A 72,089-nucleotide genomic window follows, 5' to 3' on the forward strand; every position below is an offset into this window, starting at 1 on the left:
TTCATCTCAACTTCCGAGCAGTGATTCATGATATTATTCTTAGGTAATTATAACGAAGAACAATTTTACAAGTAATATTCAAATGTATATTAATATTTTGAAACTGTTGTTATATATTTTTTTTAGTTTCCTTAACGATGGGTTAATTCAAAATCAATTTTGATAATAATAATAATAATAAGAAAAAGAATAAAATCTTAACACTACAATTACTAACCAACCTCAATATAACTAAATAGATCAAAGCATCACATATTTGATAGAAAGGTTAGATGTCGAATCTTTACCATCTCATTGTCTTGAGGTAAATTCAATTAACTCATCCAAATATTTTCAACCTATGAACCTACCTTTATATTGAGAGATCACTACAATATCATGGAACTTCAAAAAATTCCCATCAGCCCCTGCGTCCTTTTAATGGGAATTGCTGTAGACTTCATCATCCCCCATTCAATACATCATCCACAGTTAGTATATTAAAGAAAAAATGAAAAAGAAAAGGAGAAGAGTCTGATTTCATTTCTTGAACCCGAACTGAAGACATTTTTCCTGAACTAGAGGTGTGAACTATGCTCTTGATATTTGGGATACAGGTTTAAACATGACGTCGTATTCATCATCCTTCAACCATTGTTTTGGCAGCATCAATCAGTGCTGGCCTCAATTCAATTGAAGCTCTACCAAGAACTGTGAAACCTTCCCCATCTTCCACATCCACGTCAGCTCCATGTCTTATTAGAAGAAGAGCAACCTGTCAGACACACAAGCATTTGTAAACAGATTCCCTTCAGCCTACAGTTACTACTGCATTAAATCAAACCAGAGCTAATGACAAAAACTATAACTAAACATAGCCCAAGGATTAAATATGTATATAACCTTATCTAACATTTAAAGACTCAATACAGAAACATTTACAAACGATGCAGTAAGAGGGAATCAAGAACGAAATCTGTAATTTATTTAACTTCAAACAAATAACATTAATAGAGGAAGACAATATGAAGGAATTGCTGGATAACATATTTTCCCCCGAGTACTAATACGTGGCTTTAGAAACTCTCTATCATAAAAGATAACAGTCAAGTCAAAGAGTGTTAAAATAATTGTACGTCCAGGTTTTAGCTTGAGTACAAGTTCAAATTGCTAAATACTTTCACCCAAACAGCTAACAATGCCTCTTCTGTAGAAAATTGAGTTCGACAACAAGTGGAAATGGGAATTTGAGCTTTTGACCTCTAAGTTGAGAGCATATGCCTTGACTAGCTGAACTAGACTCAGGTTGGCACCACTTCTATTAAAACTAGAATTAATTGCCTCATTCATCTTCAGCCAGACGAGATGTCATACACAACCAACTTGTGGTGGAACAGATGATAGAAACAAACTTATCTAACTAACACAAAACCAAAAACATATTAAAGGTTGAAGAAACAAAGAAAATCATCGGAGCAAAAATAACCTCTTTGTTTTCGCAAACTACTGCGTTCATAAGAGGTGTTTGGCCAGCTTTATCAGTAGCATCAACTTCTGCTCCTTCCTCAATCAGAAACTCACACAATTCTGAGTTTCCAGTGCTAGCTGCTCGATGCAACGGTGTGCAACCAACCTAATTTGTTCAATTCATTACCACCCATGAGCAATGTTGATCAGATGATACGTGAGTACAAACAAAAATAGTTTCAACTGTAGCTGTACAAGTAAATTTGATTTTGAATTGAAATAAAGCTTAAGGAATTTAAAATATTACGTTCGAGATGACAAACCTTGTCTTTTAGATTAATTTTGGCACCATGTGAGATAAGAGTTTCAGCAATCTTCAACCATCCTTTACTCGAAGCATAATGAAGAGCAGTGCGACCACCATCATTTTTCAAATTTACATCGGCTCCTGTCATATAATAAAATGAAGTTTTGAATTCAAACAATAAAAGAAACCTCAAGAAATATACAAATCCTATTCATCACAAACATGATAGATCATCACTTGATCTTATCCAAAAGGCAAAGGAAGTTATCAAACACGATATATCATGAAAACATGATGAAGTGAGTTTGTTGAAGGACTTTTGACACTGCCAAAAGCATCTTTTAATTTTTCTGTTTTTTTCAAGTTCAACTTTAACATCTAACTATTAGATATGGAAATATTTTCTTGAATGAAGGTAATATACTAGCAAGAAACTGACACAAACTAAGGAATAAAAAAACTCGCTAGTTGGCAACAAGTAGAAAAAATTATAATAATTACAAACTCGATCAAGAGATTCCAATTAAACAAATGAAAATAAGTTAAATCTCAAGAGATCTCAAAAGTTTCTATCTTTATCATGTAATGCTATTTTATTTCTCTCCAACAAGATTTCACACAAAATAGAAAAGGTACTATTAAATCCAAAGAAGTTTGATGCTGCCGTTGGGCTTACCTCTGCCCTTCACCTTTTGCCCATGCCTAGTCCTAGCCTCTGAGAGGATGAGCCACGAGAATGATGGGCAAGAAATCTTTGATAGAGCACATACAGGGCAAGTGATGGGGACACACAGTACAACTTATACACAATACTGCTTGTAAGTGGGAGTTAGAAAGATAATATTACTGCCTTCCTCATTCTATTAGCTGGTACAAAACCACAAAGGGAACATGAAATATTGGGGTTCCTCTGCTGGATATTTAAGTATTTCTGGTGAAGACTAAAGAGTCCCTGGAGAAATCTTGGAAGAATCATGGAGTAGGAATTTTATTAATTGTGAATAATGAGAGAAAAAGAAGACATTGATCCTTTAAATAGACCCAAAGGGAAAGGGTGGTTACACACTTAAACTACCTAACCTCCTTTAAATAGACCCAAAGGAGAAGGGTTTGGTCACACCTATTAAATCTTATCTCCTTTCAATAGACCCAAAGGAGAAGGGTTTTGTCACACCTATTCTAAAATATTAAAAGGGGAATACAAATGGTAAAATACAAGAAATATTCAAAACACCCTTAACCCTACATCAATTTAGCCAATGAAGAGAATAATTGAAGCCATGAAGACAGTCATTTCAAATGACAGGGAGGCAGTTGGTTAGTGGAACATGTGAGAATCATTATGCTAGGTTCCTACCAAACAAGCAAATTTCAAGAACACACAAAGATCACTAAAAGATGGATTATGTTGTAATATCAAGAAGAAACTATCTAATTACTAATATGCCCCAGCACATTCAAGAAGGCTGAGAATCTCTCCCAAATTCCAAAAAGGAAAATTTTTGTTTTTGAAAAGGGGACAAAAAAAATCCCAAAAGTAAAATTCTTACAAAATACTTCACATCTTTCCCCTAACCCAAACCCTCTGTTCATAACTTAAAAGCCCTAACCAACTTACTATCTAATTACTAATATGCCCCTTCTACTAATTATACAAATACTCTTCTAATAACCCGTATATCTCTAACTAGGTCCCTTACACGTTATCATCGTGTGGGGACCGTGATCATGTGAGTATGGACAGAGCAAAGCTCTGTGACAGTCTTGATGTCTCATTCCAGATGGTCCTCGAAAAGCGGCGATTGTCGTTCTACTTATTGGGGCTTTGGGCCTTGCCATTTCCTCACCCGGGTGCATCTCAACACCAGCTCGGCGACAAAACTCAGTGACCAAACATGGGTGGTCAAGTCCACCTGTTGTAAAGCACTGACCTATTTTTCGAAGTGAGACCTTTCCAACGTCAACAGACCTAGATGTGCAAAAGGTGTAGAGCAACTTCGCCGTATCCTTCATCACCTTAGCAAGGCAGATGGCAAGCATGAAATGTGTACAAATAAGTGTGCCAGATCTGGTTTGTAACCGTCAAAACTATGCCCCTAATTTGGACGGATGCATCTTGGTATGTTTACCACCTACCCCTAGACCACATATTGCTTTAGTTGCTTCGTCAAAAGGAAAAAACCCTTGCAAGAGTTGGACACATTCGTCGTTCTCAATGTCAGGCAACCTGTAGACTATTGGTGAGCGACGAGTCGAAGGGGACTATGACACCCCTAACAAGGGAGACGCTCCTTTGCTCCTCCATGTTAATGTAGAACTCCTTGACTAGTGGGACAACAACGTCTTCGGGATCTACCAACATAAATTCCCACCCTTTATGTCGTATTTTGGTAATGATTTAGGGGAATAAGATCGACATCTAACCTAAGGGATTGTTATGGGGTTAGAACCTTAATGGCGAAGGAACGACACACTTTCTCATGCTCACCACGTGAAGAAAACCTTTCCTAATTGTAGTCGGGTTTCGGTTGACTAGCCTTAGAAGAACTAGCTACAGTTTTTCCCTTGCTTTTCTTAAGGGTCATAGATATCTTGTAATGGAAAGAAAGCTACTCTGGGCACCAAATGGAAGGGAAAGCAAAACTCTTGACTCAACTACTATAAAAAAAAAAAAAACTTAAAAAACACCTAGCCTTACCAAACTCAACTCAAATTAAGCATAAAAACTCATCAAACAAATCAATCCAAGCTCCAACACTTTGATTCTCATCCGCCTTTTCACACAACTCAACCAAATCAGAGCACAACATAGGTTTCAAGCTATAATCTAAATGAGAAACTTAAAAATTTGAGAGAAAAAAAGAGAAGATACCTTTGGCCTTCAATGTAGGCTCCACAAGTTGAGAAAACACGACAAAATCACTCAAATGGGAAGAAAAACCTACAAGGATGCTTTGGGAGTGTAGAATCGAGTGCAGAGTGTGTGATTTTGGAAGAGAGTGCAAGAGATTGTGTGATGGAGATGGGAGAGATAGAAAGAACGAGATAAAATGGCAGAAGAAATCAGGAGGTGAGGGTTTGAAGTAACCCTCCCTTCGAGGATATAAATACTTTAAGCACTACATATAAGTTTACTGAGGGACTAACACTCTCGTTCTTCTTTACGTTATAACATGTAAATACTAGTAATGTTCTATCAAGTAGACAGAAGGCTACTATGGCACCATACAAGAATCAACTAGGGCAATTCAAGAGGGTCATCTATTCTCCCCTTCCATTAACGCACAAGATTTCTCACCCTCACGCTAACTTAAAAGGTTACATTTCCCTTTGAACCCCTTCTCTAGCAAACTTTCACTATTGAAGACGTAAAATTACACCTTTACAAAATCACCCTGTTGAAAATCTAGAGACTAGGACTAGATAGCCTTAAAAATTGTCTAAGATCCAAATGCTCCAAAAGAGGTCCTTCTATTGTACTAAGATCCTCCAAACATTAATGCCCATGTTTTCTCATTCCACTATCCATTTAAAGTTGAAGTACAAATTACAGGGTGAGAGTCATTCTTTATCAACACCTAAAAAACTAATAATAACAAGAGAAGAAGAAAAACGATAAAGTTTGATCAGGCGATAGTTTTAACAAATTTCATGGGCATCTTGAAGATGGAAGGTGAGAGTGATGCTCTTCAAGGTTCCCTTTTAATAACTTCTAATCAACAATCTTCCACCAGTCAACAATACAGAATCTAAAGTAAGATCCATCCCTACGCTAAACAACTTAGCTTTGTTCATAACCTAGACGACTAAAATCATCACAGAAGCATACAGATGGAACGAATATCAGACAATTAAAGAACTCGCTAACCTCCGCTCAACAAGATATCTAAAATGTCAGACCGCCCAATGCTAGCAGCAGAATGAATCGGTGCCCAACCTTCCTCATCGGCACAGTTAATTACCTTTGTAGACTGATCAGCAGTAACCAGTATCTTTACAACCTGGTGCATTACGAAGAATTTCAATAATGTATAAATAAGACCAACAGACATCCAAATTTCAAGTTGACAAGATGATGGGTCCTTTTTAAATAATAAGAACAATGCCAAAAACAAACAAAAGAAAAACCATGGGAAAAGGCTTTTTCATTTCGAAATTCTCTACTTCGAAGAAAAGTTAGGTAATGACTAACATCGGCGTGGCCTGAAGAGACGGCAACGTGGAGAAGAGAGCGATCATCCTCATTTCTTAGGGAGAGAGATTGAGAAAGCTGATGTGGTGTGAGGGCAGTGAAAACGGAAGAGTCGCCGGTCTCTGCGGCTTTGAAAAGATCATTGTCTTTGATTAAACAAACATCTTTGGAAGCATCAATTTCCATATCCATGGATTTCAAGAACTTGAAAGTTAAGATTGCACAAAATCTCTCCTCAACTCTGAAGCGAACCGCCAAAATGGAGCGCTGTTCTACATTTGCTACAGTGTACAATTTGAGAAATTGTTCAAAATAATCCCATTTTTACCTTTTAAAATATTAATCGTATATTTTTACTACATTTTAAAAAAGGATTTTCAAAAAAGGAAGAAATCAGGAAAATATTTATATTTAATAAGTTTTAAAAATAAAAAAGCCCACGACATAAAATAATTAAACTAATGAAATATTGAGTTTAGTGATACCATCACATCTTTTGGTTTTAAAGAAAACATGGTTGATCAATGTATATACCTAAAGATCAATAGGAGTAAATTTATAATTCTTGTTTTATATGTTGATGGCATCTTATTTGCTACGAATGACTTTGGTTTGTAACGCCAAACCAAAGAATTTTTCTCTAAAAACATTGAAATGAAAGATATGGGTGAGGCATCCTATGTGATTGAAATTGAAATATTCCGTGACCGAACACATGGATTGTTAGGATTGTCTCAAAAAACTTATATTACTAAAGTTTTAGAGAAATTTGAAATAGACAAATGCTCTTCAAGTGTAGTTCCAATTTAAAAGGGAGATAAGTTTAGTCTCATTCAATGTCCAAAAAATGAATTGGAACGAAATCAAGTGGAAACAATTCCTCATTCATCTATTGTTGTAAAGCTTATTTTATACACAGACTTGCACTATACCAAACATTGATTTTGTTGTGGGAATGCTAGGCAGATATCAAAGTAATCCAGGAATGGATAGATTTTCTCTCTTATTTACTACGGCGACGAAGAATCAAATTATCACTATATTTATTCCTTTTTCTACTTCTTCTTCCAAGTGCAGGATAACCCCAAGGGGTTGCGGGTTTTTTTCTACCAATTGGGGCCCTCCCTGTTGGAATTTTTTGTCCTAAAACTCGTAGTTTGTAAATCATATTCTATTCAAAAAAGTTGTTATTGAGAAATTAAATATTATAATCTTAAATCCAATAAATCAAAGTTCCAAGGCTATTTTTTGAATAAACTTGAACTTTATGTGTAAACATAAACGTGGATCAAGTTCGAGTATATAGCCTAAATAGTCTATAGTATATGAAATAAAGGTTGGGCGCCTTATTTTGAGAGACTATGGATGCGGCCCACTTTGTAGTACAAACGATGTGATCCTAATCGTTCATGTAGAGACATGAAAGTGGGGCATCCTATGTAAAATGTTTACATAAGACTGAACCATGAATTAGTCATTTTTACGTTATAACACCGTTTACTGTTTAAAACTGACTATCTCAATTATTGATGACCTAGGTAACTTAGTCTTAATCCTGAGTTAACTATGAACTCCTGTTCATACGAGATTATCCTTAGATCTGCATAGGTGAGGGCAGCTCATCAGCGTTGGCCCAATAAGCCTCCCATTTCAGGGGTAAGATCGGGTGGATAGCTGGGAACATAGGGTACAAGATGGAATTCACTCCTACCCGCTTTAGGGTTAGTAGATAGGTTGCTCTCTTAAGCACTGAATCCAAGTCTTGAACAAGGGGCCCCACCCTCTCATTGGCCCGAGAGGGATTAAGTTTATAGGTTGAACCTTAAACCAATTGTTCAATAGTGGATTAGTGGGACTTAAGGAGCAAGATGTAATCTTGGGGGTAAAACGGTATTTTGACCCAGCCAAGGTTACGAGCAACCTGTGAAGGATTAACTTACTGATTATGGTTTTATCAAATGGACACAAATATATCTATAGTGAGGGGAGTGCAACTACGGGACTTTAGTGGAATGACCCGTTAGTTAACGAATGTTGATTAACTCGGTTTAAAAGAGTTTAGCTAGTTAATCTTGAATCGTTGGAGCCCATGATCTATAGGTCCATTAGGTTCCTCTGCTAGCTCATATGGATTAAACTTAGAACAGTGTGATGAAATAAGTCGAATTGTTCGAATAGGGAGAAGAAAGGAAAACCGACATATACAGTGATATAATCGTCGGTCTTCTAATTAGAAATAGAGCTTTATGTTTTACATACTATAAGTATGAATGCGGATTCATACTAAGAAGCTCGGAATTGGTCAAAAATAGTAAAAAGTCAAAATGTTGACTTTTGACTTTGAAAAGTCAAACTTTGACCGGCCTTATATTCAAATGTGATTTGAATTTTGGAAAAATGAATGCGGATTCATGCTCGGGAGGTTGGAATTAGTCAAGACGGACAAAATGGTAAAAAGTCAAAATATTGACTTTTGACTTAGAAAAGTCAAAGTTTGACTTTTGACTAGAAAAATCTAATGACCATTTTACCCTTGGACTAAGTTAGTGGGAAAATCCAACATTTTGTTGGATAATCCCACTAACTCTTAGTGGGATATGTGGCTATATGAGATATAGACACCTAGCCCACTAAGTTCCACTAATTGTTAGTGGAATATTAGGTGTTGAGATTTGGCAATTGAATTGCATGCATTTTTGCATGTAATTAGGCTATAAATAGAGATGTTTTCAAATGTTGAAGGACTTTTGCCTCTTTTATCATTTTCATAATCTCAACAAAAGAAAAAAAAAAGCTTCCAATCTCATTTTATCTCCATTACTTTCTACACCAAAATTGGGTCCCACAACCCGGTTCTTTGTCTAGAGGATAGCAGTTGAGTACTAGTGGTGGTCTCGGGTAGAATTGGTAAGAAGACATCAAACCTTTTGAAAGCTTCAAAGGTAATACTTCTTAAAACCCTAATTTGATTAGTTTATGATTACATGTTAATTGTGGCAATTAGGGTAGAAATTCGATTCTTTTTCCGCTGTGCATGACTTAGTTCTATCACTCCCTTCACCACCCCCATGGGGATGGTCTACAGGGTAGGGAAGAGCCTTGTAGTCGGCTGGTAAACGTCTGGCGGAGTCAAAAGTCTCCTTGAGCTACCGTCGTGCTCCTCAGGCCGTGCTCTTCCGGTAGCCCAATCAGAATCTCGACTTCTATCTCCCTCCGCTCCGAGGAGCTCCGCTCTTTCTCTTCTTTCCGGAGCCTATCATATAGGTCCCTCCACTCTTCTTCTCCCTCCAGCTTTTCGTCAAGGTCTACTTTTATGGGGGCATCTTGCCCGTCCCCTTTCTCTTTCAAAAGAGGGGCCAAAATGCATAGTCCTTTCTCTGGCCTCCTCCCTTTTTATAAGCAGCCTTCTCTGTCTTCTTTTCTTGGTGGGCTTTCGATAATTCTTTGACCCGCAAGGGGTACTATAACAAACTTTCGTACATTCATTTCCATTGGAAAGCTGCAAAGAAAGTTTTAAGGTATATGCAAGGAACAAAGGATTATATGCTTACTTACAAGAGATCTGATCATCTTGAGGTGCTTGGATATTCAGATTTATATTTTTTCGAATGTGTGAATACACGAAAATTCACTTTTGGCTATTTGTTCCTATTAGCAGAAGGAGCAATTTCATTGAAAAGTGCCAAACAGTCTATTATCGCTGCATCCAATATGGAGACTAAATTTGTAGCATGCTTTGAGGCTACAGTTCATGGTTTATGGTCACGGAACTTTATCTCATGACTTTAAATTTTCGACAGTATTGTCAAGCCACTGAGAATTTATTGTGATAATTTTGTAGCTGTTTTCTTCTAAAAAAACAACAAGTATTCTAAAGGTGTTAAATACATGGAATTAAAATACTTTGTTGTTAAAGAAGAAGTTCATAAACAAAGGGTATCAATCGAACACATTAACACTAAACTTATGATTGCAGATCCACTAACTAAAGGATTACCACCAAAGATGTTCAACGATAATGTAGAACGTATGAGCATCAGTAGATATCATTATTGAAATCAAGATTATGTTATTTGACACTTTAAGCTCATTTATTTATTGTTTTTGATTTTATCTCCTGGTTCTCTTCTTATGATTAGTATATACATAAATAAATTATATTAAACAGGACATCGTCTTTGATAAAGACACTTATTGTTGGACCGTTATTGATTATCTTTATTATAGATTATGTTAATAGAAGAACTATTTTTGTGAAACATGGAAGGGAGTATGTTAATGCAATGATGTATGATCGCCATGATTCTTTAGTAGTTTCTTTGACTCGACATGATATGTTACGAAGTTCAACTTTGCGCATTATGTCTATGAACGTATATGAACATATATGATAAATTTATCAATGAGCCAAGTGGGAGAATGTTATTTAAATATAAATATTATTAATATGACCCATATGTATTATATCATATTCTATCTCTTTCAAGCCTATTATTTTATTAGGCTCATTAGGTAAAAAGATAATGCCTTAAGTAAACACCATGATAGGTGGTGTCTATAAATAAAACTTTAGAGATTGGTCCTCTCATTGGCTTGTTCATTCTTCCCATCAAGAAATCTAATTAAGATCTAAAGGAAGGCAAGCAAGAGAAACACAATTCCTTAAGAAGATTATTCACGGATCAAGGTATGTTATTATTTATCTAAGTTTAATTTGTACAATCATTAGTTCAAAGAGCTTACCACTTATTGTTATATACAATACTCAAATTTTATCGTATAATCATGAAACTAAAAAATTTAGGCTATGTTTTTATTTTAGTATTTTCAAAATATAAATCTCATAAGTTTTCTGACTCAAAAACCTCAAAGACATTGACACTTACACCGTCGTTGGTATCATTTTACATGCATTTATGCATATAAACATCATGCTAGTGATGAATGCGATAAGTTTAGTATGTGAGTTTGGTGTCCAAAATTAATAAAGAAGACATGCACACAATTTGAGCAGTTGAACCAAAAAAAGAAAAGAAAAAGGAAAGAACAACTTTGTCATATTTTTATTTACATTTGCCTCTTTATTTGTAACAAGTGATGCTTATTAACAAGCTAGTTGGAAAATTTAATACTACTAAAATATTGGATAAAGCATATTTTTGACATAGTATAAAACTATTATTATATGTACTACTAAAATAATATTTTGAATAGAAAAAAATAGTTTTACTTATTGTTCAAATATTGCTATTTAAATGCAGACCTTAAAAATAAAGAGAGAAAGAAAGTAAGTATTGGTGATCTATCTTTTATTAGAGAGTTGGACGATAATATTTGAATATATACATATATCTTTTATAAGAGCTTACAAAACAAAAAAAAAAAGAGACTATTTAATTCAATATTAATAACTAGTTTTTATAAAAAATGTTTTTAAAAATGGTAAAATATTAAAACTATTTACGAATAATTAGTACACAACAATTTTTACTTTTTTATTTAAAAAATATCTATTGATATCAAATATTTGATAGATTGATTAATCTCATTTAGTTATTTTCAAATTAAAACTTCACAAAAAGAAAAAAGGAAAAGAAAAAATAAGTATTGGAAACCTTCTTCATCCTCTCTCCTTCAAAACTCAATCGGCATCCTTGGCGTTGGTTTGGCGGAGAGAAAATGATGGGGGAAGATCGCGGCCTTCCTTCTCATTGTTTTTCTCATCTTCTTTTCTTTTTCTGAATCCTTCCCATATTCATCCAAAGGCATGCTCATCCACTTTCTCTAGAGGTAAATTCGTATTTTACATTTTCCATTCTTCATCTTTGATTTTGATTTTGATTTTGATTTTCTTTCATATTTAGTTCTATTTTCATTGGGTTTCCTTCCTTTCAGTTTCTGTTCACACGTTCCGTTGGAATGTTGGGGGCGATTGATTTTGTTGTTGTTGATAATTTTGTGAATTATTCATATCCAAACTCTGATCGAAGTTTAGCTTTCGAATATGCATCTTGGAGCAAGTGTATTGCCTCCGCACCAAATTTCTTTCTTTTTCTCTATTCTGGAATATGATGTTTATATATATCTGTTGCAATGTTTGTCAACATTGTTCGCTTTTGATTATTTTGTGACACTGGGTAAATTGTTTTTCTGCTTTTTTTTTTTTTCCTTTTGTTCTTTTGTGTTTTATTTATTTTTGGCAGTAATCTACTTATGGATTGTATATTCAAAATTGTTGAATTGGCGGTAGTCATCTGATGCCAGCAGAGAAGTTTTGTTGTGATTCTATTGTTTGTTCATAGTGTTGAAACCTTTGGAAGAAAAATGTCCTTATTTCTCGAAAATTTTCCATTCAAGTGATGCTTTGGTATGGTTTAATTAGATTTGGTTTTTAGTTTCTGAAAATTAAGCCTATATAAGATCTTCTTTTACCTTTTAACTATTGTTCTTTGTTGTCTAACATTCTTAAAATTCAAGTCAAAATTTGAAAATTAAAAAAATATTTATAAACTTGTTTGTTTTTTTAACTTTGGGTAAGACTTTAAATTGTGGTAAGAAAATGAGAGGAAATAAGCTTCATTTTCAAAAACTAAAAACTAAAAACCAAATTTTGGTAACTAATTTGTCTTTTAGTACAAACCATTCCGTCAATTTCTATTCTCTAGAAAGGTACCATAGTTTTTAAAATATCGTCTTTAAAGATATTATTACTAAGATGTATAATATTCTTTGATTGGATCTCTAATAATTTGGAAGAACTGTTTCTTTGTGGGAGGCTTCGTAGTTTTTCTTTCATAGATGAACATCTATTTTGCAGATGTCATGTTGATGGCATATTTAAACAATTCTTCTGTCGTCCCTTTTGGAACATCCGATAAAATTGAAACAATTCTTCTGTCAGGATGTGGAAGTTGGCATCGAACGCCATTGCTGGCATTCGATCTAAGAAAAACTCAGATGTATCTAAGCAAGTTTTCTGGGAGTGCTCGGATGACGAGGCTTGCTCGGAAGCCAGTAGAGATGAAGAATTGGAGTGCCCTATATGCTGGGAATCTTTTAACATTGTGGAGAATGTACCTTATGTCTTATGGTGTGGCCATTCCTTGTGCAAAAATTGTGTATTAGGCCTTCAAGGGTCTGTGCTGAAACTAGCTACTCGCCAAATCCGAATCCCAATCGTCATTTCGTGCCCTTGGTGTCATCAGCTGTCACTAAGGGTGGTGTACAAGGGGAACCTGAAGTTTCCCAGCAAGAACTTTTTTCTTCTTTGGATGGTTGAGAGCTTTAATGGCAATGAGGGAAAACTTGACCATTCCTTCAATTCGGATAATCACCCACTTTTTTCTTTGCCATCGGGTACCGGTACCGGTACCGTTACTTCTGAGAGGCGGCGATTGTTTTTCTATAATCATTTGGATTTCGTCGTCCATTTAATCTTCAAGTTTCTACTTCTTGTCATATTTGTTCTGATAGTTGTTTTTGTAATCCCTGGAAGTGCACTCATCTTGCTGCTTTATCTGCTAATCACTTTACTTTTTGCATTGCCATCTTTGCTGATATTTTACCTTGCATTCCATGCTTTGGAAAAGCTTATGAATGATATAACTTCATGAAATGTTTTAACCAATCTCATTTGGTGAATTTCAAACAATCTCATCTTTGTCTTTTGCTTTTTACTACTCTTTTCACTTTTATGAACCAATCTCAAATTCTATATCTCAGTGAATGAAAGCTCTACACGAACTCAATAGTTGCTATAACGGTAGATTAAAAAAAAACAAACAAGGTGTGGTCTAACGCATTCCTTCGTTAAAATAGTTTGTATTCTAAACATAGACTACTATAACTTGCAATTCATACTATTATAACACACCAACTTATAATAATCAAGTCAATTTTCCAAACAACCATTAGAACCGTCTCTTCTTACTTGTTGATGTCACGGTTAGTGATTGTGTGTTGATTTGTAAACAAAATTTGTGAATCTAAACCAGACAAATTAATTTAAAACAAATCCGACTCTAATTGCAAAACTAAAATTGTGTTTACTTTGAATAATATAATCTAGTGATATGATACGTTATATTTAAAATATACTTCAAAAGCTACTTTGGATAGTCGTTAAAAAAAAAAATTTGAAATGACATTTTTAAAATTAAGGTTTAAATGTTATATTAATATTTGGACTTCGTTTCTCATTCTATTCTGATTTTGATCCTTAAAGTTTTAAAAGTGTCTGTTTTAGTCTCTAAACTTTGAAAAAGAATATATTTTGGTTCATGTCATTAACTCTCCAATGAAATAGTAAAAATGCTTTTATATTTTGATGACTAAGATACCAAATAAGATAATCAATTTTAGTAGGGTTTTAATTTTTAGTTAGAGGCTACATGGTAAATTGATATTTTATTGAAGAACTCAAAGAGTCACTGTCTTCTAGATTTTGATCGTCACCTTCTCAGCTCATGTGCTTGATGCAATTTATTAACGTATAAATTTGTTAATGCCTCAAGTTTGGTATATTTCAATTATTCTTTTTTTTTTCTTTCTCCAAATTATTTATTGTTCTCTTTTGGGTTTTATAATTTATGGTGGGAATATTTTTTTTACAATTTCGTAAAGATTATTTTAAACCTTATTTTATTTCTTTTGTTTATTTCACTCAATGTCATACCTTCAAGATTATTTCAATTTAACAAAATAAATAAAGGGTTGAGAGTTGGGAGGAGAGGTGAGAGATTTAAGTTTGGAAGCAGTTAATTAAGTGTGTTAATTATCTTTACTATATTAAAATGGGCAATAAAGGGAGAAATTTTACCTTTCCTTTACCCTTGCAATCCTTCCCACTTAAATGTTGTATAATATAGCCAAAAATATATCATACCTTTTGATGTTACCTTTATGTTTTATGTTTTTCTTCCCTTAATTTAACCTTCTAAAAATTTGTAATGTTTTCTCTTTTTTCTTTTTTAATCTGAAATGTAGTGAAGTCAAACAATTCAAGCTTACATGAAACAAAGGTAATCGTCAATTTCTACATTTTTCTTTCTTTTGATAGGAATTTTGATGTTTATGGTGCAACATCACATGATATGATTGTTTCTCAAAATTGCTCTTTTCCATTTTGAGTTAGTCTTAGGATTTGTTTTAATTATATGAGCAAAATTGTATTAATTGTATTAACTTAATTCAAATGAATATACTCCTCCTTACCACCCCTATGATAGGAGGCTTCATTTATGAGGTGGTACGAGTATAAATATTGAGAATTGGTTAGTCATAGGATTTGAAATCATGTAATGGAAAAGAGTGAAAATAGGAAAAAGAGATATGGAATAACGATGTGAGATAATTAGTGATAAAACTATGAAAATTAATTTAGTCAAAGATTTCTTTTAGTATTAATTCAATTACTATATTCTTTCCTCCTAGGATTTGTTTTAAGTTATGAGTTTTGCTTATTCCAATTGTAAATTTATTTAGATGAAAAAAATTAACATTAAACTTATAGAAAAGTAAAACTCTTGCTAAGATAAATTTCCTTTAATGAGTTATTGTTTGGCAGATTTGTTAATAGTTATTGGGTGTGTCATTTTGGAAAAAGTTTTCAACCAAATTCTTGGAAAATTGTTAAAGTATGGGAAAGATATATCATGAAATTAAAAAGGGTATCATTAGAAAAAGTAGGATGAAGTTTGTGTGTGATTGTGAAATTGTTCTAATTATTATCATAATATGAAAAATTGCATTCCAAAAGGTTAGATTAAATATTAAATTCATTTGAGTTATTAGATGTTATTTCATATTAATTTTGAACCATAATAAAATCACTTCCAAACACGTGTAAAAAAATAATAATAACCGCAAAGGTAAAGTATATCACATCGTTTATATTCTATGAATTATCAATACATCCTATAAATTTCACCCAAAAAATTTTCAACCACGTCTTAGGTATACATCTAAATTTTGGACCTATTACATACATCTAAATTTCATCTTAAAAAGTTAGGTTTCGATAAAAAAAATTATTCATGAGACAACCATGTACATTCGTGTTTTTCAACTAGTATTTCTATGTTTGTATAAAAGAAATTATAGAATAAATTAGCAAGATTTTTTTTTGTTATTTATTAGTAGGATGAATTGTTTAGAACATAATTATTCAAAATATAGAAAGCTACATTATCATTCCATACCATTTCTTCATTAAAGAATTAATAGAGTTCTAATGACAAAAACTAAAGTAAGTCTTTTTTTTTTCAAAAATTCAAGAACCAAAATAGTACAAGATGCAAAGTTTAGGGACCAAAATATGATTTTAAACTTAAATTAAACACTCAAGAACAATGTTTCATTTTCTTTTAAACACTTGAATTCTTATGTAGATTTTGAAAACCAAAACTTAAAAGCTACTATTTTTAGTTATATGTAACAAATCATAGAATATAAATGTATTAAGCAGTAGTATATATGTAAGAAATAAAAGAAAATACTAATCAGATGGAAAAAAAATAAAGAAAATGATACGAAACATGAGAGAAAAAAACTAAACTATATGTGTCACTATATACATGTTATGTATGCAGTGATATATAATGAAATTCAACTATAAATTATGTATTATTGAATATATGTAGTAATATATATGTAATAGATCACAAAACATAAATATAAATAAGATGTATATATATATATGATAAATCACTTAATAGAAGTAGATTAAACAGTGATATATAAATACATATATTGTTGATGAAAACTTTATAAAACAAAAATATGATTAAGATGATCAGAACATGCCGTAATTAAACAAAACATTAAGAACATGACCAGAAAATATGATAAACAACCAAAAATTAAAAACATGACCGAAAGACATATCAAAGAACATACTAGTCGAAAAAGAACAAACAATAAGATTTTTTGGCCATCCTGTCAAAAAATATTAGAACTATCATTAAATATTTATGTTTTAAATAAGAAGAAGTATATACGTACTAAATCACATAAGAAACATATTATATTTTACTCGTATATTATAGTTTATATTATTCATTTAAAAAAATATATGATAAATAAAAGGTATATAATTATATGAAGTGAGAATATGTATGTATAATATATATTTTAAATACTAATTATTAAGGAATACGTAGTTTACAACATATTTAAGATATAAATATTTATATGACTAACAACATAATATTGCTATAGGATAAACAATAAAACAAAGAACATGATTGAAGTGAAAAATATTTTTGATTACTGTATGTTATTATATATATCTTATTGTATATATGAAGTGGTACTATACATGTCTTATTGGATATAAGATGCAAGTAATATTACATAATAAGGTAGTATATGTAACAAATCACATAATACATGTATATATGTAATGATAAAAAAAAGAACTAAATCGTTATATAGTATTTGTATGTAGTGATATATAAATTAAATATTAAAAATTACAGAACTAAAAAAAGCTGTGAACTTATTATCCAATAAATGTAAGAGTATATATGTAACAAAACACAAAAATTTACTTCAAAAGATACAATACCAAATGTGTAAAAAAAAAAACATAATGCATTTTCTATAATCCGTGTATACCAAACACGACAAGAAGATGAATTAAAGTAGAAATAACAAATTTTTTAAGGAAAAAAATTATATGCTAGTAAACGGAAATTAAATATTATACTAAAAGAACACTAAACGAAAAAAAGAATACTAACCAATTCAAATTCGCCAAATTAAAAAGAAAGAAGAAAAAACAAATTTATTTTTCTATAGAAATAAGAAAAAGGAGAATGTGTTGAGGATGAAATGAAAAAATAATTTTGATAAATTATAAACAAATAATAAATATTACATTAATAAATATAAAAATATATATTATAATAATTAATTGAGATACAATTGATAAATGAGATGATAATTAAGAAAAACATTCTTCAACATTTTCAAAAATATTAAAAAATATTTAAGATTTACCGATATAATTTATTTTTAAATAATTAAATAAAGGTTAAAATTGTTTCAAAATACAATGATTTGTTAATTTAGATAATAATTAAAAATTTAAGACATTTGTGAAATAATAGATAATTTAACTATTTTCTTTAAATCTTTTTAGGTTCTAAAAAAAAGTTCTCATCCCATCCAGTTAAATATTAAAATTAAAGTTATGAACCATTTATAACACTTTGGTAAATTTAGGATTAAAGTTTATGGTTTGGGATCTAGAGACCAACGGAATAACTCCAAACTTGACTAACCAAAATGAATGATATCTTAAAAACAATTTTTTAAAAAAATTTACACAAATAGAAGAAAATGGAAAGTATTTACATTCTAATAGTTTGGATTTGATTAAAATTTTGGCTATCTATTCTATGGTTATATATTTTCACATTAATTAAAATTGAGAAGAAAAAAAACTAGTTGAAGGGTTTTTGAAAAGTGCTATGTAAAACCTTAAATTAGCCATTTCTGATGGTTTGACAGAGTATTGTGAATCTGTCTTTACATTTCTGTGTAATTCAAGAAGAAATCAAATCAGGATCAGATGTTTCCCCATGTCAAGTAGTTCTAAAAGATGTCTCTTGTTGCTCCACAAATGCATCAATATGAACCAGCTAAAGCAAGCTCATGCCCAGGTTCTTAAATCCGGCCTCCACAACAGCAACTTCGTTTTGAGCAGATTGTTGAATTTTTGTGCAGAATCCCGCAATGGCTCTCTTTCTCATGCATTCAAGCTCTTCCAACACATTCAACACCCCACCATTTGCATCTTCAACACCATGATCAAAGCCCTTCTGCTTCGAGGTGAATTTCTCAACGCCATTGCTGTTTTCTCTGCCATCTTTCGAAATGGGATCCACCCTGATACTTATACTCTTCCTTACGTTCTAAAGGCTTCTGCGAGGATGACTAACATTCACCTTGGAGAGTCCATTCATGCCTGTACTATAAAATTGGGGTCTGCAGTGAATGAATTTGTGGGGAATTCTTTACTTGTTATGTACCGCTCGTTTGACAACATGAGAAGTGCAAGACAAGTGTTCGATGAAATGCCTGAGTTAAGTGCTGTGTCATGGACGGTTATGATTTATGGGTATGCAAATATGGGTGATGTTGACACTGCAAGAGAGTTGTTTGACATGGCTACGGTTAAAGATACAGGGATATGGGGTGCTATGATATCTGGGTATGTGCAGAACAATTGCTTCAAGGAGGGGCTTCACATGTTCCGTCTGATGCAGCTGACTGAAGTAGAGCCTGATGAAGCCATAATTGTGACAATCCTTAGTGCTTGTGCTCATATGGGAGCTCTTGATACTGGGATTTGGATTCATAGGTATTTGGGTCGGCTAGGATTGCCATTAACTCTGCGAGTGAGCACTGGGCTAATAGATATGTATGCAAAATGTGGGCATTTGGACCTCGCTAAGTACCTTTTCAATGAAATGTCTCAGAGAGATAATGTTTGTTGGAACGCAATGATTTCCGGAATGGCAATGGATGGAGATGGAGAAGGTGCAATCAAACTCTTCATGGAGATGGAAAAGGCTGGAATAAAGCCTGACAACATTACTTTCATAGCCGTTTTGGCTGCTTGTAGCAACTCAGGTATGGTCGATGAAGGTATAAGGATATGGAATAGAATGTCTACAGTACACAAAATTGAGCCAAAGAGTGAACATTATGGGTGTGTAATTGACCTGCTGAGTCGAGTTGGGCGGTTTGAGGAAGCAGAGGGAGTGATTCAAAGGCTTCCTAAAACAGCCAGCCCTTCAGAGGAAGCAGTGGCTTGGAGAGCATTTCTAAGCGCTTGCTGCAAGCATGGGCAAACGCAGCAGGCAGAGGTTGCTGCTGAGAGGTTGTTCCAACTGGAAAGGCATAGTGGGGCTTATGTTTTGCTCTCAAATATGTATGCTGCTTTGGGGAAGCATGAGGATGCTAAAAGAGTGAGGAACATGATGAAGTTGAAAGGGGTTGAGAAGGTACCTGGTTGCAGCTCTATCAAAGTAAATGGGGTTGTCAATGAATTCATTGCAGGGGAAAAGACACACCGCCACATTGATAATATACACTTGGTTTTGGAAGAGTTGAATAAACAGATTGTTGAAGCTGATCTTGAAGGTATAATATCAACCGCTCACATTGGATATTGATTCGTACAAATGCACACGTCAAATTATAATATAGTAAACTGTTCAAGAACGATCTTTGGAGATTTGGTGATTAATTATTTTAGTCATTGCAGAAATCTTTCCAGATTTATTTAGGACGCTTATTCTTTATAAAGACCTAAACTAAAGAAAGTGGTAAAGGGTGACAAACAAGATGAAACTGAGGTAGAGACACATCATAGGGTGTTGATTTTGTAATGGATGAACTGTATCAATTGACTAACCCTTAAAATTCATGTATTGTCAATCATAGATTAGAAGCCTCATGTACATGTGTTCTCTCTCGAGTTTAACTTAAATGTTTAGTTAGAATATATGAATATCATAATGGAGAAGTTGTAAAATTGTTTTGAAGACATAAACCATGAGCATACCATATATCAATAAGTAAATACTGCAAGTATGATATGAGCTTATTAGCTGTGTATCTAACAAAAATTAACATTTAATCGGTAAGTTATTTTGAAGTGAAGTTTGTGTATTTCCCTTTGTAAATCAGTAATATATGAGATATAAGACATGGGTGTATTGTCCATTCAATTAGTAAATACTTGAAGGAAGAGAGAATTGTAACAATGGTATATCTAACAATAATCAAGATTCAATCAGTAGGTTATTTGGAGTAAAGAAGTAAAGCTTGTTTGTTTCACTTTATAAGTCAGCAATATATTAGATAGATATAAGACATGAGTGTATCAAAGCATTCAATTAGTAAATACTTGAGTAAAACACAAGTGTATTGATAATATATCTAACAATAATCATTATTCCATTTACATCATAAATCAATTATCAACTTTCAAAAATATAAATATCAATAATATATCTAGTCAAGGTATTAAAGAATTTCAAGTATATAAAAAAGTTTACAAGTACATATCAAGCAGCTTTCAAAAATATCGATAAATATGACAACAATATATCAACACATATCAAACAACTTGTTTGAGAATGTTAATAGTATATCGGCAATATATCCCATAGTAATCAACATATCAACATTATATCAAAAGATTTAACTTTAAAGTCTATATGAACATGTTTTGGACATAGTGGAGCGAAGTGGAGTGAGCTATAATAGTCCACTCTTTGTTTGGGGTATGACTTAGTTTTAGTTGGAGATTAGGATTGGAATTTCAAATAACACTAGTTACTATATTCTTCAACCCTAAGTGGGTGTTTTTTCAAGGGTTGTGAAGTTTGTCGGGCAACTTTCATACACCACTTTCAATGACCATCCTTGGTCAATCTTCGACCACCACTGTCAGCAACTCCACCAACAAAACTTTTGACAACTAACTTTGGTCACCGTCACCTACCAACCTCCAATCACCTGAATCAAACTTGAAATTTTTTAATAAAAGCATTTTAAATGAAGGTTGTCAAATACATTTACATTTTTATTTTAATAAATATTTATAAAAAGTGTTCAAATAAAAATGAACATTTGAATAACCATTTTTTCTAAGTCATTATAAATATGCTCTTACTTTAACTAACAATTTTTTTAAAAATACATTTTCTCATTCTTTTATTTTTGTTGGTTTGATTTTTTTTCAAACTTATTATTATTATTAAACTATCATTTTGAAAATGTCCTTCTTCCCTTCTTTATTTAAAATTATTTTCTTCCTATTGCAAGGAGAGCTGAACAAGTAAATTAGACCATATTTTTATGTTAAATAATAACTCATTTGACTACAATTATGTAAAGTATATTTATGTCTGGTAGGCTTGCATATGAAAATGTCGAAACGTCACACCCAAACTTTATGACTTAAAATGAAAGACAACTATCTAAACTAGATACGAGACATAAAAAATAAGATAAACTAGGAATATTCGAAGCATACAACCATAGGCAAACACATTTTGAACAAATATGACCGTAACACACTAGGACTGTGTTTTTTCCAAATTTTTTTGTCATCTAATGCAATTTTCCGACAATTAATTTAATTGTTTTTAAAAAATAGTACCCCTAAACCAAACACAACAATGATGCATCACTTAACATGAAGAACATCATTTAAAGTAAAGTTTAATCTAAAAACTGAATCATGCTTCTATATACATTACAAACATCCCAACCTTTACCTAGTTCTTCCATGAAGTTTATAACAAAGACAACATCAAATACAGATTTCGGCTATTTGGATGTACGTGCACAAACAAGATTTCCACTCCCTTCGGAGGCATTACATAAAAATGAAACGATACAAAAAGATTAGCATAGCTTCTACACAAGGATACCATTTCAACGAGATGTCTACCATGCTGAGGGAAATCGAATCCACTGTGTAAGCAGTCCCTGTTCAACTTACTAACTAAACAAGGAATTCAGCATCAGAAACTTCAAGAACCTTGTGGAAACCTATTGGCTTCACACCTTGCCGAAATGCATTTCCTTCAATGTACCTATCAACAGCAAGACCTTGGAGAAACATATCTACAGAATGAAAATTGATATGAAGTTCGAATGTAGAATTAACTCACATCTCTTTTAAGAATGGGTGTTTATAGAAGGCATCAGGGATTCTTCCACTAAATTGGTTGTGATCCAAGTACCTAGAATTAAAATTTTCACAGTTGGTAAACAAAATTTAATGGAAAACAAAACACAAATGATACGAAGATACTTGCAAAGACACTGACTTTGTAAAGAAGAAAAAAAATAACTGACATGTATAACAATAAATGACGATCGTGGAAAGATTTATAACAGAAGAGTGGTCTGTACTTTGTTGAATTCTTTTATTGACGTAAGGAAGCAAATCAATCTTCATGATCTTCACAATTGAATACGTCTAATAGGTTTCATCCATACTTATTATTTTGGGAAACAATTTATGAAGAACTGTATTCTTTATTATCGCAAGTTGTTAGTTGAAAGAAAGAGAAAAATTTGCACTCGATAACTTCTTTAGAGTTGCAAGCTGAGAAATGTCATAGATTAAACCAAATACAACTGAAGAAGGATAAAAAAAAGACTTACAGATAGGTCAACTTAGGTATATGAGCAACCCCAGGTGGTATTATCCCAGACATCTTGTTGTAGGAGAGGTACCTAAACCAAACAAACAAAACAAAATGTTTAGATAAAACTGATGTAATATACTTGAGAACAAAAGCGCGAATTTTTAGATAACCAAATTACAGAATTTCCAAGTTAGTCAGGTTTGCAAGCTGTGATGGAACTCCTCCCGTAAAATAATTATTGTTGATGTACCTACATGGAAAATAGAAATAAACTAGCTGATGAAGTATTTAAGGAAACAAAATTGAATATGACACGCCCTGACTTCAATTAACTTACAGGTTGCGGAGTGATGGAAAACAGCCCTCAAGGCGAATCAGCTCCCTTATGGTTCCTACTAAATGGTTGTTGCCAAGATCCCTTTACAAAATCCAAATGACAGGTCAAACATTAAAAAGCGATGCATAACTTTCGATAAAGAAAAGAAAATGTCCAAAGAACAGAAGTTTACAGTTGCCGAAGATTGGGTAGGGTGCCCAGTTCAGGAGGAATTTTCCCTGAAAGGCGATTTTCATTTAAATGGAGATAGCGGAGCTCCCGTAGAGTAACAAGTTCTTTGGGGATTTCTCCTTTGAAATTATTGAAACCCAAATATCTGCATAAGCTCAAAATTGCAACAGAAATGAATAGATTAAAATGCAAGAAATTGGTAAAACAATTTATACCCGAAATTAAAATTACTTACAAATGAGTTAGGCCCTTTAGTGCACCAATCTCAGGAGGGATGACATCTTGAAGTTTATTCCACCTTAAATTCCTGTGAACGGAATTTTGCAAAACTATAATTAAAATAATACATCAACAAATGGTCAGCAACGACCAAACTTTTGAACCATAATCTTCATGACATGCACGTAATTGCTTGTTAATTGTTATTGACATTCGGTTTAGCAAGCTATTCTTTTTCTTGAAAAAGGAAACCATATTGGAACTGTTTTTTTTTTCTCTTTTTTTTATTTCCTAAAATAATATGCCATCTACAGAAACATTGGACTTTGAACTCTTTTAAAATAAACAGGAATCAGAAAAAATCACAGGAAAAAAGTGCAAGGGATGTACAGTATTTTGAGACGTCTTAACCGTCCAATTTGAGGAGGAATTGGTCCAGTCAACTTGTTATTATGAAGATCCCTGTTATAAGAACAAACACAGGCATACACATCGTAAGCATTTGAAGAGATAGGAGTCCATTCTCCCCTTCACCATCTTTCATTTAAATCCTAACAAAAAGTTGATGAATCTAAAATAAGTTACATTAGATGTGATTTTAGGCAAGAGATGTTTATATAACTGCAATAATGATAATAACCATATACTGAATCATTGACTGTGATGGATGAAAATGCAACAATTGTCTACTAACAAAACTACTTTGTACATCAGAAGGCCACAGTTCGAATCAGAGTAACGAAGAGTAGAATTTTAATTGATCGTGGAGCAAGGATGACTTACAATACACTGTCACGTATTTAAATAGCCTCAAAGGATTCTACTCGTCACTCGGTGGGAATTGCATTAGAATAAAATTTCTGTTTAAAAGACTAATCATTTGCTGATTGAGGAACGGGCGATTCATGGTAGGTAGATTGAGCATAATGAGATTTGGTTAGATTTCACATGTCCCTTTGGGCTTCGATTTTGAAAACCTTTTGTAATTATTCCATTGATAATATTTTACTTAGTTGGTCCCGTGTTTTGGTGGGCTTGTTTTTTTTTGTATGCCCTTTATTCTTTCATTTTTTCCTTATGAAAGTTGTTATTATAGAGAGAAAAAAAAAACTATAACCATTTGCTAACATCTTTCTTTATTTTCAATCGACTTTCAAATTTGTTTTCAAAATTGTAGCCAAATTTTAAGAACTAAAATAAATAGTTTTTAAAAAAACTGTTTTTTATTTACGAAAATTTGGCTACGATTTCAAGACTGTTTTTTGAAAATTTAAAACTAAACAAAGAAAGCATTATATCTGCAGTTTTTTAGAATATTAACTGGAAACGGAATTCTCATTATCAGAAAACATAAACAATGTAAGATTAATGAAAAAATAAACGAAATCATATCCCTAAACTGCCCAGGAATTATCATATTTTCTTCGGAAATTTTCAACGACAATGGCGAAATTACCAGTCTATCTCCCCATTCATTATTTCATCGGTACATGAAAATGATAAAATGAAGATTAAGGAAAGAAGAAATCTCACAGCCTAGTAAGGTCCAAGAGATTGGTAACCGCAACAGGAAAAGGTCCAACAATAGAAACCGCATAGACTTCTCTGCAAAGAAATGATGACAAACAAAAATGAAACTAGTCCTGAAACAAAACTTGTCGAGAAGTAGCTGAACATTTCAGTAGTTAAATTACAAGGAAGAGAAGAAAAATTGGAAATTACAATTCAGTGACGACTCTGTAATCTCCTTGAGTGGAACAGGTAACGCCGGACCAGGGTGGAAGGTGAGAAGCACCACAGGGATCATCTCCTACCCAGGAATACACCACTCTCCAGCCGAGAGAGGCTTTGATTTCAGTCAAAGCTTTCACTGCAAGAAAACAAAAACCCTAGTGTTAAACTCAACGGAATTTAGCTTGATAAGAGTGGGAAAGAAGAAGGAGAAGAGAAAGTACCATCCCGCTTCAAGGTTTTGCAGAGAACAGATTGATGAGGAAGAGCAAAAAGGAAGAGGATGAAGGAGAACGGTATGAATGGAAATTGGTGCCCCATTTTCAGTTCCTATTCTCCCCCTGCCATGGCTCTTCTCCATTGTTTTGTTAATTTTATTAATTGCAAGTTCCACTAGTGGCTTTTGTAAAACGTGTTTATTTTCTATTTGGTCTCCAAAATTTGGAAGGTCACATTTTGATATTTTTGTTAGATCATGTTTAGGCCCTTTAACAATTAATGATTTGCTTCAAAAACAAATAAATGTTAATTTTTGAGATAAAGGACACTTGCAAAAATCACAAAATAAGTTATAATAATTAAGTTCATATCACACGCATTTTATTATTTGTGAAAATGGCAAAAACGAAATCCAACCTATAGGTAAAATGTCACAAATACCCTCATTACTAATATACGTTTGATACACCTTATATACGTCTGATACACATAATACACGTCTGATACACCTAATACACCCCTTGATACACCTTATACTTCTTGATACACCTGATACTTCTTGATACACCCGATACATTTGATTGATAAACTTGATACACCTGATACTCTTTGATACACTCATACCGAAACATACTAATATATGTTTGATACACCCGATACACTGCATATACATTTAGTATTCTTCACTTATACAATTGATTGATTAAATGCACTTGATATGCTTGAAGTCCTACTTATACACTTGATATACACTTGTAAACTCGATTCATATAATTTATAATAATTCATTTTGCTGATATGTTTTAACAATATACTGTTGATATATTTGATAATTATACACTGAGTTACATCATTCATATACTTAATAATATTCTAATGAACTAAATAAAATTTGAAAAAATGAAAATCACGTAGTAAGTATATTAACCAACTAATACATATAATATAAGTAGATCACAACACTGACATACGAAACTGAGACAAAGTAAAACCAAAAAATTAATGTAAAAAAGTAAAACAAAATCATTTGGAATCAAATTCAACTCAAAATACACATAGAAGAAAATAAAAAAAAATTACAAATGAAGTTAAATTACTCCAATCAACAATAATTGTATTATATTATTCATATTACAATTATTGTATTATTGATATTTTAAAATTAAGATTAAGACAGAAAGAATAAATAATTTTTATATTATAAAAATAAACAAATAATTAGGGCCTTAAAAAGTATAAGCATAAATAAATAATGTCTAGGACATTAAAAAGAGGAAGAAAAATAAATTATTGAAGGGTAGTTTAGGAATAATATCAAATTTAAGATGGAGAAGTGAAATTTTTGTCATATTTGCAAAATTCTAAAACAATATGTTATAATTGCTATATCATATTATCAAAATGTTATCCTATGCAATTTCTCTAACAACTTTATATAAATAGTGTATTTTTTCTATAATTATGCATATAACAATTATTTCATAAGCGGATTGACCATATTAGTAATAATAAATTGTTAAGCATTATAATGGCAATGCAATCCTTTTAGGGGAATAAGACGATGAAATTTTCATTAAACTAATGATACACACGTTAAATCCATCGAGATTAGGGAAATAAAATCCTTTTATGGAATTATCGCTAAATGAAGTATATTTTCCATAGACATTATTTATTATCATTTAAAAATTGATTTTAAAGTTTGATTTAAAACCACAAAAACACTAAAAAATATTATTCAAATGTCAATATTCCAAAAAAGTCGTGAGAATAATATGATTTTTATCTGAAATTATTTAATTATATCAATTTTCCTACGTAGTTTTTTAATCTGACTTTTATTTTGAGGTACAACAATATTCGAATGAATTTGTTTTCAATTTTGGAATTCTTTCACGGCAGCTGTCAATTTTATTGTTCGCATTTATCGTACGCCTGTTTTGAAATTCTTTTAGAACAGCTGTGGACTGTCTTAGAATTTCTTTACTTTATCCTCTACCGTTTCTTATAATGACAATGCAACATGTGAAGACTTTTTTTTTATGGTAGATGGATAGAATCTTCTCCATATATTGATTACCGTGTGGTTGATGTATTTGTTCCATGCTCATCTTCATTTCAAGAATTCTTACAGTTAGGTCCAACCACACACATCATTTGACATCCGATGCAAAGATTTGTCATGTTCATGGTATTTACGTGCCTCTGTGTTAAAAAAAAGTGATATTTGAATTGTTCGTAAGTTTACGGATACACACTTGTGTGTCGTTGACATTGTTAAAAATGATCACAGGCAAGCAACATCTTGAATTGTTTCTGAGTGTACAAAGTCATTTTTTAAAATGAATGACAAGGCTCCATGTTGTCCTTTTGATGTTATTAATTACATGAAGATTAATCATGTGGTAAATGTAAGTTATGATAAGGCTTGGAGAGGATGTGAGATTGCACTAAATTCCATTAGGGGTACCCCGGAGGACTCTTATGCAATGTTGGCAGCATTCACGGGTGCATCGATTAGAAACAACCCAGATATAATATATATATCAAATACTATGTATTCTCTATTAAGTATTTTACTCATTATGGAAATGCACATTCTAATATCTTGTTTACATAATTACTAGGAACGTATACAACTGAAGAATCAAACAATGAAGGTCGATTCAAGTTCCATTTCATGGCCCTTGCAGCTTCAATTGATGCATGGAATTATTGTGTGCCAATTATTTTAGTTGATGGTGCAACGTTGAAGAACAAATATTTTGGTAAATGTAAGGTCAAATATTTTGGTACGTTGAAGAAAATTCTCAAATTGTGCCTCTAGCTTTTGTTGTGGTTGATTCAGAGAATTAATAACGGTGTTAATAAGAGTGGCCTATTAAATGTAGTCTTAACTAGTAACGGTGTTAATAAGAGAGACTATTCATTTCGTGGTCCGATCTTATACAAACTCTTTGTATAAAATACCCCTGCTGTAATGTCTCGACATGAATGATTATGATCAAATCATTTGTAGCACTTTACAACAATTGTAACAACTACAAAGCAGACCGTATTCGTAGTGTCACCAGAATAAGGTATTCAGCCTTATCCATCTACTACAGACCATTTAGGTTATCATTTAAACATGATCCACTTGTATGTCTCCACACACTTTATTTTATTAGATAAATAAAATGCTTGTATAATATATACAATTACAAACTATAAAATCAGAAGATTTAGAGCATCAATCCCAACATTTTACACGTCAAGTAATCCAGTGTCAAGAATAAGAGGATTTTTGTTTGACAGTTTTTACGCGTCAAGTAAAATTATGCTTGACAGTTTATAAACGTCAAGAATATGTTTATTCTTGACACATTTTGCATGTTAAGTTTTTTTTTTCTTTCAAATGAAAAATTGTACAATTTAAAATATTCATATAATTATATTAAACATGTTTTGAAGTTCATTCACACACATATAAGTAGTGCCTTTGAGATTACACAAAGTTGCTAAACTACGCATATTAAATTAAACAATTAAATCAGTCAAAACTTTCCATCAAAGAACTAATAACTTTAACAAATTGCATATATCATTGAACCATACATATAATACTTAGTCATTACATAATTAATTACAATACCCTAAACTTCTACCATATGAACATATTGTTCTACATAACTCTATGTCTAATATGAAAATTTTTAAAGTTTGTAAAATGTAAATATAAGAAAAAGCTAACATTTCGTCAATGCTCTAGATTCTTTTACCTATAATTGTACAAATATTACAAAGTGTATGATAATGTATATACATTAAAACGTTGGTTGTTTGTTTTCATATGCGTGTGTTGCATAGTACTTTGTGATTGAACTAGTCTGTGTAATGGTAGAGCAACAAGAAAAATATGACAAGAAAAAAAAATGTAGAATAGAGGACATTTGCTTTTTTTAAAACAAAAAATTGTCAAGATAAAGGCATTCTTGACAGTTAATTATAATCATGCTAGGTGTTTTATTGACATTTAATAATTGTCATGATTGACATATTCTTGACAGAAAAAATGTCAAAATATATGAATTCATAACAGATATATCAATATGCAATAATGACAGATAATTACTGTAATTTGTGTTAATTGATGACAATTATTTATTGTCATAAAAAATATATAATAACAACATTTACTATTTGTAATAATAGTGGATATGTGACATTTATTTTCTGTCATGAAAACACTTATTGTGACAGTTTTTCAAACGGTCATAGATAGTCTTTCTTTGACAGACTATACAATGACATTGAAAAAAACTGTCAAAAATCTTAACTATGACAAACTTTAACTATCGTTGTAGGCCATTTTTCTTGTGGGTGAAAAGTTCTCACTTATCTTTATAATACTGATTTTGTGTTAAAATAGAATTAGTTGACGATGGAAATCACGTATGAAATGACATAATTATAAAACATGGGTAATGTGTCCTGATACAAGAAAATTTTGTTAACATATTGTTATTGTTCAAATGTTTTCTTTAACAATAAAAGTGTCATGGCTTAGATATTCTTCACAAATAAAAGATGTCATTATATATATACCTTTTGATATTTTATTGTTGCCATCAATGACCATACTGCTACAACAGATAGCCAATTTTCTGATTATCACAATGATTTCACATGTCAAAGGATACGTGACAGGAACAATTTCTAAACATCAGGTTAATTTCATTGTCTATGGTAGATTATTGTCATCTAAGAAGATATTATAACAATTTTTTCCAATGTCAGTTGATGATCATATATCTTTCCAAGGGATACCAAAAATGCAAAATAATTTTCATGAATACTTCTTGTGATAGTTTTTAGATGCAGGAACATCCCAATTTTGTTGGAGGGTTTGTGGTTTCTTTCAATTATCATCTTCTTCCTAAATGAATAATGTTTCAACTAAAATAATTGAGAAAAACTGAAATGAAAAATAGAAAAAGTAGACGACGTTAATAAACTTTTAATAGTAGGGAGATGATATTGAGGTGTGAAATTACACATGTAACCAAGACCATAGGTTAACTAAATTTAACATCCTTTCATCTACCATGTAGCTAATAAAAAAATTTCCAAATTTCCAAATTTCCCTTCAAATTTCACCAAGTTTCAAGATTTATCCAAATTTTATGTAAAAAAATAAAAGAAATGTCCAAAATTCATTGAAATTGAAATTTTCATTTTATCGTAGTTATAACTACATGTTCAAAAAGAAAATTGCATCAAATGACAAAAACATCTAGAAAAAACAGCCCATTACACCTTTTGTTTTTCTTTTTTGCATATTGTGAATTTGACAAGTAATTAGTGATATTAGACGACTATTCGAACGTTATCAAAGGGTTATCAAAAAGCTATCGGACTGTTATTAAAGGACTATCAGTTTTAAATTTGCTACTTTTACAATTTGGAAAATGTAGTGACACGAGTCTTATTATCATAATTTCTTTTGCTATTTTTATAAGTGCCCTTACAAAGTGAAGTACATGTATATATGCGGGACAAGATTAGAGAACATGAAAGGGAAAGAGACCTAATTGAGAGAGACAAGAAACAAAGGTAAGTATCATAATTCTATTTTATTTATATATATATATATATGTAGGTATATATATATAGGTATATATATATAGGTATATATATATGTGGTTGTATATTGTTAAGTAGCAGCTAGTTTAGTGTTGTAAATGCTCAGGAAGAACAGGTCCAAATTCCATGAGTTGTAACGCTGCCCGTTGATTGTAAAATACTATAGCTGTATAAGTCCAAAGAAATCCACCAGAGTTTATAGCTTCCAACACAAGCGTGAAACATATTTGACCGAACCTTCGTCCCTGTTCCAACCCATTTATTGCCCTCTGGAACTGCAGTTTGTCACCTGTAATTTCATTATGCCTTTCTGTTGCAAACCTTGCATATCCTTGAATTTCTGCAGAATCAATATCCTTAATTGGCACTGGAGGAACATCAAAATTCCTAGAACACATTGCTAACACCTTTCCACGACAGATATGTATACTTTGGAACAGACTATGTTTAATTGCTTTTGAATATAATATGCATGGGAACGGGTTCCATATTTATAGTGTTGGCGTTCAATGTTCTACCAATTGATGTCATCGAATCTAATTTTTATGAAGTAAATGAAGGAATAGTAGCTAGCGAGAAGGTGTTTAGAGAAGATAGCTTCGAATCAATTCCTTTTGATAATTATATTGAGCTTCCTATTCATTCCTTAAACTAACTCTCAAATTTTGGCTTTTCCTTTGCATTCTCATCACTTTGTTACAATTAGAATCACTTCCAGCTCAATATAGGTTTCAAGGTTCTAGTTTGACAAAAATTTATGTCCGGTTAATTCGATCAAATAAAAAATATAAGTTAGTTAAATTTGTACTTATGTCTCTAACTAGGTACTTTCTGCCCAAAAAATTAATATACTTTGTAAACTTTCAAAAGTTTCAAACAATTTAAGCTTCACACAATTTCACTTAAAACATACCAAAAATAATTAGTCAAATAAAAAAAATATTTAGCTATCAACACATGAACTTATCTGCTAACAAATACCTTCGTTAAAAACATGTAAGTCCTAACTAAAATTTCTTGGTGCTCCCTTTATTCTCTTCTTTCATTTCATCATAGTTTATGTACCTTAACTAAACTGCACAATTGATAGCAAAAACATTTAGAAAAATAGCTCATGATACCTCTTTTTTGTTTGTTAAAAATATAACAAATATAACAAGTAATTAGTAATATCATACGGCTATCAAACGATTATCAGAGGACTATCAGAGGGTTATCTGCTTTTAAATTTTCTACTTTCACAATTTAGAAAATGAATTTTAACAAAAATAACAAAAAAAAAAATTAGGATAATAGAGTTCATATCGCAACCTTTTCAAAATTTGCAACATAGCAAATTTAAAAGCGATGACTATCTGATAGTCCTATGATAGTTCTTTTGTCTGATAGCTGTCTAATATCACTAATTTTGTCATATTCGTAATATGCAAAAAAATTGTGTCATAAAGTGTTATTTCTTCTAAATGTTTTTGTCATTTAATGCAATTTACTTTTAGAAAATGTAGTGACATAGTCCTATTATCATAATTTTTTTTTTTTGCTATTTTTGCTAACATTCCTTTATTTTATATTAAAGAAATTTAAAAAATTTTACAAAAAGGGGAGTAAGAGAGTATTGAAGAAAGATGAGAAGGAAAAAGATGAAAAATAGAGAAATAACACAATATTAACCGTCCACGTCGTTCATATAACAATAAATGATTTTTTTAATATTTTAAAAGTTTTAAGAACATTTTTCAAAATTTTTAAAAGTCGGAGGATAATATTAAAATACTAATGATTTTTTCTCCAAAACTAGGAATTATAAGGATATTTTTGAACTCATATTGAGAATTTAGGACATTACTAAATTTTTTTTGAAATTACAACATTATTCTTTATATAAATGGCTAGGAATATTTTGTATAAATTAACTAGTTATTTAGCAAGAGGGTTACTTACATTCAATTAATTGATCACACAGCATCAAAAGATTGTCAAACATAAAGTGATTGGTAAGAATATATTTACAAAGCTTTGATTAAATATATTATGCTTACAAACCTAATTATGAGATCATTAGGAATCTTAATATGTATTTTGCAGACAACTCCAATTTTCTTTTTCAGAATTTAAATTTTAAAACTTACAAATGTTAAAATTGTTTAATAATACAATATCCATCTAATGTTATAAATTCAATTAGATTTTTTTTTTAAAAAAGGTATAAAGTGATGCATTTTAAATAGATTAAATTGTAAATTTCATCTTCTAAATCAAAAGTTAGTTTATATGATTTTAAAAGTTAAAATTTTATTCCTATGATTTGATATAACTTAATATATAGTTCACATTGTTTGTTAAATCTTCTAATAAGAATTATTTATGAAAGTTTTATAGTACCAAGTAAATTTTTCAATAGATCAAAAGACCTTAATTTTAAATTTCTAACAAAAAATTTCAATTTACCATAAGCATGTTGTAAATAAATTAATAAAATTTTCTAAGTATAATGTAATGTTTAGTGGCTAACTATGTAACTTTTTATTAAGTTAAAGACTCTGACGTGGATTGATGTGACTTTTAAAATAGATAAATTGGAAAAAATTTCCATTGGCAACATATTATATGACAATATAGCAATAAAAAAAATCTTCTATTCACACAATATTAAACAAAAAGTAATTAATTAAAAAAGAGAAATTTCTATAGATAATAAAAAAATTAACTATTTACAAGTTACATAGTATAATAAAAAAACTTAAATAAACTAAAAAGAATTTGATAGAACTTGTTATATTTTTTTTAAATAGTTTCAACTTTTTTTTTTTTTTTTTAATTTTAATTTTTGCTATATTTAAAAATAAAAGAACTTGTAAATTCAAAAAGCTACCATTCACCCACTTTTAATTCCTTATTTTCAAATTTATGCTTCTAATATTTTTCTTTATTTAATTAATATCAACAAATGAAGATTTGAATTTATTGGACTTTGAAAGATTTGAGGATGATATCTATGTTATATATAAAAGCTTGAAGGTGGAGAAACTTTTTTTCTCCCTATTGTATCCTTGAGTTTAGTTCATGTTCTAAATCATTCTTTGGTTTTATGGTGAATTCATTTTAAATTTCTTTTGTAATATAAAAAATTATAAAAGACTCACTCTCTCGCTAATTTTTGAATTAATTATACTTAAGTTTAGTACGTACAATGTCAAAGGTTGAATGCAAATGGTTTTTCATTTACATTTTAAAAATTAATTAAAAATTAAATATCTTATTAATTCTAATCAACAATACAAATTTAAAGACTTAAAATGAAAAGATTTTGTAACATTTTTTCTACCATATAAAAAACTTTCTTGATTTTTTTTTCAACCAAGGTTGTTATTGAGAAATTTGCATCCATCCAATGGATTTTGTCATGGGACAAGATTGACATGTCGATCATTTAGCAAAAATATTATACATGCTGAAATAGCAATAGGTGATCATGCACGAAAACAAGTTTTTCTTCTACGAATATCATTAAGCTCACCAAATGAGAATGAATATCCATTCAAGTTCAAGAGAAAACAATTTCTCCATTCGTTATTTATACTTTGCAATGACAATTAAAGGACAAACAATTGAATATATTTTCTTGAAAATGTGTTTTCTCATGGACGACTTTATGTTGCACTATCTAGAGGAATTTCAATGAAGACAACAAAAGTTTGGATCAAGCACGTAGGTGACAATAAGTACTTTCAGATTGGACAAAAAAAAAAATTGTTTATAAAGAAATCTTTTTTTGATATGTTACGTCTTACATTTAAACTCTTATATTTTAATCTAATTATTGTAAATATATTCTTTCCATGTACATCCACTTCTATTTTATTTTGAATTCCATACTTTTAAATTTAGTCCAATCTAAACATATGCATCCAATATTTACTATAATCTAGAGCTACACATTCTACGTGTCATGCACATATATCTTACTAGTATGGTTAAAAGACTAAATTTTTTTGGCTCGAGAAAGGAAAGTGTAAATATTTTTTATTAGGGTATAAATCTTTTAAGTACTCCGTAGTATTTCAACAATAGTAAATACTAAATTCTTAATCATCTCAAATTTGATATATTTAGGAAGTTATTTTTTTTCATAGTGTTAAAAATTACATCACTACCGATAAGATTAGAGGTGTTTATGGATCAAATACATTGAATATATCACTTTTTAGATATAACTAAATAATTTTTTGGGTTTAAGGTTTCTACAACTCAAGCAAGTAGAAACTCTTTATTTAATAATGAACCCAACTTAACTAAACCATAGAAATATTTAGATTAGGTTGTTTGAGTTATTTATTTAAATATTTGTTATAAAAATAGGCAAAATGCTAATAAATAAGTATGGCAGAATGAATAGGAGAAGCTAAAATAAAAGAAAATATCCATCAAAACTTGGAAATTTCATAGAATTTATTAAAATATCAAAAATATCAAAATTGATCATATCATCATGGGATAAGCACGTATATAACGATATAAACATAGATATGAATATGGAATAAAACTAGAGAAAATGAAAGGAGAGAGAATTGATAGAGACAAGAAATGAAGATATATATGACAATTCCATTTTATTTTATATATATGGGATATTGTAGGGATGTAAACGGGTTGGATTGGAAGACCTTCTTAACCCAATTTATATTTTTAGGTTGGTTGAGTTGGCACCTGGAATTAATTTTCCAACCTAACCCGTAAAATGTGAGTTAAGTTATCAGATTGTATTGTTCTTTTTTTCATTCCTAATGTTTGTAAAGTTTAAAACTGTTGTACTTAACTTGTTCAACTTTCACAAATTCAAATTTTCAAAAATCTAGTTCAAACTAATTTTCTACCGTCCAAAAGGAAAAAGGAAAAATCCAATGTAAAGTGTACAATAAACAGACATCACAAGTTCAATAATTAAAAGAAGTAGAAAAAAGTACAGTGTAAAGCATACAATAAACGAACATTCATCTTCTTCTCATGCTAAGTCCGACTAGGGTGAGTTATAATTAATTCTTTTCTAATGAAGATGTTGTTATACTATCATATTTTGTACCCATACAATTATTTAGCTTTCTATATTATCACGATCGTTTATACCCGATAACCTCCTACACTTCTAAATGATCATTTACTCTCTTACACAAAAGTTTAACTTTCAATCTTCAAACAACCGTTTATTTCTTACACAAATGGTTAACTTTTCATACAATTGTTTACCATACAATCTTCTACACGATTGTTTAGCTTTCTATACGATATCGTTTATCCTCTTATGTGATCGTTTAGCTATCTACTTTCAAACAATCAGCTAAATTTTTTATTCTCAATAAATTTTTTAATCAAATCAACTTTTATTCCAAAAATCAAATCTTCTCTCTCTTCATCCAAAGAACATTTTTGCTTTACCAAAATAATTATTGTTTTTTTTTTTTTCTAAACAAATATTCTTTGTCCGAATTATTAATTATCTTCCAAATATTCTTTCTCTAAATTATTAATTATCTTCCACAATAATTAATTTTCCATAAATAGAATTATCTTTACTATTTTTCATTATACGTACATATAATTATCAAATCTCTAACAAAATTTTCCCCCATTCTATTTAATTAAATAACATCCAGATTATTTAAATAAATTCCAATTTTCATAAAATCAAATAATTTTCATAATTTTACTTAAATCTCATAACATAAAATTAAATCAAATTCTCAACAAACACTCAAATTCAAATCCTCTAACTAATTAAATATTCATCCAACAAATATCTAATTAATTTCAATGTCCACAAAATCAAATAATGTTCAAAATACACTCTCAATAAATTAAACATAATTAAACAAAACTAAGGTAATTATCTCTAAAAATTATCTTAATTTTTCGAGCCGTTACAATGTCACTACATTTTCTAAATTGCAAAAATAACAAATTTAAAAGTGAATAACCCTTTGATAGCTCTTCGACACTCATCTGATATCTTTAATTATTTGACATATTCGTAATATGTAAAAAATAGGTGCTATGGACTGTTTTTTTTAATTTTTTTTTGTCATCTAATGTAATTTTCTTTTTATAAAACTGATCGGTTCGAATGGGTTCTTGGTTGAACTAAGAACAAAGAAAATCGAATCGACTATAACACCTCTCCCAAAAATTGGAGAGATTTAGTGAAAATGTAACAACCTAACTTTCCAACTTTCCTAGTAAGTAGTAAGTTGAGGTCATTAATTATTTAAATAAGTATAGATTTTTTTTTAATTTATAAATATACAAGAAAATAATTTAAAATTTGAGGAAAAACTTTATATAATAAAAATAAATAAGCTATTAAAAATTACTAATCAAAATAGTTTGGGCCCATAAAAGTAGAAAAAAATATTTAAAATAGTTGAATCGGAGTTCTGAAATAAACCTATGAAAATATAACTATTGTAATATAAATGCAGAAGAAAAATTGAGTTCCCTGTGGACCACTTTTTATCATTCGCCGGCCTGTCCTTGCCTCTCCCCTTACTTGAAAATTAAACATTTAAGAGAGTGAGATACTCAATAAGAGGCCCACTATTGTCTCACTATGTGTCTATTAGTCTCTCGTTAGAGTCCTGTAATAAAGTACCACACGCTATTATGCTCCCAAACGCACACTATCCAGTGGCCCCACCGGGACTGAACTGGGCTCTCGGTGGACCCGAAGGAATCACCCTAAAGGAGTGTCAGGTTGCAAGTGATCTTGTCGAATCACATCTCAACTAGCCACACATGCATATATATATATATATATATATATAGGGGACCTCAATGGACCCCTCGTGGTAAGACTCTAACAGGCAGACTAATAGGACACTATAGACTATACATGCTCAACATAATAGACTATACATGCTCAACATAACACCAACATCTTAGCTCAAACAGACATAACTCAAAATAACATATAATCATATGATAAACCAATGGTGCTGCATCTCGTCAATCATGAAAGGGTTACCGAAGTACGGTTATCTCAAATGGTCATATTACATCTCTCTTAGTTACACCACTAAACAATACAGAATATACAAGATACACATGCAACTTTAAAGTCGGTAATATAGGGGAAATCTCTTACTTGGGGATTTACTAAAATACTAACTCTATGTTTGGCGGTCAAATTCTCAATTACAGTTCTAAGCCTAAACACATACACAAAATTGGTAAATTTGTCAACTATCACTCATTACTTATTAAGTAGACATCCAAACTTAACCATACTTAGTCTAAGACTAAGGTTGAATCCAACACCACCTTAAATGAAAAATTCACAGTCCCAATTCCACCAATTTCTGTTGAATGTTCAAGCAACCATAAATCAACTTATTCCAAAAATACAAATTTCATCTAAGGTAACAATATTTTAGTTGGGTCTACCAAACCCATACCAACTCACCAAAATGGCTCAAAAGGTTGCAAGAGGCTAAACCTAAAAAGGGCTTGACTGGAAGAGGCTTCGACAGACGTATGGTGAATGCTTCAACTTCGGAGCGAACGGAGAGGGTTGCAACCGAGATGACGGAGATGAAGCGCTTGTGAGGGTGATCGGAGATGTACCGTGAAGAGGGGCAACGGTTAGGGTTTTTTTCTTTAGGAAGAAGATAGAATAGTAATCTTGGCATGCACCACATGTGGTTTTAAATATACACCGTAATATTAATAATACCATTACTCTTATTATTTACTTTCCCCAAATCACTCATCTTTTCCTTTTTCTCCTTCCATTCCAATTAACGTCGTCTCTCTCTTCATTAACTAATATACCTAAACCCATTCCATCACCTTTAATTAATTAATTATTTTTTTTCCACCAACATAGTATACCTCTTTTAATAATAATATTATACCATAATATAACTATCCTTATTCATACATAATCTTTTTTTCTACAATGGACACCTAACAATAATTACTCATAATACTTCCAACTTTACACCTTTAATTCACCAACCAACCAATTCAAAAATCGAAATTTTAATAATGAAATCCCAAATGACAAAATTAACCACGTACCTTTCCAAACACTTAACCTCCACAGTTTAAACAATTTCACACATAACACCCAAAATCCGATATAACAAAAAAAAAATTAACTTAATATTTTTGGAGTGTTACAGAAAAGATCTAAATCTACTACGAAATTTTACAAATGTCCTAAATTAAGATTTATTTTCTTGATTAGAATTTCGTATATTTTTAGGACAATTATAACCTTATTTATATTATTAATTATATCGGATTTTTAAAATTAAACTCAATTTGTTTCCTTCATTAGATTATATTCCATTTATTATCTAAATACTAACATCCTTATTTATGATATTTTGTTTCCTTAATTAGATTATATTCCATTTATTATCTAAATACTAACATCCTTATTTATGATATTAATTAATGTATAACTTTATTGTGAAAATTAATTGGAAATAGTTTATTAATTTAATATAAAATAATTTTTTAATATAGAATTAGTGAATAATTAAATATAATTGTGTATCATTATTTTCATCTCGTATTGAATTTGTGAAATTTATTCGGACGTCGGCAAACAATTGTGTCTTCTTCCTCCTTTAATTTTGTGATTTTATTCCATTAACTCTGGCGTCCCCTTTTCTCTCATTTGTATTTCAAAAAATTACTTTCTTTCTCCATTTCGATTTTTGCTACAAAATATACAGTTAGTTTTTTTTTCTTTCATTTTTCGTTTCGTAAATTATTTCTTCTTCCATTTCGTAGCATATATTTTTCTTTAAAAAAATTGTTATTCTTCCGTTCCGTAGCATATATTCTATTCATATTCCTTCTATTTTGTTTAATTTTTTATTATTCAGTTCATCTTCATGTCATTTTCGACATATAATTTTTATTAAATGTTTCGTCATTCGTATATACTATGGTATATATCACTGAATAATAAATTTATGTTTATAATTTGTCACATATATACTACTGCATATATTCAATAATCATACATATACTTTTTTCGTGTTCTGTGATTTTTTTCTTATTGTATATATATACCAATATATACTCATAATATATACCTATTCAATATATATTTTTTTAATTTCTTATATATTTACTATTGAATAATTCATTTATATTTTGTGATTTGTTACATATATATTACTATTCAATAATACATACACAATTTTTTTTCTTCATGTTTTCTGATTTTTTCTTACTGCATTTATAAACCACTATATAAAAAGTTTATGTATCTGATCAATATTAAAAAAATTTGAATTCTTACATATATACTACTTCATAATACATATATTTTATGTGATTTGTTACATATATATACTACTTTATATATTCAATATACATAAATGATGTTAGCTTGAATATACTCAATATACCTTAATGTATTTCAAATACGAAATATAAAATTCTTACTAACCTTAAATTTTTTGTCAATTTTTTCGAAAGATCACTGTACTAGTCGGCCATCAATGTTCTTATTCTTCACCACTTATACTTCCTCAATCTTCTATTATTCGGCGTCTTTTGTGAAGAAAATGAAATTAATATTCAACGTATTCGAAGAAGGAAGCTTTTTTTTTTTTTTTTTTTTAAATTTCTAAATCGTAACCGACGTCCCTAATTTCTCTCCTTGTCGGTCCACCTTCTATAAACAAATTGATGTAAGAACCTTCCATTCATAAAATATACGTCGTATTATTCAATATATACTATAATTAGGTGGAATAAATTGAAAAACAATGAAAAATGAAAGAAAAATGGACGGAAAGAGAGATTGGAAAGTGAGAGAGAGATTGAGAGGGAATATTTTTTGAACAAAATCACTAAAATAAAAATAATTAAGGAATTTTTTTTATTATGATATTACCATAATAAAATTAATCACTTATCATATTTACATAGAATAGCTAATAAATGCAAATATTAATCATGATCCACTTTTCTTTTTCATTTTTCTATTTTTTAATATATTATTAATAATAAAGATGAGTAAATTTATCATTTGGGCCTTATATTTGGAAGTGTTTAATTAAGTATGTGTTGGAAGTGTTAGGTATGTTGGAAGTGTTAAGTAGATTTAAACTTAACTTTCGTGAAAGTTGGGGGATTGGGCATATATAGCGTATTAATTTAGTAAGCTCAAGTAAGTTGGAGCAATTGAGAAAAGAGATAATATAAGACTAATCAAACATATATATTTATGTTTTAGAGCTTTTAACGATAGATAAGAGTTGGATAAAACTTAGGGATAAGTTTTTGGTTGAGTATAGAGAGGAGTGTCCCAATTTTTAGAGTTTGCAAAGTATCATGTGAATGATTGCAGATGAATAAGGTGTCCATGCAAGAGATGTATGAACTCAAATTGAGACTCATTAGAGGGTGTAAAGTGACATCTATTAACCACTGTAATTTGTTCCTAATTTTCTTTTCTATCATTGGGTTTCTTTTATTATAAGTATCTAAATATTTTTTATTGATTTATGTTTTTGTTATATTTAACAGTTTGAAATCTATTGTAATCGCTCTTTATGTTCTTTTCAACCATGGTGAGTTTAGAAGGTAAAGTATGATTTTATTTTTCTTGTTGTTTATTTACTGTTAAGTGTGTCTTTGTGGTTTGAATTTTTGCATATGTTTGTTTGCACACAACAACTGCAAAAGAGGAGGAAGTTGACGAAGATGTCAAATGGATGGTTACCCAAGAAGGAAGATGATGACGATGGTAAGTTTTTTTTTTAAAAAAATAGAAGATATCTCGACACACGAGATATAGCATCAAGATATCCCTTGACATTTTCCAGCGCACCCAATTCAGCATTAGGATATCATCTCCCGATAGATTTTTCCCGACTTCAATCCGACGCGAAGTTATGTGTTGGAAAATCCTTTTTCAACGTTTTTTCTATTTCTCCTGAAGCTTTTATGCATCGGGAGATCTCCATTTTCTTGGAGTGTTTTATAGAGGTATAGAAAGAATATTTGATGAAGAAACTATTAGTTGTAACCTTTTTCCTTAACAAAATGAAATATTGCGTATGTTTTGTGGTGTACAAGCTCCAATTGAATACGTAGAAGAAACTGAGGAATGTTTGGATAATAATATGTCGTTTAATAGTGGAGTATATATATAGAACAAGAGAGAACAAATATATTTTAGGATTTATTGAATGAAGCATGTAGTGAGCTATACCTCGATTGTTCTGAATTTTCCTACCTGAATTTTTTTGTTAAGAGATGCATTTTAATTTCCCATCTATTATATATATCTAATTGTACTTTTATGTCATTTGTAGGTTTGAAATTATTTCTTTTGGCATTCGCGAGCTGAGGTTTTAAGAGATATGGGTGGTTTTTTTTTCTTTTAATGTCGTCCTTTTGAACAATTTGAACAACAATATTAATTGTAAATTTTATTACACAGTTGTCGTAATTGCAATTTTTATTATATAAATTGTAATTTTTTTTATTATAATAATTTGTTATATGTTTAGATATTTTCCTTTCGAAGCAGAATCGAGAGCATATTACTCACGAGAACAAATAAAAATATAATAAATAATTATCATTATTATTATAAATAATAATGTAATAATTTATGCTGACGCATACTATACGTTGGCATAGACGTTCTTTCCATGATGTCGGGAAAACCTTTGCTTGACGTCACATCGGGACATCTTTGTTCTACGTGAGGGGGTGACATCGGGCTTACCCCATTGTCGACATCGTCTGGATGGCGTTGGAGATAAAACCAGCCTAACGTCGTCCCTTTAGCGCGTTGGCCAAAGTTCTGTAAACCTCTTGTAGCTGACGTTCTGGTTGACGGAGATTCCGACGTTGGGAAAACTTCGCTCGACCTTTTTCTATTTTTCTGACGTTTTGCTACGTCGACAATACCTAATATCCTTGTAATGACGATCTTAAAAAAATTGTTGGGATATTGGTATTGTTGGGTTTTATGTCTTAAAACTCGTAGATAGTAAATATATTTCGTTGATCCTTATTAATAAAGTGTTATTATTATAATTTCAACAAGTGTTATCGATTATATTAATAGTTTTTTCTTAATAACATAAATCCAATAAACTAACCTCCTAAGATGTTTGATAAGTCTTGAGCAGTATGTAGAGACAGACATGGATGAATGTTCGAGATACAACTTAAAGAGTCAATAGGATAAGATAAGATTGAGATCCTTATCCTCGTAACACTATGGATGTGATTCACTTTGTATTTGATACAAACGCAATGATCCAATGCGTTCGTGTAGGTGATATGCGAGTGAAGGTATTCTACGCAATGAGTTTGCATAAGATCAGACTATGAAATAGTAACTACTAGATGTAACACCGTTAACTAGTTAGGTTTCTATTTCATTAGGAAACCTAGGTAACTTAGTCTTAATCTTGATTGTATTATGAACTCTTGTTCATGAGAGATTGTCCTTTGATTTGTATAGGTGAGAGTGGCCAGATTATCGACTCAATATGCTTATGATTTTGATGACAAGATTGAGTGGACAGCTGGAAACATAATCACACAAGATGAAATTCACTCATCCCCGACTTTAAGTTAAGTAGATGAGTGTTTTCTTAAATGGTGTCTCTGAGACTTGAATAAAGGATCCTACTCTCTCTTAGCATGAGAGAGGTTTCTTTTTAGTGGTTGAACCATAAAAAAGTTGTTCATTAGAGGAAAATTGGTATTTAAGGACTAGAAGTAACCAAAGAACAAAATGGTAATTTGACCCAACTGGTGTTATGACCATTTGTGAAGGACTAATTTACTGTTATTGGTCTATATCCATGGATATAGAAATATATTTAGAGTGAGAAGAGTTCAAGTGTGAGTCTTTAGTGAAGTGTACACACATTTAATCTCATATCGTTGTACCTTTTGATCTGTAGTCTCATAAGATCCTCTGCCTAGCTCATAAAGGGTAATGAGATTTAGTTGTATCGAATGTAATTTGAAATGTTCAAATTTACTTTGAAGATTAATATAATGTATAATGATACAATATAATATAAAATTTATATTTTAATTAAACTTTATTATGTAAATTTAATTTTGGATATTACTCAAAAATTAATTTATGAGGGAATAAAATAGGGACGTTTTTAAAAATAGCAAAATAAATTAAAATATCTACAAGCTATAGCAAAATTTTAGATTCTATCAATGATATTCTTCTATCACTATAGCATATCAATAACTATTAGTGATAAAATTTGTCATAGGTGGTAAATATTTTGTAAAATTTAGGTTATGAAATATTTGAATGAGTTCAAATATTAATTTAATGTGAATTAGATTCATATTAAAACTATAGATTAAAATTTAATATGCATATGATACACAATAAAACTATAGGTTATGAAAGAAATTTATGCATTTCAAATTTGGATTAAATTAAATATAAGATATTTAATTTAAAAATTAATTAATTGCAGAATTAATTAATAGTTTAGTTTAATTTGATTTAATTAAACTTGATTAAATTAAATTAATCAAAATGATGAGTTATGCTAAAGATATTAATTTAAATATAATTTAAATAAAATATAATTTTATTTATTATTAACTTAATTAGTCTTAATATTAATTTAATTAATTATTAAATTAATAGGGGAACGAGGGTGGTTTTCCCACGTTTCCACATTCTCTCAACTTCCCTAGGAGATATTATTAGAGTACACAGTTATGATTACGTGATTTCTGTGTACAATCAACTCTCAATTTTTCCCTCGAGTAAAAAAAAATTCATTCCAATTTTGTTTTCCACCAACGAAAATCTTGTTCAGAGAATAGAGAAGTTTCCAAGTGATAGTCTTTCCAAAGTTGGTGATTGGCAGATCTAGATTCATCAACAAGAGTAAATTTCTTCTCAGTAATTTGTAATTCTATGTATTTTTTAAGCATGATTAGCAATAAGAAACTTAGTTTCTATAATTGTTTTGCCAATGCACTAGTATTTTTAGTTCCCAATTAAATTGAGTTTAAGTACACAATCATTCAGATCGTGTACGACTGGTCAATTAATCGAGTGTTGATTGAAGCATTTTTTTTGTATTTTTTTTATTGTGGATATGTGAATTTTTTTTGTTTTAAAAATTTTTCAGGGTAAGTATTTTGCCGATTTGTTATACGTTTTTTTAAAAAACGGACATTGAATTTTTGAGGCTATCGAAATCGGGAATGAAAACTTTCCACCATGATTATAACCCTAAATAACAACTTGAGAAGACTAGTATTCTATTGCTAATAAAATAAATATAAAAATGGGGATAAAATTAGAGAAAATCAAAGGAAAAGAGAAGAGATAAAGAACACAAGATATATATTAATAATCATTTTATTTATTTCATTTCATATATATGTTTGCATACACAACAATTATATTGTTGGGTAGACATGGCAGATTTAGGTTTAGTTTCCATTCTCAGGAAGAACAGCTTCAAACTCCAAGAGACGTATTGCAGCCCGTAGATTGAAAATACATTTCATCTAACTTTGCTATAATTAAGTGTTGTGACTTCTCATTTATTATTTTACACTGTCCTTTGTAACAACATTCTATGTAGTTAAATAATAATGAATACTATTAACTCAATCAAATAATATTTTACTAAAACAAGTTCATCAATAAAAATAAAAATTTAAAACAAATACTTCCCTAAAAAATATTTGCTTGAACAATTAGAACTACTTAAAATTCTTAAACAAATTTATAATAAATGTATGATGAAGAGATTTGAACTCAAGACCTCTTGTTTATGTGTATCTATGATACCAATTGAACTAAACTCATGTTGACACTTTTAAACAAATTGTGGTAAAAACTACAAGTAAAGTTACAAACTTTCTATCTTACAGAGGAAATCACGATTCTCTTGTAAGAATAAATTCTCTTTAATTTTTCTCATACACACTTGCTCACTTATTAGATATTTTAAGATGGTTGACGTTTGACAACCATGGGAAGAAATTGTAAAACATGATCAGTTTTGGTTTAATATTTCAAAACTAGTTCACTTTTTAAAAAATCATTTTTTTTTCTCGGGCAATCTCGACCAAACTTGTCCCCTAGATTTCGTTATTTGTTTTTTGTTCTTATGGTAATTGAGAAAGACATACATACCTCACATGGTTGTTTTCAAGAGTAAAATAGATCGTGGTGTGAATCTACTCCTTAAAACATTCTTTTGAAACGTAAGATTTATAAAACACATTTTTCAAGAGAAATCTAAAAAAAATTTGACAGCACCTCCCCTAAAAATATGAGGCAACCACACCTAAAAAAGAAGTCATTTCCACATCTATAAAATTATAAACGGATTTCAGAGACTACATACAACTAATGTGTCTCACCACAAACATCCAGACGAATTCAAAACTTCAAGTAGAATTTAAGATGCAAACTATGTATTACATACATAAGTATTCAAACTAATTAGGGATCTTCCAAAACACAAGTTCATAGTGTCTCTCTAGATGAGACTAACCACCCCGTGATGAATTACAGAAGTTTAAACTATACATATAAAAAAAAAATGAAGATCCACAAGAACGACGGGCTCAAACAAAGCTTGGTCCTGGGTTGCTACCTGGAGAGGGGGAGAAAATATTGAAAACATAAGCTGAAAGATTAGTGAGTAGCAAGTAATTTGATACAAATACATGTAAAAATATTCTTAATAAAACGTGTAAATAGGAATCAATATTAATGTATTAATTAAAACGTTATAATGACATAATCTCCAATCAACCAACAAACCTGTAGCCAATCCGATCATGACAAGACGTCTAAACATACGACCAAGAGTAGCACGAACATGATCAAGGAATCATGTGGCCACAACTAGCTCACACATATTTAGTACCCGCCACAATAGTAACATCCATCCAATCTGACCATGATAACATACTAAACATGTGGCCCGGAATAGCTCACACGTGATCCATAACCACAAGGAAATGCCCGGCTAAACATAGCTCACGCATAATTAGCATCTACCACAGTAACAACATGCACCCACTCCTATGTGTAAATAAAGTCATCCACCATGGGTGAAACTAAGATCCAAGCCATATCTCAATCCTTCCTCCATATCCTCACCTAGGCTCAGGTTCTTGGATCTCCGATCACGACCTTTTTCAGCCCTAGAACCCCCTGATAACCATAGATGGCACTACAGAAACACATTTATGTAGCCTACGAGTAAAAATCACCTTGGTACATTGGTATTGTGGTTCAAAAACCAACCTTCACACTCCATTATCATAAACAACCATCTATAATTATGTTTCATATTTTTTCAAGCAATTCAAAGCTAAATCAGAGTTTTCTTAATAAACAAACAAAATGTTCTCATCGGTAAAACCAAGGTAAAATTTTTTCATATCAAATGTTTGAAAGTAACCACACACATAAAAAAAAAGAACTCGTTCTCACTTTTCCCACTTCAGTTTGGCTTGAGACACAGATTTAGACCTCTCAGTTACCTTCAGATAGAAGGACGTCAAGAGAATGCACATTACATAAGTCTTAACGCCTAATTAACTATACTTTTAAGTGTTTTTCATGTAGGTGACTTAAAGAAGAAATGAAGTGAGGATCGCGCATTAACTCAACGAGAAGAAGTCTTGAAATTCATGAGACACAAGGTGAGATGCTAGTGCAAAACTAGGAAAGATGATTCGTTGCCATCAATTTCTGAATGGTAACTAATATTATCAAACAATAGGTACAATACTGTGTGGAGGGCGATGTGGAGAGGCTTTGCTCATCGGCGTGCACATCCTCCTCTGGTGGATCGAGCGGCGCATCAATAGATGGAGACAAGGCTGCAACGCAACACCAAAGGACGTAGTGGAGATTTGGGATGCGGTTTGTAGCTGTATTGTAGCATGAGGAAGCAACAACGGGTCTGGCAGCCGACTGACGAAAGGGAACAAGGTGGAGGAGAGGGAACAGTCCAAAGGAAGGGGAGGGGGCACGGTCGAGACCTCTTGAAGACGTTCTCGTGTTATGTTTCTTTTAATTGCTTCAAATAAAAAATACTAATAATAGATATAGACAAAAATACCCCCACTTTCAAAATAAACTCACTTTTTGCCCCTACCTCACTCTTTTTAACACCTCAAAAAGTCCAAGCCTTAAACCAAACTAAATTTGTTCCAAACTTTCTTATTAAAATCAATTTACCCTATTAAAACAATTCAACCTTAAAAGATTGACTATTGGATTTAAACTTGTTTTTCAAACTTAAAATGTTAATAAATAAAAGAAGAATGGAATGAGGGATCACAATCATCACCTGAGCGAAATGTTTAGTTAATCCCAGAGGACAATAATGTCTTAAATGAGGTATGAGATTTGAGTCCATTGACTACTAACGTGTGTCCTTTAGAGCTGGAAGACGATATAGATGGATTTGTTAGTGTTGTAAATGTAGAGTCATCTAACAATGACGACACATATGGCATGGAGATCATGTCATCATATTATGATGTTGAGGCGTATGAAGTATCTGAGTCGAATGTTAGTACTCATATATACTTCAATCATATTGAGCACTTGATAGACAATCATATACATATGGCAACACAGATTGAATGTACATTTTTAGAGTATAATGAAGTGAGAAAAGAGGACATGTGGGTGATATAAACCCAGCTCGTGAATGATCACTCAGACTGTCTAGTGGTCAGTGACGATGAACAACCGGTTAGTGATAAGTGAAAGCGTATTAAAAAATTGATGGATCACACTGTTGCTGTCTCAGCTAAGTGATAAGTTACAGGTTATTGCAGCCTTTCAGGTAAAACAATGGGTCAAAACACAAGATAAAGTGACAAAATGCATGTGGGTGATACAAACCCAGCTCGTGAATGATCACTCAGACTGTCTAGTGGTCAGTGACGATGAACAACCGATTAGTGATAAGTGAAAAAGTATTAAAAAATTGATGGATCGCATTGTTGCTGTCTAAGCTAAGTTAACCTTGAAGATTAGAAATACAGGTTATTGCAGCCTTTCAGGTAAAACAATGGAGTCAAAACGCAAGATAAAGTGACAAAACGCATAACCTTCAGTGCAAAATTGTAACGTCAAGAAAATTCACAGTACATAAGTCTTAACGCCTGATTAACTATGCTTTCAAGTGTTTTTCATGTAGGTGGCTTAAAGAAGAAATGAAGTGAAGATTGCACATTAACTCAACGAGAAGAAGACTTGAAATTCACAAGTCACAAGGTGAGATGCTAGTACAAAACTAGGAAAGATGATTCGTTGCCATCAATTTCTGAATGGTAACTAACATTATCAAACCGTAGGTACAAACTAGCACTAAGAAAACATACCAAAACTTACTTTTGCAACCTAATCATTACCAAGTCAAATATTAATTAATATAAACATCAAGTCAGCTAATATATTTCTTTTAATGAACTATAATCCTTAATTTAGACTTTAAAATAAATTTCAGTTACAACATTTCATCCACAGCTTCTTTGTTACAACTTCTTATCCTAGCTTGCTATTTCAATTTTTAATGCACCCTGTGGTATCATTCCTTCCGCTATATAAATGTTGAAGAAGTGCATCTTTTGTCATATTGTGCTAACTTGAGAGCATTCATTCATTTTGAAATCAAGGACAAAATGACAGGACAACCGTGGAAAAATCTCGCTTTAGCTTGTGTTTTCGTGTTGTTAACTTTTAAGGCCTATTCATTGCCTCTCTCGACAAATGGAAGATGGATTGTTGAGGCAACAACCGGCCAACGTGTGAAGTTGATGTGTGTAAATTGGCCGGGACACATGCAAGCCATGGTGGCAGAGGGTCTTCATCTCAGACCGCTTGACGACATTGCAACCATGGTGGCGAACTTGCGGTTTAATTGTGTGCGTTTGACATATTCAATTCACATGTTCACACGCTATGCTAATTTGACTGTGAAGCAATCCTTTGAGAATTTTGATATGAAAGAAGCCATAGCAGGTATAGCCCAAAACAATCCTACTATATTGAACATGAAGGTCGTTGAGGCTTATGAAGCAGTAGTTGATTCACTTGGTGCACATGGAGTTATGGTAGTTTCTGATAATCATATAAGCCAACCAAGATGGTGTTGTAGCAATGACGATGGCAATGGCTTTTTTGGAGATCGCTATTTCAATTCTCAAGAATGGCTAGAAGGACTTAGTTTGGCAGCTCAAAGCCTAAAAAACAAACCTCAGGTCTGGTTTATTTATTTACTTTGTTTTCATTAAACTACTTCTAAAAGAACTATAAAATAGGCTGAAGCATATAATAAAAAGACAACAGAAAAAGCCTTAATTTAACACATTTTAGACAATAAATTAACTACATCTAAATTATTAAAGAAGATACAAAAAAAAACAATTTAATCCCTCCAATTCATATATAACACAACTCTTAAAATAGAGGGGAAGTATTTGTACTTCAACCTATAAGTTATCATTAATTGTTTTATATGACGTTTTGACAAATTAGATGATAATTTATATGTAAATTTAAAGGTGGTGGCAATGAGTTTGAGAAACGAACCACGAGGACCAAATCAAAATGTGGAGATGTGGTTTCAATATATGAGCCAAGGAGCTAAACTTGTTCACCAAATTAACCCAAACGCTTTAGTAGTGGTTTCTGGACTAAGTTATGACACCGATCTAAGCTTCTTGAAGAATAGGTCAATGGGCTTCAATTTGGACAACAAGCTTGTATTTGAAGCTCACTTGTACTCCTTCACAAACAACATGAGTGATTATTGGACGTCAAAGCCATTGAACACGTTTTGTGCTAATGTCAATCAAGGATTTGAAGACCGTGCTGGATTTCTTGTGAGAGGACAAAACCCAATACCTCTCTTTGTGAGTGAGTTTGGGATCAACCAAATGGGAGCAAATGAAGGACAAAATCGATTCTTGAGTTGCTTTTTTACCTATCTTACTGAGAATGATTTTGATTGGGGCCTATGGGCGTTGCAAGGTAGCTACTACTATAGAGAAGGTGTGAAAAACGATGAAGAAACCTTTGGCGTCTTAGATGCCAAGTTTACAAATGTCAAAAACCCGAAATTCCTTCAGAAGTTTCAGCTTATGCAAACCAAGCTTCAAGGTATATAACGTTTAAAAAGTGATACATACATTTGAATCATGTTTTAGTTAAGAATAATGTTAGTCTCTATTCATTTTTTCTTCTCACCGATGAATCACACAATTGCTCTTTAACACAGATCCAAGCTCAAATCTCACAACCTCATTCATAATGTACCATCCTCTTAGTGGTGAGTGCGTGCAAGTGAACAAAAAGTACCAACTAGGAGTTAGTAGCTGCAAGACATCAAATCGTTGGAGTCACGAACAAGATGGCACTCCAATTAAGTTGGTAGGATCTATATTGTGTTTGCAAGCTGTAGGAGATGGACTCCCTCCAATTCTATCTAAAGACTGCTCAAGCCAACAAAGTGCATGGAAATATGCTTCAAATGCTAAGCTTCAACTGGCCACTGTTGATGAAGAAGGACAAGCCTTGTGTTTGCAAAGGGCTTCTCATTCCCATCAAATTTTGACTAACAAATGCATGTGTCCTAATGATTCTGAATGCCAAGGAGATCCACAAAGTCAATGGTTTACACTTGTACCATCAAATGTACATCTCAATTAATTTATGTACAAAATTGTAATTATCTATCTATTTGTTACACATCCTCCATTTTAATTTGAACGAGTTTATTATTCAAACATTTTTCATGAAGGCCAAATAAGAAGTTTAATTAGATGTTTTTATCCAGAGAATTATATTAAACCTACTAATATTACTTTCATGTTTAGAGAATAATATATTTTTTAAAAAATGAAGTTTAATTATAAGTTATAATATTAGTAAAATATTCAATCGAAACTTGTGTACATCAATTTCAACAATCTAAGCAAAATGCCGAGTAAGAAAAATGCACCTTGAAAGAAAAATGTGACATTTTTAAAAATAGCAAAATAAATTAAAATATGTACAAGGCATAGCAAAATTTTGGATTCTATCAATGATAGTCTTCTATCACTATAGCATATCAATGACTATCAGTGATAGAATTTGTTATAGGTTGTAAATATTTTGTAAAATTTGCTAGTTTTGAAAATTCCCCAAGAAAAAAAGGGTTTGATATGTAAGTTATTCTCATATGAAACTATAATGTTCATTTAATTCTCGGGTTTATCTTAGTCCAAACAAAAATTAATTTTGAATTTTTTAAATCATCAAAATTAAATGAGTCAAGGCATGTATTTGGAAGAGATCAAAGTTTGAGTCATTCTAATTTATTTCAGTTATAAAATTTTAATCAAAGTAAATAACAGAAAGGAAGAAGATATATAACAGTAAGCAACAAATAACTTCTAAATGTTCATCAATATTTTACCCTAATTGATTACTAAATCTACTATATATATATATATATATATATATATATATATATATATATATATATATATATGTACATAATTTTGTGTTGCTTGTTGTTATCATTATATCTTTTCATTTTTGTTTAGAAATTTATCTTGTTTTGCAGCATTACTTATTTACGTTGTCCAATAAAATGAAAAAGAAAAAAAAAAGAGAAAAGAAGCCAAAGTCTTGAAGTTGGACAAACACGTCATTACATACATTTGATAGTTATATTTACTTAAAAAGTTTAAGTTTTACAAATTAATTTAGGTCATTTATAGTAACGATAATTCGTGTGTGTATTTTGTTAGACTTTAAGAAATATATTCTTATTATATTGTCTTCAACTTTAAATTGAGATTTTTATGTTATAAACATAACAAGTGTGTCATGTCTCTAATTCAACAAATTATTTAAATTTTATTTAATTTGAAAGTTGAATGAGTTTTAAATCACTCTTGAAGAAGGACGTTAAAGATATGTTATATAAATAGAATGGGTAAAAAAAAAATTCCTAACATGAAATAATATATTTATTCCCCAAATAATAACTTTATATAAATATGCAATTGTATGTATGAATCAAATAAAACTAGAGAAACATAGCAAGAAGTATTATATAAAATTGAAGCTTCTACCTAAGTGAATGTTTTAATATCTAATTTGAGAGATGGATGAAAGAAGCTCCAAAGTTTTATCCAAGAAGAAGAAATTACAAAAAGGAAATTGATTTTATGTTGGTTGGAATTTTGATTGAGACTTAGCATTAATTTGTTAGCAAAGTTTATCCCGATGCAACAAAAAAAACTTGTAGACACATATTATGCACTAAATTAAGCTTCTTAGTGTAGAAAAAGGTATGACAACTAAGTTGTAAATTCACAACAAACTTTGAACAAATTTCAAACTACATAGAAGTGTGTGTATATAAGGCAATGTATGGGCTATGTTTCTCTCATCTCACTCGCAATCCCAAAAGAAAGAAAAAGAAAAAGATATCAATTTGACAAAAAGATTAAGAAAATGAGAACTTTTCTAGTCCTTCTTCTTCTAGCTTTAGTATTTGTGTTCTCATCTCTTTCAGCTTATTCATTACCATTATCAACACGTGGAAGGTGGATCATTGATTCGCAAACAGGTCGTAGAGTGAAACTTGTGTGTGTGAATTGGCCTTCCCACACACAGAGCATGTTGGCAGAAGGCCTCAACCATAGGCCATTAAAAGACCTAGCAGACGAGGCGATCAAGTTAAGATTTAATTGTGTACGACTCACATATGCAACTCATATGTTCACTCGCTATGCAAATAGGACGATTGAGGAAAACTTTGATCTTCTTGATTTAAAACAAGCAAAAGCTGGATTGGCTCAATATAATCCTTTTGTGTTGAATAAGACTATTGCTGAAGCATATGAAGCTGTTGTTGATGTGTTGGGGGCAAGTGGTTTAATGGTTATCGCTGACAATCACATGAGCCAACCAAGATGGTGTTGCTCTCTCGATGATGGCAATGGCTTCTTCGGAAACAACAATTTTGACCCTCAAGAATGGCTACAAGGGCTTAGCTTGGTTGCTCAACGCTTTCGCAACAAATCAACGGTATGTAATTAATTCACATCACGAGATTTTCTTAGATTCTTAAAACTAAACTCAAACTTTTAAGAACATGTATAGTATTTCATTAATTAACAATTTTTTTTAATGGCTGTTTAGGTGGTAGGAATGAGTTTACGAAATGAGATACGAGGCTTTATGGAAAATGCAAATGATTGGAACAAATATATAACTCAAGGGGTAACCACGATTCATAACATAAATTCGGAAGTTTTAGTCATTGTTTCAGGGTTAAATTATGACAACGATCTTCGATGCTTAAAGGAAAAGCCTTTGAATGTTGGCACCTTAGACAATAAGTTGGTTTTCGAGGTACACTTATATTCTTTCAGTGGAGATTCCGAGAGCAAGTTTGTAAAACAACCATTGAACAATATATGTGCAAATATTATGAATGGATTTATAGACCATGCTGGGTTTGTGATGCAAGGACCAAACCCGTTTCCATTATTTGTTAGTGAATATGGATATGATCAAAGAGAAGTTAACGATGCTGAAAACCGATTCATGAGTTGCTTCACAGCCCATCTTGCACAAAGAGATTTGGATTGGGCATTGTGGGCTTGGCAAGGTAGCTATTATTTTAGAGAAGGTCAAGCAGAGCCTGGAGAAAGTTTCGGAGTGCTCGACTCTAATTGGACTCAAATTAAGAACCCTAACTTTGTACAAAAGTTTCAACTATTGCAGACCATGTTGCACGGTAACTATATAAATGATTATTACAAGTACATGCAATGATCTATAGTTATATAGTATCAAAGTAACACTTTGTATAACATCTTTTTATGATATATATGCAGATCCAAATTCTAATGCATCGTTCTCATATGTTATATATCATCCACAAAGTAGCCAATGCATCCAAGTCTCCAATGACAACAAAGAAATTTTCCTCACCAATTGCTCCACCCCAACTCGATGGAGTCATAACAATGATGGCACTCCAATTGAGATGTCAAGCACTGGTTTATACTTGAAGGCCAGTGGGGAAGGCCTTGAGGCATCTCTTTCAACTGATACCTTAAGCCAACAAAGTGTTTGGAGTGCCATTTCAAACTCTAAACTTCATTTGGCCACCTTCACTCAAGGTGGAAAGAGCCTTTGTTTGCAAATGGATAGCTCCAACTCTTCAAAAGTTGTGACCAACTCTTGCATTTGCACCAATGGTGATCCAAATTGCCTCCAAGACACCCGAAGCCAATGGTTTGAACTCGTTGAAACCAACACATTATGATTCCCTTTCTATTTTTAAGATTTAAACTATGTGACAATGCCTTGTGTATATGTACCATTTCTAATTCAAATGTGATTGAATTTGTATTTGTACGATATTAAATTTAAATGTATATACGACATTGACAACTGCATGTATTTGCACTAATGACGATCAAAATTTCTCCCCAAAGATCCAATCCTAATGATTTGATGAACTTACTATAACCAACACAATGTGACTTATCACCATATTTAAAAAATTAGATATATACGACAACCGTTCTTGATCATTCACTATTTTTTTGGAGACAATTTTTACTTTAATTATAAAATATTACCTCATAAATATATTAGTTTTTTTAAAACTAAATAATGCATAGCTATGCTTATTTAATTCGATATAGTGCAACACTTTTTTGTATTTAGATTATTATAAATCATAGTTTGAGAATGTGTATGATTGTGGGGTTTATATATAAAATATAAGTTTTAGGTTTAAATAAAAATGTATGGTCCCTCTACCTTTAGCTAAATAGTTTAGTTCTCATACTTACAATGATCATCCTAGTTAACCTATATTTTCAAAATATCAATGATATAATAAAATGACACAAACGGTGAGAAATCTTTCCTTTTTCCTTAATAGCTAGAAGTTATGGTTTTGATGTTTATTGTCCATCGAGAAATAGTTTTCTTGACGTCTGTGCACCATCAACAAAACTAAGGCAACTTTTTCCATCAAGAAAATAAAAAGATTTCTCAATTTTTTTTACATTTGTTCATATTTCTTAAACAAAATAAGGTTATTTTTCTTGACGTACGTGACAATCAAGATAAACATTGATTTTTCTTGATGGTATTTTGCCATTACCATCAAGAAATTAAAATTTGTGTGCGTCAAGAAAGACCAAATTTGTAGTAGTGTCGCTAGGAGACAAGAGTGGTAGTTGGGGATGATGTGACAAGGAACGACTACTTTCTGCACTGACATTTGGAGGCAAGGAAAATTATTCAGCTTAGGCAAGGACGCACGTACAACACGAGCATTTAATTTTCTGCCTAAAGTATGCCTATAAAAGAAGCCCAACTTCACTTGGAAGAGGAGAATTAGAGGACTCCATCTCTTAAGGAGGCCGGTGAAGGACGAGTTTTAGAGTTCTTCACCCTTTGTAATAGTGTTCTTTCTTCCATCCTTCCTCTGATCAATGTTTGAGTGAGAGCTTAGAAAGAGATTAGAGAGAGAGAAGTCCCCTTCCCATTTTCCCTACCTTATATGGGTGATTTATTTGCATTTTTGGCACGCCTTTAGACATTCCAAAATGACACAAAGAACATGGCAAGTCATTTGTTTATACTTCTTGCTTAGTTTAAAATGCAAGTACACATAGATCCTATATTTTGTTTCTATTTCAAAGACGTAACTTTCGAAGTTCTTAGACTTAAAAGGTAAATTAGTTCTTATTTTTAATGCTATTCACATTTTGTTTGTAGATTTCAAGAAGTTCAGGATAACAATCGATGAGATTTTGAGTTTGGAGTTATCTAAGAGTGTTGTGGTGCTACTGGAGGAGGGTGATGTCTCGGTTTCTTATTATTAAATGTACTTTGTGTTTAAGAACGATGATCATAACTCGTTTTGTAATATGAATAAGAATGCTGTTAACTTTAACTACTCATAACTTCTTCAATGCTTAATAAAAAATTATGTACTTTCTATCAAACTCTTCATTTTGGAACCTTCTACAACTTACTCGAAGGAATGAACATGAGATTCCCCACGGATTAACACAAAATTTGCCCAAAACATGGTACACCAAACTCCCATCTTCTGCTTACTTCCAATTTTGATCTTAAAATTTAACCCGCTTTCCGTCATTTTTAGCTCATGAATTCTTCATAAAAAATGTAAGAAATTTAACAACCTTTCTAACCATACCAAATAGAGCTTTTAGTTCCACCTATACATTCTAAAATACTCGAAAAACAAGAGGCTTCTCGGAATTACGTGAAAAGTCCATGATCTGTTTTCTACTTCAACAATCATTCACTAAGCCTCCGAATTTGCTCAAAATTTATTCACGAAACTTGTTAGTAATTGAGTTAAATTTCAAACGAATTCAGCTTATATTTTAATTCTTCTTGTGAAGCTCAAGCCACAATAAAAACTAGAGATGGTCTGTGGAAACTATTCCAAATGTTACCAAGAACTCAACACAATACCCTTAATTTCGATGGGTAACATCCTAAGTACCTTCTAAGTTCAAATCAACCGTCCACCATCATGGGTTAATCAAAGATGGCACTAGAATCTAACAGGTATTTAAGATTGACTCCAATAAGTTTAGAAATTTACCAAAGTTATGTCAAAACACATGATTTTGAGTTCTCAAACGACTGGACAGTAGCTCCCAACTCCTCTAATATTCAAATCAAACATCCAAAATGTTGTGGAAAATGTTAAATTTATGTCTAAACTTATGGGAACTCAAAATCACCTAAAGAAAACAACCCCGAACCATAAAAAGCTCTTTAAGAATTGGATATGAAAGAAGAATGGAGATGGGCAAAGATTTGCTTGGCCTCCAACGAGCAACTGTACACGACGACTATAGGAAAGGTATTGAATATAATAACCAGCTTACGACTGTGTGGAGGGCGACGTGGCGAGGCTTTGCTCATCGGTGTGCACATCCTCCTCTGGTGGATCGAGCGTTGCATCAATAGATGGAGACAAGGTTGCAACGCAACACCAAAGGACGTAGTGGAGATTTGGTGCGCGGTTTGTAGCTGTATTGTAGCATGAGGAAGCGACAACGGGTCTGGCAGCCGACTGACGAAAGGGAACAAGGTGGAGGAGAGGGAACAATCCAAAGGAAGGGGAGGGGGCGCGGTCGAGACCCCTTGAAGACGTTCTCGTGTTATGTTTCTTTTAATTGCTTCATATAAAAAATACTAATAATAGATATAGACAAAAATACCCCCACTTTCAAAATAAACTCACTTTTTGCCCATACCTCGCTCTTTTTAACACCTCAAAAAGTCCAAGCCTTAAACCAAACTAAATTTGTTCCAAACTTTCTTATTACAATCAATTTACCCTATTAAAACAATTCAACCTTAAAAGATTGACTATTGGATTTAAACTTGTTTTTCAAACTTAAAATGTTAATAAATAAAAGAAGAATGGAATGAGGGATCACAATCATCACTTGAGCGGAATGTTTAGTTAATCCCAGAGGACAATAATGTCTTAAATGAGGTATGAGATTTGAGTCCATTGACTACTAACGTGTGTCCTTTAGAGCTGGAAGACGATATAGATGGATTTGTTAGTGTTGTAAATGTAGAGTCATCTAACAATGACGACACATATGGCATGGAGATCATGTCATCATATTATGATGTTGAGGCGTATGAAGTATCTGAGTCGAATGTTAGTACTCATATATACTTCAATCATATTGAGCACTTGATAGACAATCATATACATATGGCAACACAGATTGAATGTACATTTTTAGAGTATAATGAAGTGAGAAAAGAGGACATGTGGGTGATATAAACCCAGCTCGTGAATGATCACTCAGACTGTCTAGTGCTCAGTGACGATGAACAACCGGTTAGTGATAAGTGAAAGCGTATTAAAAAATTGATGGATCACACTGTTGCTGTCTCAGCTAAGTAAACCTTGAAGATTGATAACTTGTAGAAATACAGGTTATTGCAGCCTTTCAGGTAAAACAATGGGTCAAAACACAAGATAAAGTGACAAAACGCATAACCTTCAGTGCAAAAATTGTAACGTCAAGAGAATGCACATTACATAAGTCTTAACGCCTGATTAACTATGCTTTCAAGTGTTTTTCATGTAGGTGGCTTAAAGAAGAAATGAAGTGAAGATTGCACATTAACTCAACGAGAAGAAGACTTGAAATTCACAAGTCACAAGGTGAGATGCTAGTACAAAACTAGGAAAGATGATTCGTTGCCATCAATTTCTGAATGGTAACTAACATTATCAAACCGTAGGTACAAACTAGCACTAAGAAAACATACCAAAACTTACTTTTGCAACCTAATCATTACCAAGTCAAATATTAATTAATATAAACATCAAGTCAGCTAATATATTTCTTTTAATGAACTATAATCCTTAATTTAGACTTTAAAATAAATTTCAGTTACAACATTTCATCCACAGCTTCTTTGTTACAACTTCTTATCCTAGCTTGCTATTTCAATTTTTAATACACCCTGTGGTATCATTCCTTCCGCTATATAAATATTGAAGAAGTGCATCTTTTGTCATATTGTGCTAACTTGAGAGCATTCATTCATTTTGAAATCAAGGACAAAATGACAGGACAACCGTGGAAAAATCTCGCTTTAGCTTGTGTTTTCGTGTTGTTAACTTTTAAGGCCTATTCATTGCCTCTCTCGACAAATGGAAGATGGATTGTTGAGGCAACAACCGGCCAACGTGTGAAGTTGATGTGTGTAAATTGGCCGGGACACATGCAGGCCATGGTGGCAGAGGGTCTTCATCTCAGACCGCTTGACGACATTGCAACCATGGTGGCGAACTTGCGGTTTAATTGTGTGCGTTTGACATATTCGATTCACATGTTCACACGCTATGCTAATTTGACTGTGAAGCAATCCTTTGAGAATTTTGATATGAAAGAAGCCATAGCAGGTATAGCCCAAAACAATCCTACTATATTGAACATGAAGGTCGTTGAGGCTTATGAAGCAGTAGTTGATTCACTTGGTGCACATGGAGTTATGGTAGTTTCTGATAATCATATAAGCCAACCAAGATGGTGTTGTAGCAATGACGATGGCAATGGCTTTTTTGGAGATCGCTATTTCAATTCTCAAGAATGGCTAGAAGGACTTAGTTTGGCAGCTCAAAGCCTAAAAAACAAACCTCAGGTCTGGTTTATTTATTTACTTTGTTTTCATTAAACTACTTCTAAAAGAACTATAAAATAGGCTGAAGCATATAATAAAAAGACAACAGAAAAAGCCTTAATTTAACACATTATAGACAATAAATTAACTACATCTAAATTATTAAGGAAGATAAAAAAAAAAAAACAATTTAATCCCTCCAATTCATATATAACACAACTCTTAAAATAGAGGGGCAGTATTTGTACTTCAACCTATAAGTTATCATTAATTGTTTTATATGACGTTTTGACAAATTAGATGATAATTTATATGTAAATTTAAAGGTGGTGGCAATGAGTTTGAGAAACGAACCACGAGGACCAAATCAAAATGTGGAGATGTGGTTTCAATATATGAGCCAAGGAGCTAAACTTGTTCACCAAATTAACCCAAACGCTTTAGTAGTGGTTTCTGGACTAAGTTATGACACCGATCTAAGCTTCTTGAAGAATAGGTCAATGGGCTTCAATTTGGACAACAAGCTTGTATTTGAAGCTCACTTGTACTCCTTCACAAACAACATGAGTGATTATTGGACGTCAAAGCCATTGAACACGTTTTGTGCTAATGTCAATCAAGGATTTGAAGACCGTGCTGGATTTCTTGTGAGAGGACAAAACCCAATACCTCTCTTTGTGAGTGAGTTTGGGATCAACCAAATGGGAGCAAATGAAGGACAAAATCGATTCTTGAGTTGCTTTTTTACCTATCTTACTGAGAATGATTTTGATTGGGGCCTATGGGCGTTGCAAGGTAGCTACTACTATAGAGAAGGTGTGAAAAACGATGAAGAAACCTTTGGCGTCTTAGATTCCAAGTTTACAAATGTCAAAAACCCGAAATTCCTTCAGAAGTTTCAGCTTATGCAAACCAAGCTTCAAGGTATATAACGTTTAAAAAGTGATACATACATTTGAATCATGTTTTAGTTAAGAATAATGTTAGTCTCTATTCATTTTTTCTTCTCACCGATGAATCACACAATTGCTCTTTAACACAGATCCAAGCTCAAATCTCACAACCTCATTCATAATGTACCATCCTCTTAGTGGTGAGTGCGTGCGAATGAACAAAAAGTACCAACTAGGAGTTAGTAGTTGCAAGACATCAAATCGTTGGAGTCACGAACAAGATGGCACTCCAATTAAGTTGGTAGGATCTATATTGTGTTTGCAAGCTGTAGGAGATGGACTCCCTCCAATTCTATCTAAAGACTGCTCAAGCCAACAAAGTGCATGGAAATATGCTTCAAATGCTAAGCTTCAACTGGCCACTGTTGATGAAGAAGGACAAGCCTTGTGTTTGCAAAGGGCTTCTCATTCCCATCAAATTTTGACTAACAAATGCATGTGTCCTAATGATTCTGAATGCCAAGGAGATCCACAAAGTCAATGGTTTACACTTGTACCATCAAATGTACATCTCAATTAATTTATGTACAAAATTGTAATTATCTATCTATTTGTTACACATCCTCCATTTTAATTTGAACGAGTTTATTATTCAAACATTTTTCATGAAGGCCAAATAAGAAGTTTAATTAGATGTTTTTATCCAGAGAATTATATTAAACCTACTAATATTACTTTCATGTTTAGAGAATAATATATTTTTTAAAAAATGAAGTTTAATTATAAGTTATAATATTAGTAAAATATTCAATCGAAACTTGTGTACATCAATTTCAACAATCTAAGCAAAATGCCGAGTAAGAAAAATGCACCTTGAAAGAAAAATGTGACATTTTTAAAAATAGCAAAATAAATTAAAATATGTACAAGGCATAGCAAAATTTTGGATTCTATCAATGATAGTCTTCTATCACTATAGCATATCAATGACTATCAGTGATAGAATTTGTTATAGGTTGTAAATATTTTGTAAAATTTGCTAGTTTTGAAAATTCCCCAAGAAAAAAAGGGTTTGATATGTAAGTTATTCTCATATGAAACTATAATGTTCATTTAATTCTCGGGTTTATCTTAGTCCAAACAAAAATTAATTTTGAATTTTTTAAATCATCAAAATTAAATGAGTCAAGGCATGTATTTGGAAGAGATCAAAGTTTGAGTCATTCTAATTTATTTCAGTTATAAAATTTTAATCAAAGTAAATAACAGAAAGGAAGAAGATATATAACAGTAAGCAACAAATAACTTCTAAATGTTCATCAATATTTTACCCTAATTGATTACTAAATCTACTATATATATATATATATATATATATATATATATATATATATATATATATATGTACATAATTTTGTGTTGCTTGTTGTTATCATTATATCTTTTCATTTTTGTTTAGAAATTTATCTTGTTTTGCAGCATTACTTATTTACGTTGTCCAATAAAATGAAAAAGAAAAAAAAAAGAGAAAAGAAGCCAAAGTCTTGAAGTTGGACAAACACGTCATTACATACATTTGATAGTTATATTTACTTAAAAAGTTTAAGTTTTACAAATTAATTTAGGTCATTTATAGTAACGATAATTCGTGTGTGTATTTTGTTAGACTTTAAGAAATATATTCTTATTATATTGTCTTCAACTTTAAATTGAGATTTTTATGTTATAAACATAACAAGTGTGTCATGTCTCTAATTCAACAAATTATTTAAATTTTATTTAATTTGAAAGTTGAATGAGTTTTAAATCACTCTTGAAGAAGGACGTTAAAGATATGTTATATAAATAGAATGGGTAAAAAAAAAATTCCTAACATGAAATAATATATTTATTCCCCAAATAATAACTTTATATAAATATGCAATTGTATGTATGAATCAAATAAAACTAGAGAAACATAGCAAGAAGTATTATATAAAATTGAAGCTTCTACCTAAGTGAATGTTTTAATATCTAATTTGAGAGATGGATGAAAGAAGCTCCAAAGTTTTATCCAAGAAGAAGAAATTACAAAAAGGAAATTGATTTTATGTTGGTTGGAATTTTGATTGAGACTTAGCATTAATTTGTTAGCAAAGTTTATCCCGATGCAACAAAAAAAACTTGTAGACACATATTATGCACTAAATTAAGCTTCTTAGTGTAGAAAAAGGTATGACAACTAAGTTGTAAATTCACAACAAACTTTGAACAAATTTCAAACTACATAGAAGTGTGTGTATATAAGGCAATGTATGGGCTATGTTTCTCTCATCTCACTCGCAATCCCAAAAGAAAGAAAAAGAAAAAGATATCAATTTGACAAAAAGATTAAGAAAATGAGAACTTTTCTAGTCCTTCTTCTTCTAGCTTTAGTATTTGTGTTCTCATCTCTTTCAGCTTATTCATTACCATTATCAACACGTGGAAGGTGGATCATTGATTCGCAAACAGGTCGTAGAGTGAAACTTGTGTGTGTGAATTGGCCTTCCCACACACAGAGCATGTTGGCAGAAGGGCCTCAACCATAGGCCATTAAAAGACCTAGCAGACGAGGCGATCAAGTTAAGATTTAATTGTGTACGACTCACATATGCAACTCATATGTTCACTCGCTATGCAAATAGGACGATTGAGGAAAACTTTGATCTTCTTGATTTAAAACAAGCAAAAGCTGGATTGGCTCAATATAATCCTTTTGTGTTGAATAAGACTATTGCTGAAGCATATGAAGCTGTTGTTGATGTGTTGGGGGCAAGTGGTTTAATGGTTATCGCTGACAATCACATGAGCCAACCAAGATGGTGTTGCTCTCTCGATGATGGCAATGGCTTCTTCGGAAACAACAATTTTGACCCTCAAGAATGGCTACAAGGGCTTAGCTTGGTTGCTCAACGCTTTCGCAACAAATCAACGGTATGTAATTAATTCACATCACGAGATTTTCTTAGATTCTTAAAACTAAACTCAAACTTTTAAGAACATGTATAGTATTTCATTAATTAACAATTTTTTTTAATGGCTGTTTAGGTGGTAGGAATGAGTTTACGAAATGAGATACGAGGCTTTATGGAAAATGCAAATGATTGGAACAAATATATAACTCAAGGGGTAACCACGATTCATAACATAAATTCGGAAGTTTTAGTCATTGTTTCAGGGTTAAATTATGACAACGATCTTCGATGCTTAAAGGAAAAGCCTTTGAATGTTGGCACCTTAGACAATAAGTTGGTTTTCGAGGTACACTTATATTCTTTCAGTGGAGATTCCGAGAGCAAGTTTGTAAAACAACCATTGAACAATATATGTGCAAATATTATGAATGGATTTATAGACCATGCTGGGTTTGTGATGCAAGGACCAAACCCGTTTCCATTATTTGTTAGTGAATATGGATATGATCAAAGAGAAGTTAACGATGCTGAAAACTGATTCATGAGTTGCTTCACAGCCCATCTTGCACAAAGAGATTTGGATTGGGCATTGTGGGCTTGGCAAGGTAGCTATTATTTTAGAGAAGGTCAAGCAGAGCCTGGAGAAAGTTTCGGAGTGCTCGACTCTAATTGGACTCAAATTAAGAACCCTAACTTTGTACAAAAGTTTCAACTATTGCAGACCATGTTGCACGGTAACTATATAAATGATTATTACAAGTACATGCAATGATCTATAGTTATATAGTATCAAAGTAACACTTTGTATAACATCTTTTTATGATATATATGCAGATCCAAATTCTAATGCATCGTTCTCATATGTTATATATCATCCACAAAGTAGCCAATGCATCCAAGTCTCCAATGACAACAAAGAAATTTTCCTCACCAATTGCTCCACCCCAACTCGATGGAGTCATAACAATGATGGCACTCCAATTGAGATGTCAAGCACTGGTTTATACTTGAAGGCCAGTGGGGAAGGCCTTGAGGCATCTCTTTCAACTGATACCTTAAGCCAACAAAGTGTTTGGAGTGCCATTTCAAACTCTAAACTTCATTTGGCCACCTTCACTCAAGGTGGAAAGAGCCTTTGTTTGCAAATGGATAGCTCCAACTCTTCAAAAGTTGTGACCAACTCTTGCATTTGCACCAATGGTGATCCAAATTGCCTCCAAGACACCCGAAGCCAATGGTTTGAACTCGTTGAAACCAACACATTATGATTCCCTTTCTATTTTTAAGATTTAAACTATGTGACAATGCCTTGTGTATATGTACCATTTCTAATTCAAATGTGATTGAATTTGTATTTGTACGATATTAAATTTAAATGTATATACGACATTGACAACTGCATGTATTTGCACTAATGACGATCAAAATTTCTCCCCAAAGATCCAATCCTAATGATTTGATGAACTTACTATAACCAACACAATGTGACTTATCACCATATTTAAAAGATTAGATATATACGACAACCGTTCTTGATCATTCACTATTTTTTTGGAGACAATTTTTACTTTAATTATAAAATATTACCTCATAAATATATTATTTTTTTTAAAACTAAATAATGCATAGCTATGCTTATTTAATTCGATATAGTGCAACACTTTTTTGTATTTAGATTATTATAAATCATAGTTTGAGAATGTGTATGATTGTGGGGTTTATATATAAAATATAAGTTTTAGGTTTAAATAAAAATGTATGGTCCCTCTACCTTTAGCTAAATAGTTTAGTTCTCATACTTACAATGATCATCCTAGTTAACCTATATTTTCAAAATATCAATAATAGCTAGAAGTTAAGATTTTGTAGGGTGTTTTAAATATATATATATAATAGAATGGTATCTTTTGTACTTTCTTTTTAAATACGAACATAGAATTTATTCGATTTATTTGTTTCTACTGCTCAAGAAACAGGACGTGTGACATCTAGAAGTTTTAAATAAAATTTGTAAGTAATAGTGGAATTTATTATAATGTTTTTATAAGATGATCACGAGTCAATTGCTTCATGCACCAAATTTTGGTGAGATTGTGATGATGATTGGCTACACTTAGTGTCTCTTATTTCAAAGAGTTGTTGGTTCTTCGAGTTCCATCGACTTGAAGTCTTGATTAATTTTTCTTAATTAGTTTATCTTAGAGACGTTTTGTTCTAGTTTTATTCACAACCATCAAAGGCCGACATCAAGAAAAATAGTTTTCTTGTCAAAACATGTCATCAAAAACAGCTTCGACAAATTTTTAATGTAGGAGTGGACTTCTTGTCTACATATACATACATGTGCCAGTTGAGCTAAGCTCATATTCTACAACTTCTACAAATTTTAAAAACCTTAAATTATAAACTTTCAATTCAACTCATTAAAGTTGAACACAATAAATAATTTAATTTCGATAGTGTCACTTATTTCAATATAATTATAATTACAACAATTAACTTTTAAAAAAGTAATATTTTATTATTAATGTACAGACATTAATAATTAAAAAAAAAATAGTAAAGCTTTAAGAATATTATTGATGAATATCGTGTTTTCTGAATCCGTTAAAGATGGTCCAAATTTTGTGCTTCTTAGTAAATAGTTTTTTCTTTTTGGGTAATACCCATCAAGATATCATTTTTCTATAGGTCTTGTCCATGATCTTATCATAAACCCAAAATTGTAAATTGCCCATCAAGATATCATTTTTCTTGATGGACCTTGTCCACGATTTTTTTTTTTTTTTTTTTTTTTTTTTGTCTTTGTTCATCAAGCAAACCCTAGACACATCATGAAGATTCTAAACCCATCAAAAATCCAAAACAAATATATATATTTTTTTTTTTTATGATGACCCTTGCAAATCAAGAAAACTAATTTCTGGTGGGTCTCGTCCATCAAGAAAACCTATCTAACTTGATGGACACTCCTAGTCAACTAATATATTGTCTTTGATGTTTATTGTCTATTGAGAAATAGTTTTTTTAACGTCTGTGCACCATCAACAAAACTAAGGCAACTTTTTCCATCAAGAAAATAAAAGAATTCCACGTTTTTTTAAGTTCTTTTCATATTTCTTAAACAAGATAAGGAAAATTTTCTTAACGTACTTTACCGTCAAGATAAACATTGTATCAAGAAAAATATTTTTCTTAATGGTCATTTGTCATTACCACCAAGAAATTAAAATTTGTGTGCGTCAAGAAAGACTAAATTTGTAGTAGTGTCGCTAGGAGACAAGAGTGATAGTTGGGGATGATGTGACAAGGAACAACTACTTTCTGCACCGATATTTGGAGGCAAGGAAAATTATTCAGCTTAGACAAGGACGGACATACAACATGAGCATTTAATTTTCTGCATAAAGTATGCCTATAAAAGAAGCCCAACTTTACTTGGAAGAGGAGAATTAGAGGACTCCATCTCTTAAGGAGGTTGGTGAAGGACGAGTTTTAGAGTTCTTCACCATTGTAACAGTGTTCTTTCTTCCATCCTTCCTCTGATCAATGTTTGAGTGAGTGCTTTGAGAGAGAGAAGTCCCCTTACCATTTTTCCTACCTTATGGGTGATTTATTTGCATTTTTGGCATGCCTTTAGACATTCCAAAATGACAAAAAGAACATGGCAAGTCATTTGTTTATACTTCTTGCTCAGTTTAAAATGCAAGTACATGGAGATCCTACATTTTTTTTCTATTTCAAGGACATAATTCTCTATTATCAAAGTTCTTAGACTTAAAGGTTATATGAGTTCTTAGTTTTAATGATATTCACATTTTGTTTGTAGATTTCAAAAAGTCAAGGATAACAATCGGTGAGATTTTGAGTTTGGAGTTATCTAAGAGTGTTATGGTACTCTTGGAGGAGGGTGATGTCTTTGTTTCTTATTATTAGATATACTTTGTGTTTAAGAACGATGATCATAACTTATTTTGTAATATGAATAAGAATAATGTTAACTTCAACTACTCATAACTTCTTCAATGCTTAATAAAAAATTATATACTTTATATCAAACTCTTCATTTTGGAACCTTCTACAACGTACTTGAAGGAATGAAAATGAGATTCCTCACAGATTAACATAAAATTCGTCCGAAACATGGTAAAACAAACTCCCATCGTGAAAGTTGGGTAATTAGGCATATATATAGCATATTAATTTAGTAAGCTCAAGTAAGTTGGAGCAATTGAGAGAAGGGATAATATAAGACTAATCAAACATATATATTTATGTTTTAGAGCTTTTAACGATAGACAATAGTTGGATGAAACTTAGGGATAAGTTTTTGGTTGAGTATAGAGAAGGAGTGTCCCAATTTTTAGAGTTTGCAAAGAATAATGTGAATGATTGCAGATGAATAAGGTATCCATGCAAGAGATATATGAACTCAAATTAAGACTCATTAGAGGGTGTAAAGCGACATCTATTAACCACTAGAATATGCCCCTTCTATACAGACTAAGCGTATCATGGAGAGCCCATGAACTTGCACTACATGAAAATAAGTCTTTTTCGACGCACAACACAGACGTCGGGATAAAAGACGTCAGAAGAAAAAACTTCACCTCACGTCGTAGAAGCTCCATCGGTAACGGTTGACAATTTCGACGTCGTTATGCATGACGTTGGGAAAAGTTTAAAATTTTAAAAAATAAAAAATTTAAACTTTTTCCGACAACCGTTGTACATTGCGTTGGGAGAAATTTAAAATGTTAAAAAAATTTAAACTTTTCCAATGTCGTTATGCATGGCGTCAGGAGGAGTTTAAAAATTTTAGAAAAAATTAAAAAAATTTAAACTTTTCCCGATGCCGTTAGTGAAACATCGGGAATCGAGGACACTTTTTCCGATGTTGTACTTTATGCCATCAAAAATAGGTGGATCGCCCGACGTTCACGAAGTGTGTCGGGAGATCCCCTACATATTTGAGTTTTGTATTCACATAACACATAACTTAAATTGAAAGGAAAAGAGGAATAGACCACGAGAGAGAGAGAGATAGTCATCCGTTTGTGGTCGTTCACTCTATTCGATGTCGCCATTCCCTCCGTCTTCGTGTCTTTCACAAGTTCTTGGTTAGAGGTAATTCAAGGCTCAAAATCATAAATATAAACCCTTTGAACTTGTTCCTAATTTCCTTTTCTATCATTGGGTTTCTTTTATTCTAAGTATCTAAATGTTTCTTATTGATTTATGTTTTTGTTATATTCAATAGTTTGGAATGTGTTGTAATTGCTCTTTATGTTCTTGGCAACCATGGTGAGTTTAGAAGGTAAAGTATGATATTATTTTTCTTGTTGTTTATTTACTGCTTAGTATGTCTTCACGATTTAAATTTTTGCATATGTTTGTTTGCACATAGCAGCTGCAAAAAAGGAGGAAATGGACGACGACTACTACTACTACTACCACTACTACCACTACTACCACTACGACCACTACGACTACGACTACTACGACTACCACTACCACTACCACTACCATTACCACTACCACTACCACTACCACTACCACTACCACTACCACTACCACTACCACTACCACTACCACTACCACTACGACGACTACTACGACTACGACTACTACGACTACTACTACTACTATGACTACTACTACTACGATGACGACTACGACTACTACAACTACGACCACCACCACTACGACCACCACTACGACCACGACCACCACCACTACGACCACCACCACTACTACCATAATAATTTATGCTGACGCATATTATACGTTGGCATAGACGTTCTTTCCATGACGTCAGACAAACCTTTGCTTCATATCATGTCAGGACATCTTTGTTCTACGTAAGGAGGTGACGTCGGACTTACCCCATTGTCGACATCGTCTACATGGCGTTGAAGATAGAACCAGCCTAACATCCTCCCTTTAGAGCGTCGGCGAAAGTTTTGTTGACGTCTTGTAGCCGACGTTCTTTCTAGTAGACGGAGATTTTGATGTGGGGAAAACTTCGCTCGACCTTTTTCCATTTTTCTGACGTTTTGTTGCATCGGCAATACCTAATAGCCTTGTAATGATGATTTTATATAAATTGTTAGGATATTGGTATTGGTGGGTTTTATGTCCTAAAACCTGTAGATAGTAAATATATTATGTTGACCGTTATTAATAAAGTGTTATTATTTTAATTTCAATGTTCGAGATACAGCTTAAAGGGTTAATAGGATAGGGATAAGATTGGGTACCTTATCCTGGTAACACTATGGATATGATTCATTTTGTATTTGATACAAACGCAATGATCCAACGCGTTCCTGTAGGTGATATGCGAGTGAAGGTATTCTATTCAATGAGTTTGCATAAGATCGGACTATGAAATAGTAACTACTAGATGTAACACCGTTAATTAGTTAGGTTTCTATTTCATTATGAAGACCTAGGTAACTTAGTCTTAATCTTGATTATATTATAAACTCTTGTTCGCGAGGAATTATCCTTTGATTTGTATATGTGAGAATGGTCAGATTGTCGACTCAATATGCTTATGATTTTAAGGACAAGATCGAGTGGAGAGCTGGAAACATAATCACACAATATGGAATTCACTCATTCCCGACTTTAAATTAAGTAGATGAGTGTTTTCTTAAGTCGTGTCTCTGAGACTTGAATAAAGGGCCCTACCCTCTCTTGGCATGAGAGAGATTTATTTTTAGTGGTTGAACCATAAAAAAAGTTGTTCATTAGAGGAACATTGATATTTAAGGACTAGAAGTAACTAAGGGATAAAATGGTAATTTGGCCCAACTGGTGTTACGAGCATTTGTAAAGGAATAACATACTATTATTGATCTATATCCATGGACATAAATATATTTAGAGTGAGAAGAGTTCAACTGTGAGTCTTTAGTGAAGTATACACACATTTAAGGAATATTAATTAATGTGGTTAATGAGTTTAGCCAATTAACTCACATATTGTTGTAGCTTCTGATTTGTAGACTCATAAGGTCCTCTTCCTAGCTCATAAAGAGTAATGAGATTTAGTTGCATCAGTTGTAATTTGAAATGTTCAAATTTACTATGATACAATATAATATAAAGTTTATATTTTAATTAAACTTTATTATGTAAATTTAATTTTGGATATGACTCAAAAATTAATTTATGAGAGAATAAAATAAGAAAATTTTTAAAAATAGCAAAATAAATTAAAATATTTACAAGTTATAGCAAAATTTTAGATACTATCAATGATAGTCTTCTATCACTATAGCATTTCAACAACTATTAGTGATAGAATTTGCTATAGGTTATAAATATTTTGTAAAATTTGTCATTTTTGAAAATTTTCCAGTAAAATACTTGAATGAGTTCAAGTATTAATTTAATATGAATTAGGTTCATATTCAAACTATGAATTAAAATTTAATGTGTATATGATACACAATAAAACCATAGGTTATGAGAGAAATTTATACGTTTTAAATTTGGATTAAATTAAATATAAGATATTTAATTTAAAAACTAATTAATTGGAGAATTAATTAATAGTTTGGTTTAA

General features: G+C 31.5%; 6 protein-coding genes and 1 non-coding gene across 8 annotated transcripts; 4 read left to right on the plus strand and 3 right to left on the minus strand.

Annotated features, from left to right (window-relative positions):
- Positions 1-209: 209 nt before the first annotated feature.
- On the minus strand, positions 210-6,272 carry LOC101208718 (26S proteasome non-ATPase regulatory subunit 10). Its single transcript, XM_004143741.3, has 5 exons — positions 5,946-6,272; positions 5,622-5,754; positions 1,770-1,894; positions 1,466-1,612; positions 210-754 (listed from the first exon to the last, which is right to left on the minus strand). Exons 1-5 carry the CDS (start codon positions 6,135-6,137, stop codon positions 620-622), a joined length of 732 nt encoding a protein of 243 aa, XP_004143789.1. The 5' UTR covers positions 6,138-6,272; the 3' UTR covers positions 210-619.
- A 5,249-nt stretch (positions 6,273-11,521) lies between these two features.
- LOC101218619 lies at positions 11,522-13,596 on the plus strand. Of its 2 annotated transcripts, none has more exons than XM_031885210.1 (2): positions 11,522-11,735; positions 12,763-13,596. In XM_031885210.1, the coding sequence occupies exon 2, from the start codon at positions 12,848-12,850 to the stop codon at positions 13,556-13,558; it is 711 nt and encodes a 236-aa protein (XP_031741070.1). In that variant the 5' UTR covers positions 11,522-11,735; positions 12,763-12,847; the 3' UTR covers positions 13,559-13,596. The 2 variants fall into 2 exon arrangements, with proteins under 2 accessions (XP_031741070.1, XP_011655300.2); XM_011656998.2 differs by having other exon boundaries at positions 11,523-11,735; positions 12,847-13,596.
- Positions 13,597-18,332: 4,736 nt separating this feature from the next.
- On the plus strand, positions 18,333-20,502 carry LOC101218858 (pentatricopeptide repeat-containing protein At2g20540). Its single transcript, XM_004143780.3, has one exon. It carries the CDS (start codon positions 18,530-18,532, stop codon positions 20,126-20,128), a length of 1,599 nt encoding a protein of 532 aa, XP_004143828.1. The 5' UTR covers positions 18,333-18,529; the 3' UTR covers positions 20,129-20,502.
- A 1,654-nt stretch (positions 20,503-22,156) lies between these two features.
- LOC101208963 (probable leucine-rich repeat receptor-like protein kinase At1g35710) lies at positions 22,157-25,969 on the minus strand. The gene is made up of 11 exons (XM_004143742.3): positions 25,808-25,969; positions 25,575-25,722; positions 25,386-25,457; positions 24,243-24,314; positions 23,869-23,940; positions 23,635-23,778; positions 23,463-23,543; positions 23,304-23,375; positions 23,142-23,213; positions 22,643-22,714; positions 22,157-22,564 (listed from the first exon to the last, which is right to left on the minus strand). Exons 1-11 carry the CDS (start codon positions 25,902-25,904, stop codon positions 22,474-22,476), a joined length of 993 nt encoding a protein of 330 aa, XP_004143790.1. The 5' UTR covers positions 25,905-25,969; the 3' UTR covers positions 22,157-22,473.
- Positions 22,329-22,428, plus strand: LOC116404194. Its single transcript, XR_004217131.1, has one exon. It is a non-coding gene; the product is annotated as a U6 spliceosomal RNA (small nuclear RNA).
- A 39,085-nt stretch (positions 25,970-65,054) lies between the features above and the next one.
- Positions 65,055-65,781, plus strand: LOC116403941 (glycosyl hydrolase 5 family protein-like). The gene is made up of 2 exons (XM_031885885.1): positions 65,055-65,247; positions 65,348-65,781. Exons 1-2 carry the CDS (start codon positions 65,055-65,057, stop codon positions 65,779-65,781), a joined length of 627 nt encoding a protein of 208 aa, XP_031741745.1.
- A 4,100-nt stretch (positions 65,782-69,881) lies between these two features.
- Positions 69,882-70,403, minus strand: LOC105435685 (sericin-1-like). The gene is made up of 2 exons (XM_011657930.2): positions 70,399-70,403; positions 69,882-70,284 (listed from the first exon to the last, which is right to left on the minus strand). The coding sequence occupies exons 1-2, from the start codon at positions 70,401-70,403 to the stop codon at positions 69,882-69,884; spliced, it is 408 nt and encodes a 135-aa protein (XP_011656232.2).
- Between the last annotated feature and the right edge of the window lie 1,686 nt (positions 70,404-72,089).

Source organism: Cucumis sativus, chromosome 5 (genome assembly GCF_000004075.3).
Source record: "Cucumis sativus cultivar 9930 chromosome 5, Cucumber_9930_V3, whole genome shotgun sequence".
NCBI classification, from domain to species: Eukaryota; Viridiplantae; Streptophyta; class Magnoliopsida; order Cucurbitales; family Cucurbitaceae; genus Cucumis; species Cucumis sativus.

What these genes read in the sequence shown, in the direction of transcription:
- LOC101208718 (XM_004143741.3), bottom strand. Translation starts at nt 6,137, where the DNA reads ATGGATATGGAAATTGATGCTTCCAAAGATGTTTGTTTAATCAAAGAC. An exon ending in AGATATCTTGTTGAGCGGAG is followed by an intron (nt 1,895 to 5,621) that starts GTTAGCGAGTTC and finishes ATTATATGACAG; the next exon opens with GAGCCGATGTAAATTTGAAA. An exon ending in TAGTTTGCGAAAACAAAGAG is followed by an intron (nt 755 to 1,465) that starts GTTATTTTTGCT and finishes TGTGTCTGACAG; the next exon opens with GTTGCTCTTCTTCTAATAAG.
- LOC101218619 (XM_031885210.1), top strand. Translation starts at nt 12,848, where the DNA reads ATGTGGAAGTTGGCATCGAACGCCATTGCTGGCATTCGATCTAAGAAA.
- LOC101208963 (XM_004143742.3), bottom strand. Translation starts at nt 25,904, where the DNA reads ATGGGGCACCAATTTCCATTCATACCGTTCTCCTTCATCCTCTTCCTT. An exon ending in CAAAACCTTGAAGCGGGATG is followed by an intron (nt 25,723 to 25,807) that starts GTACTTTCTCTT and finishes GTTTTCTTGCAG; the next exon opens with TGAAAGCTTTGACTGAAATC. An exon ending in CTCTTGGACCTTACTAGGCT is followed by an intron (nt 24,315 to 25,385) that starts GTGAGATTTCTT and finishes TTCTTATAACAG; the next exon opens with GGATCTTCATAATAACAAGT.
- LOC101218858 (XM_004143780.3), top strand. Translation starts at nt 18,530, where the DNA reads ATGTCAAGTAGTTCTAAAAGATGTCTCTTGTTGCTCCACAAATGCATC.
- LOC116403941 (XM_031885885.1), top strand. Translation starts at nt 65,055, where the DNA reads ATGAGTTGCTTCACAGCCCATCTTGCACAAAGAGATTTGGATTGGGCA. An exon ending in ATTGCAGACCATGTTGCACG is followed by an intron (nt 65,248 to 65,347) that starts GTAACTATATAA and finishes ATATATATGCAG; the next exon opens with ATCCAAATTCTAATGCATCG.